This window comes from Eptatretus burgeri, chromosome 16 (genome assembly GCF_056783735.1).
Source record: "Eptatretus burgeri isolate ZD-2024b chromosome 16, Ebu_testis_v1, whole genome shotgun sequence".
NCBI classification, from domain to species: Eukaryota; Metazoa; Chordata; class Myxini; order Myxiniformes; family Myxinidae; genus Eptatretus; species Eptatretus burgeri.
The window spans coordinates 55,540,147-55,612,235 of NC_140976.1; the positions used below are offsets into that span (position 1 = coordinate 55,540,147).

General features: G+C 43.5%; 2 protein-coding genes and 1 pseudogene across 2 annotated transcripts in view; all 3 read right to left on the reverse strand.

Annotated features, from left to right (window-relative positions):
- Positions 1-13,898: 13,898 nt before the first annotated feature.
- Positions 13,899-47,126, reverse strand: LOC147011105 (uncharacterized). Its single transcript, XM_085859024.1, has 5 exons — positions 46,968-47,126; positions 46,668-46,744; positions 33,550-33,588; positions 31,267-31,415; positions 13,899-14,039 (listed from the first exon to the last, which is right to left on the reverse strand). Exons 2-5 carry the CDS (start codon positions 46,732-46,734, stop codon positions 13,899-13,901), a joined length of 396 nt encoding a protein of 131 aa, XP_085715150.1. The 5' UTR covers positions 46,735-46,744; positions 46,968-47,126.
- Positions 47,127-54,569: 7,443 nt separating this feature from the next.
- On the reverse strand, positions 54,570-56,945 carry LOC147011106 (uncharacterized; annotated as a pseudogene).
- Positions 56,946-65,139: 8,194 nt separating this feature from the next.
- The window catches only part of LOC147011107 (toll-like receptor 7), a 29,433-nt gene continuing 22,483 nt past the window's right edge, over positions 65,140-72,089 (reverse strand). Inside the window, exon 3 of the mRNA XM_085858964.1 lies at positions 65,140-69,194. Coding sequence (XP_085715090.1) covers positions 67,936-69,194 — 1,259 coding nt within the window. The 3' untranslated portion in view covers positions 65,140-67,935. The remainder of the gene's footprint in view (positions 69,195-72,089) is intronic.

Sequence of the window (72,089 nt, forward strand, 5' to 3'; positions counted from 1 at the left end):
AAGGTCAACATAAGCCCAAGGTCACAACTAAAGAGGTCTACATATGCCAAAGGTCGAGAACCCTAAATTTTCATCCGATTGACGTGAAATTTGAATTGGATTTATATTTCAGGTCAATGAATTAAATGAGCCAATTTTTTTTGAGGACGACATGGACCAAAAGGTCAGCATAGGCCCAAAGTCAATAAATAATGTGCTATTTCCAAAATCCTCAATTTCCCCTTGACTTAAAATTTGAAGAGGATATGCATTTCAGGTCACCACCAATTATTATTGAGGTCAACATAGGCCGAATTTATATAATTGTCAATTTTCATCCGATTAACTTTGAATTTGAACAGAATTTGCATATTTGATCATTGAAATCAACGACCAATTATTTTTGTGATCAAATTTGTTTTATGGATTTTGCAAGTATCGTGCTCTGCATGACATGGCATGGGTCTGTTCGTTGGTTTGTTTTTCACCTTCAGATCACAATTTTAAACAGATCTTCACAAAACTTCACTACGTCGTAAAATTCATCATAAGCATGAAGCCTATTGTTTTTGAGGTCAAAATGTCAGCAGGTCAACATAGGCCAAAGGTCAACGGATTTGCCGAATTTCTAAAATCCTCAATTTTCATCCGATTGACTAGAAATTTGAACAGGGTTTTAATATTTAGTTATTGAATTCAACCACCTATTATTTTTAAGGTCAATATAGACCAAAAGGTCAACAACTTCGGTGAGATTCCTAAAATCCTCAATTTTCATCCATTTGACTTTGGATTTGAAGAGGATTTATATTTCAGGTCACTGAATTCAACCAGCCAATTATTTTTGAGGTCAACATGGACCAAAAGGTCAACATAGGCCCAAGGTCAACAACTATGGTGGTATTCCTAAAATTCTCAATTTTCATATGATTGACTTGAAATGTGAAGAGAGTTTATACTTCAGGTCACTGAATTCAACCAGCCAATTATTTTTGAGGTCAACATGGACCAAAAGTTCAATATAGGCCAAAGATCAACAACTCAGGTGGTATTTCTAAAATCTTCAGTTTTCTTCCGATTGACTCGAAATTTGAAGAGCATATATGTTTCAGGTCACCGAATTCAACCACCAATTATTTTGGAGGTCCACATCGGCCAAAAGGTCAACATAGGCCAGATTCCTAAAATTGACAATTTTCATCTGATTCACTTGAAATTTGAAGAGTAGTTGTATATTTGGTCACTGAATTCAACCAGTAATTATTTTTGAGGTCAACATAGGCCAAAGGTCAAAAACTTAGGTTAGATTTCAAGAATCCTCAATTTTATTCTGATTGACTTGTAATTTGAAGATGATTTATATTTCAAGTCCCTGAATTCAATGAACAAGTATTTTTGAGGTCAACTTAGGCCAAAAGGTCAGCAATAGGCCAAAAACTCAACAGTCATTTCAAAACTTATCAATTTTCATCCATTTGACTTGAAATTTGAAGGGGATTTGTGTCATTGTGTCATTGATTTCAACCACAAATTATTTTTAAGGTCAAATTTATTTAATTGATTTTACAAGTATCATTTTCTGCATGACATCTTTCTTGTTTGTTTGTTTGTTTGTGAACAAAATATCTCAAAAAGCTGGGAACAGATTTGGACAAATGTGGAAGAGCTTGCGTATGTAACAAGGACAAAATGGTTAGATTTTGGTGAAGATCGAAATCGGGATCTGGATCCGAGAATTTTTGAAGTGATTTTTCAACATTGAGAGATAGGGCCAAAAATGGCATGCAGCAGGATATCTCAAGGAGTTGGGGACACATTCGGGTGAAACTTGGTGGGCAGGATGAGTGTGGTGACAAGGAAGAATTTATTCGATTTTGGTGAAGATCTGAATCCGGATCCAAGATTTTTTATGTGTGTCTTCACCATTGAGAGATAGAGCCAAAAACGAGATATATCACAATGTCTCAAAAAGTTGCGTCGGGATTGGGACGAAACTTGGTGGACAGATTGGGTATGTAACAAGGAAGAATTGGTTCGATTTTTGGTGAATATCTCTATCCCGATCCGGATCTGAGAATTTTTTAAGTGATCACTATTGAGTGATGGGGCTAAAACGACATGTAGCATGATATCTCAAAAAGTTGTGGACGGATTCGGACGAAACTTGGTGGATGAGTTGGTGAAGTGAGAAGAACAAGACGATGAAATTTAATTCAGGTCTGGGATACAAAACGTAAACCAATCAACCTGGTGGAGGTATGCGCTCTACCTTATCGTTTATTATTATTTCGGAAGCAAACGAGGCTGTGTTTATCCACCTTATGTTTGTGCATTTCACATTAACGCCTGAAGCACATCAAAGAAATCCTGCCTAACATTTTGACCTTTTCATGTTCCCATTCCCTTATTGAAAACATTTTTTATCGTACGTAATCCATAACTTTGTGCGTATTGTAATCTTCGTGTGTTGTTTTGTGCACCCGTCATTTTCACGGTCTTTTCCCCCGAGTAATAATAATAAATAGAACATTTTGTTCTGTCATTTTGCAGTACACGAAAGGTTATAAATCAAATGTATCGATTTCTTTCGAAACACACATATATATATATATATATATATATATATATATATATATATATATATATATATATATATATATATATATATATATATATATATATACCACCATATTGGAGCAAATATTTTGAGAAAAAAAACCAGAAATGGTGAACCAAAAAACATTTAATAGTACAGTACATGTCGTTCTGATCAAAATGGGCAACGTCAATAATTTTCTGACATCTTAAAATAAAACTTAAAAAAAAAATTCTCAAAGCAATATTTTATAAATATGCAAAGCTGCAAAGGTTTCATGCGAACACTGCACGTGCAAGTTGCACTAAGTTTGTTGTTATTAAAGGACAAGGCTCAATGTTATGGAGAGATTAAACAAATGCAATTCGTGGAGTAAACAATTTTAGAATGATTCTTAGCAGGAGGGGAAATCGCTTGCTCGGTAAGTGCTGATTCTGGTCTTTCAGATGGTGTAATTACATTCTCTTTTCTGCTCTTCATTTCTCTAGTTCATAGCTCTGCAAGTAGGGGGGTGATTAAGAGAAAAGCTATTCATTACACCAGTACATGGTCAGATATAAAGCAGTGTGTTGTGTGTGTGTGTGTGTGTGTGTGTGTGTGTGTGTGTGTGTGTGTGTGTGTGTGTGTGTGTGTATGTGTGTGTGTGTGTGTGTGTGTATATAGAGCAGGTATATATATATGTAAATATGTATATATATATATATATATATATATATGTAAATATGTATATATATATATTTTTTTGATAGAGCAGGCAAGAAATATGTGAACATTGTGTAGATGAAATCCACCAGGCATATTTTAATACATTCAGCCAAATGGGATTGATGGTTAAACAAAGTGTTGCGAAAAGCTTTTACAATTACGAGTGACAATTGCCAATGGTCCTTCTGATGGGTAAATATATTGTGATTTTTAAAACTGTAGGGCTCAGCCTGGCTACAAACTGGCACCTTGGTGTTTCACAGGCAGGGTGATTCATCAGAGTGTGCGTTTGGGTGTGTGTGTGTGTGTGTGTGCTGTCCCTTGGAAGGAAGTTAAACTCTGTGTCTCCAGCTCTACTAACATTAGTTTGTGGACGTTAAAGATTCCACAGTACCCTTCACGAAGAGTGTATCATCGGCATCCTGGACGAGTTCCAAATTCCTGCATCATCGGTCGTGTATCCTGCATCGGAGTGATGACCCCATCCGGAATTGGAACCCTTGTTAAAGAAACTGCTTCTTTTTTGTATACCTTGTCGAGGCTCGTATAAGAGCTAACACAACGCACAGCAAGGGGGGCATGAGACAAGGGGGGCGTGGGAAGGACAAAACAGTGGGACTTTGGTATAACTTACTTTCTCGTCAATGAATGACATCTGCAAAGGGCATTATTAACTTTGAGCTTTAGAGAGGGTGTTTATCTTCAGAATATGAGAACATTAATTTTACAAGATGACAGTGTATGTTTAATAGTATGACAAATGCATAAATGATTCTGTTGCATTTTGGTCAAAGTGTCCGCTCTGAGTCTAGGTCAGCAGGTCAATTCCGACCATGTCCGATTCATACTAAAGACATTTGAAATGGTATGTGTTGCTTCTTTGCTTGACACTCAGCAATTAGAGGATAGAACATGGATAAACCATGTGAGTTGAAATATCATGGGTGGGTCGGGAGGGGAAGGAAGATTTCTCCTTAAAAAAATACTGTCTGCTGGCTTTGGAAAGGAAAAGGGCCAGCACCCAGAGTGTTCCATGAAGCGAGGTCACGTGTGTACGCACGCATGTATGTTCTTCCATGACCTTTAGAAACTGTAGAATTATATTTTTTAGCAATTCTTGGATTTGATGTGACCTCACTTCAGCCAGTCCCAAGCATTTGTGATGTTTTACACTCTCACTTAACTTGTCTCAATCCAAATGTCCATTTCTTTTCTGTCATTACTTCTCTGCCAGTATATACAAGAACTCATAAATAAGTTAGTGTTCTGGCATGGAACCTCACTGACTGATAATAATCATACAGGTTCCCTTACAAGGCACTTCGCCACAGGAGGAGGCCATGAGGCCCATCAAAGTCTGTGCTATGATTGCCAACCTATGGTCGTTTGTCTATGGTCTATCCTTTTAAATGCTGAGCATCAAACAAGGAATCAGCACGTACCATTTTAAAATTCTTTGGTATGACTCGGGTTCAAACCACCGATATCCCAGACTCAGAGCATACACTACAACCATTAAGTCACCAAGTTTCAATGAAACTGTAATTTTTATTTTTTTTATTTAGTTTTAAGAAAAAAAAGAAGTTAAACTTCACAATCACAAGTAATATTTTTCTGAAGGCTTTGTCAGGATGGTTTTTTGACATTTTTTTTGAAACGTCGACGTTTTGTACAGAAAAATATTTTAAGATAATTTAAACAGATGACCAGCTTCTTCCGCTTTTTTTTAATTTTATTTTTTTTTAGCTCCACCACTGAAGGTGAAGGAGGTTGTTTTCACCCCTTTCTGTCTCTTTGTCTGTTTGTTTGTGCACAGGATATCTCAAAAGATTGTGGACGGATCCGAATGAAACTTGGTGGACAGGTTCGGTGTGTGACAAGGACGAAATGATTAGATTTTGTTGAAAATCCGGATCCGGATCCGAATACTCCAATTTTTTTAAAGTGATTCTTCACCATTGATAGATAGGGCGAAACCGATATATAGCACGATATCTCAAAAAGTGTACATGGATGTTGGTGCAGTGGTTAGGGCAGCGGCTTGGGATCCAAAAGGTCCTGAGTTCAAGCCCCATTGGGCCACTGAATTAATACACCAGGGGGTTGACTCAGCCTGTCATCCTTCCGAGGTCAGCGAAATGAGTACCAGTATACTGGGCCGGTGTATATCCCGGTTAAAATAGATGTACCATATCCCTGTGTCGTAAGAGGCGACCAGGGTTGCCTCAGGAAGGGCATCCGGCGTAAAACATGTGCCAAATCACTATGCGGATCATACGGATGATCCGCTGTGGCGACCCCAAACGGGAGCAGCCGAAAGAAGAAGAAGAAGAAGAAGAAGAAGAAGAAGAAGGAGGATTCGGACGAAACTTGTTGGGCAGGTCGGGTATGTCACAACGACGAATTCCTTCGATTTCGGTGAAGATTCGAATCCGGATCTGGATACAAGAATTATTTCATTTTTAAAGTGATTCTTCAGCATTGAGAAGTGTGGCCAAAAACGATATCGTACTGTATAGCATGATATTTCAAAAATGTATTGGGCCTGATATGTTCTCGTGGATCAGGCATTATATGGCAGAGATATGCGCTCTACAGAGTGCCCTTCTAGTTTTGTTTTGTTTTTAAATACATGATCAAGGCTCAGGGAAGACCGATGACACAGAAGAGACCAGGACACAACCTAAAGGGAACAGCAGGCGAAAGGGGAAACACCAACAGCAGTACAGAGGGAGAAAGTAGACGGAGACGGACAAACATGGGATGCAGGCAACGATGAGGGGTAGGGGAGAATGCAAAAGGTGGACAATATGGATCCATAAGCAAACTCTCAAAAAGGAAAACTGGAGATTTGGAAAGATTTGGGCTTGGCATACGTTATGGGAGGGCAAAAAAGATCATGGTTTTGGATGGGGGATGACTTGAGATGGTGGTGAACAGCTGTTTCAAGACCCAGAGAGAAGACTAAGATTGTAGGGAGCACAGAAGGTGGTTCCACCAGTGTGAAAAAAGAAAAATAAATGAGCAGAGGTGAGCAGTGGTTCTCGATTTAGGCACTTTCACTAGGAGGAGTTGCTGGTGAATTGTGTGCTGTCTGCGGATACTTGAGGGGGGGGGGAATAGCACGGAGAGGGCAAACGGTGCAAGACCAGAAAGGAGGCGGTAGAAGACAGAGAGACCACTGACCTGTCTGTGATGATGAAGTAATAAATCTATAGACTCAGCTTCATCATGGGAGATTCCAATGATATTGAAGGCCTTGGTTTCCACAGCATCCAGCTGGGCAAGATGTGAGGCAGGGGAGCCAGCTCATAGGAAAAAGCAGTACTCCATCAAGCTGCGGATGAAGGCCTTGGAGGTAGATAGTAGCTCAGGTGTGCCAAGGAAGGACTTTGTACGATGGAGGATGCCCAGCTGGTGTCTCGCTTCGGAGGCCACCTCTGAGATGTTTGCCCAAAAGAGATCATGGCTGAGAGTGAGACCCAAGAGTCGTCATACTCTGTTTACATTACATAATGACGTTTCATGCGTTGATTTTTCCCAATCGTTAATATTCTGTATTCATATATTTTTTTCACCAGTAGTGGATTTTTATTGTCTTGGAAGCCAAAGAAGACCGTTTTAAACTCCTCTGTTCAACAATACATATATATATATATATATATATATATATATATATATATATATATATATATATATATATATATATATATATATATATATATATATATATATGGATGGAATCGATGTGTCCAACAGATGGCCAGAAATCATTTGTTTGATTATGAAGTTTTGCTTTGTCGTCAAAAGTTGACAATTATGGCTCTTAGAGGATTGACTCAGGTATGGATGCTAGAAAATTATTTAATTTCATTAAATTTAAATAAACCCTCACCTGTTTATCCTCTCAAAGTCCAAGCTGGAATTGCGCCCACCGGCATTCATTCGTCCTCTTCTTCTCCCGAATGGAGATGTTGTTCTTCTTCTTTTTCTGAGTGGAAATCTTCTTCTTCTTCTTCTTCTTCTTCTTCTTCTTCTTCTTCTTCTTCTTCTTCGTCTTCTTTCAGTTGCAGCATAAATCTGTGAGTACCGTCATTGGCTGAGGGTGCACCTGTACCGCTGGGCACTGATGCAGTGGCCTCTGCTGGTTAGGCCAGTAATTTGTTCAGGCTGTCGGTGACAGCTCGCCTGCTCTTCGCAAAGGACACCGTGGGATCTTTGACGTCCATCTGAGGGACGGCACACGCATTGATAAATCACTGTGCCTGTGAAACACCCAGGATGTCAGTTCATAGCTGGGTCGGGATTCAAACCCAGGCTGGACAGCTTCGAGGCGAGTGTGCATACATGTGGGCCATGTCGTCAGCTGCAGATTCTGGAGATTCTTCTGATTCTCCAGATTCTCCAGATTCCACGAACCACTTGCTCCAGATTTTGGAGATTCTTCTGATTCTCCAGATTCTCCAGATTCTCCAGATTCCACGAACCACTTGCTCCAGATTCTGGAGATTCTTATGATTCTCCAGATTCTCCAGATTCTCCAGATTCCACGAACCACTTTCTCCAGATTCTTCTGGAGTCCAGAAGAATCAATAATGTATAGTATTATGGATGCAAATATGGTGGACTTTTTGCCCTCGATTCCCCTTCTAGACACGAGGTAAGCCAAGGTCGAAGCCCCCTTATCACGCCTCTCCTCTTCCGTCCATATTAAGTATCCGTTGGAAGTTTGTTTGTAAAATTGAACTCCGCATTGCATGAGCATCCTCCTCCATTATTCAATCATCTAAATAAGGCAAACCCCCTCCCTGAAGGCAATGTGTGTCTGCTGCTCCATGGTTAACATAGATCTTATAAAATATGTTTGTTGTCTTTTGTCAACAAGACTAGCGACTATTAAATCGAGTGGAGTAGGAAAAGAAATGTATGAAACGTTATTTATCTAATTGCTATTATTAAATAAGATGAACTTGTCATCATTTCAGACAGATGGCCTGGACCGTCACTGCAATTGAAGAACAAATGGAGCAAAGTTTATTTATTCCTCAAGGTTTGGGAAAAGCCCACAAAACAATCAAATTGTGGAGTCTCTCATTTCAAATCAACCTCGACCACGTGGTCTATCTATTTAACCCCCTCTCCTCCCTCCCCCCCAGCATTGTGGTTTGCTTTCTTCATTCTTTTTTGTGGGGTGGGGAGGGAGGGAGGACTGAGGAGGATGTGAGGGGCAATTCAACTCAAGTTTGGACTCAAACTTCAAAACAATTTATACAAGAGTCTCGGCTCAACTGCAGGAGCTGAAAAACAAAGGGGAGCAGGATAAACATCTACCAAAGGGTATGAGGGGAGTGAGGAAGTGGAGGTAAGGAGGTGGGAGGAATGAGGGAGTGGGGGAGGGAGGGGGGTCATGGACATCCACAAGGAGAAATTATGAAAACAAGGTACAATGGCCCAGAGATGAACTGAACGGGGAATAAGGAGTGTGTAGAGGAGAGCATGGATTTGCTTTGGTGGGTGTCACATGAGGTAGTGATGGACAGAGCATTTGAGAGACTGAAGTGAGGAGGACGAGATAATGGAGTGAATGAAGGAGGGTGATTCTCGAGGTAATATAAGAAGACAAACATCTGCACTCTGGAGGAGAAAAATAACAACATCTCCACTCAGGAGAATAAGAGGACGAACGAATGCCGGTGTGTGCAATTCCAGCCTTGATGTAGGGAGGATAAACTGGTGAGGGTTTATTTAATTTTACGGAAATAAAATAATTTTCCGGCATACAAACCAGGCTCAAAGCTCGGAGAGCCATAATTGCCAACTTTTGACAACAAAGCCAAACCACATAATCAGACAAACAATCCTTGCTCATCTGTTGGTCACAATGATTCAATCCATATTCATGAACTAGCAAACACAACTGGTCGCTTCACTGATGGAAATACTAAAGGGGGGGGAGAAAAAGAGGGGGAGAGGAAGAGAGGGGTGGGGGAAAGAGAGTGGGAAGAGTGAAGAGTAGGAGGAGAAATGAGAGAGGAGAGAGGGGGAATGAGGAAGGGTGGGGGAAGGGTAGACAGCATGAGGTGAGAGAAAAGGAAGACAGACGTGTGGTGGAGCGTTAATTGAGATTCACACCGTTTCATCAAAATGATGCTGCATTGAATAACAGTGAAGATGGAAACAAAATGATGTCTGAAATACATTTTCAACCAGTCATACCATAAACATGGTCCAGGGACTAACTCCCATCCAGAGACAAATTCCTGTCTGGACAACTCCAGAGACAAACTCCCGCCCAGACATAAAAACCGCCGAGATGCATATGGAGCCAAGCTGGTCAGAGACAAACACCACCCACACACATCCAGAGACAGACAATGCCTGAACACATCCGGAGACAAACACCATCCAGACATAACCACCGTCCAGATATGTCCAGAGAGAGAGAGAGAGAGAGAGAGAGAGAGAGAGAGAGAGAGAGAGAGAGAGAGAGAGAGAGAGAGAGAGAGAGAGAGAGAGAGAGAGAGAGAGAGAGAGAGAGAGAGAGAGAGAGAGAGAGAGAGAGAGAGAGAGAGAGAGAGAGAGAGAGAGAGACAGAGAAAAAGGGAGAAAGGCAGAAAGGGAGAAAGGGAGAAAGGGAGAAAGGGAGAAAGGGAGAAAGGGAGAAAGAGAGAAAGGGAGAAAGGGAGAAAGGGAGAAAGTGAGAAAGGGAGAAAGTGAGAACGAGAGAAAGAGAGAAAGAGAGAAAGAGAGAAAGTGAGAAAGTGAGAAAGAGAGAAAGGGAGAAAGGGAGAAAGGGAGAAAGGGAGAAAGGGAGAAAGGGAGAAAAGGAGAAAGGGAGAAAGTGAGAAAGAGAGAAAGAGAGAAAAAGAGAAAGGGAGAAAGAGAGAAAGAGAAAAAGAAAGAGAGAAAGGGAGAAAGCGAGAAAGAGAGAAAGCGAGAAAGAGAGAAAGAGAGAAAAAGAGAAAGCGAGAAAGCGAGAAAGCGAGAAAGCGAGAAAGCGAGAAAGAGAGAAAGAGAGAAAGAGAGAAAGAGAAAAAGAGAGAGAAAGAGAGAAAGAGAGAAAGAGAAAAAGAGAGGAAGAGAGGAAGAGATAAAGAGAGAGAAGTTGGCAGGATGGAAGTTGAAGAATGGAATGAATGTAATGGAGTGAAGAATGGATGGAAGAGAAAAGGAATTGGCAGGATGGAGTCAGTGTGATTATCAACTGCATTACTTAGTGTATACAACCCAGAAACCTTGAGTGGCTTTCACCGAAAAACAATGATACATTTATGCAGATGTTTCAGGGATATGTTCACAAACATTATACTTTATAAGTAGCTGCATGTGACGGGTGCAAAAAAAAATCCGCTCGGAAATTTAGAAAATACGTTAATACGTCAAACGGCTTGGAAATCGGGTGTTATTTCACAACTCGCTCAGAATGACGGAGCATGAACCACTCACTCAGGGTGACGGAGAACGATACACTCCCTCCTGGCCACGGAGCATGAACCACTCACTCAGGGTGATGGAGCACGAACCACTTGCTCAGGGTGACGGAGCATGAACCACTCACTCAGGGTGACGGAGAACGATACACTCCCTCTGGGTCAGGGAGCACTAACCACTCGCTCAGGGTGATGGAGCACGAACCACTCGCTCAGAATGACAGAGCATGAACCACTCTCTCAGGGTGACGGAGAACGATACACTCCCTCCGGGTCACGGAGCACGAACCACTCAGAGTGATGGAGCACAAACCACTCCCTACGGGTCATGGAGCATGAACCACTCACTCAGGGTGATGGAGCATGAACCACTCACTCAGGGTGACGGAGCACGAACCACTCGCTCAGGGTGACGGAGCACGAACTACTTGCTCAGGGTGACAGATCACGAACCACTCGCTCAGGGTGACAGAGCATGAACCACTCGCTCAGGGTGACAGCTCGAACCACTCGCTCAGGGTGAAGGAGCACGGACCACTCACTCAGGGTGACAGAGCATGAACCACTCGCTCAGGGTGACAGCACGAACCACTCACTCAGGGTGACGGAGCACGAACCACTCGCTCCTGGTGAAGGAGCACGGACCACTCGCTCAGGGTGATGGAGCACGAACCACTTGCTCTGAATGATGTGGCAGGCAAAAGCGTCCACAGCGAGTGAACGATTCACTCAGAAGTATGTAGCATGGTCCCGCGATCAACTGTAAAGCGTTCGGCAAGTGGCTTAAGCACTCTTGCAAGCACTCCAATCAAATGGTTGATAAAGAATGGTTGGCCAGGCTGTCAGTGCATATCATATAGGATCCCTTTAACTTTAAAGCCCTTCACCGTGCATGCAGCAGTTAATGAAATATAATGAAATCGTTCAAATAATGACTTTATCCACAAAAGAGTTCCAGCTAAATGCAGAACAACCCTGGAGACATCACAAAGTTCAATCGCCCATGATATGAACATTGCAGATAATCCGCCATCTTGCCTGCTCGTCTGTGCATGCAAAACGCGGTACATCGTTTTGGGGTCCGCACAAACGTTATAACTTTTTTTTTTAAACGTCCGTTTTTTTAAACCAGATTTGCTTCGATTCCCTGTAGAGCACCTTGAGAAACCTCCGAAAATATAGACACATATCTGGCAGACGTCATGGATAGGCAGTCCTCTGGGGGACAAGGCACGAGGTCCAGCAGTGAATACATGAAATCATGCAGCTCAATGAAGCTGCTTAATTTTGACACGTTCCAAAATTTTTTGTTCACTCAATATAATTCTCTAAACAGTCGAAAAAGATAAGTTTAATGCTTTGGAGAATTTAATATTTGCTTGTGTGTCTATGGAGAATTAAGGAGCATAGCCTTGCTTGCTTACAATAAATAGGTATAATGGCGTCGTTATTTCTTTAAATTATGAGATTCCACAACAGATTTCGACATTTATTTAGTCCGGATGAAATCCAGTCCTCAAAACCGAAATAATATTTCGATGATATTCTTTAATTCGTCCGTGAGAGTACATTGTGAAAATCGTATCATATAATGCAAGAAATTGCTCCAAGTTCCAAATTTTAAAACTATAGCACTTACAAAAGTGATGTATACAGTGATTTGTAGCTGTGACGAACAGGCATTCGATATAATATGAGTGAGGAAAGTGAAAAAAAAAACTTTATCATGAAGAAATTGTTGTGGCTTGTTCCAAGTCAATGCACGGTTAAGCAGGCAATAAAACATGGCGGCTTCAGACCCCAGCGAGGTTACCCAAGAAACGCCAAAAGACCCCAGAGAGCGAGGTGGCTGAGGATCTCCGGATGAAGGATATAATTAAATAAAGCCATTAATTATCTTCAAAAGGGGGGGGGGTTGGAATTAACCCAAACACCCAATTATATTAGTCATGCATGTTCTTGGAGTTTTCTTAGTATGCTTGCAAAGTTTTAGGCTGATAGGTTTCATGGTTTTGGTGTAATGGAGGAGAAACAATGACACACACACACACACACACACACACACACACACACACACACACACACACACACACACACACACACCACACACACACACACACACACACACACACACACACACACACACACACACACGATAAGATTGTTGAACAAAGGAGTTTATAAAGGTGTTCTTTCGCTTCCTAAACAATGAAAATCAATTACTTTTATATACTTATCCAAACACCTCCTCCCCTCCACACCACAAGGTATTCAATGGGGAATCCCTAATATCATAATATGTGACTGTTCATATAACCAGGAGTCATGAAAATAACCAGATATTTATCTGACAATTGCGATTCTTGAGTAAAATCTGTGATGGCATGATAGTGTTCCTGCTTGAACCCCATGCCGATGATGAAGGGAACTGGGGTTCAAGCCTTGAAACATACATCATCTACTCACGTCTACTAATTCGTACAAAAGTACACTAAAATAAAAAATGACCGTTTTTACAGCCATTTTTCCCTGCTGTGCAGGGGTTAGGCTTTTTCTTGAGGCAATGTTTTTTATGGCCGGATGCCCTTCCTGACGCCAACCCTGGTCGCCTCTTACGACACACAGGGATATGGTATATCTATTCTAACCGGGGCATACACCGGGACCAGTACACTGGTACTCACTTCGCCGACCTCAGATGGATGACAGGCTGAGTCAACCCCCTGGTGTTAATTCAGCAGCCAACGGGGCTTGAACTCAGGATCCTGGGATCCCAAGCCGCCACCCTAACCACTAAGCCAACACCAGGCTTGTACAAAAGTACACTGATGTCTAGTAATTCGTATGAAAGTACACTGTTCGTGTCGAGACGTGTCTATCGGCATCTCTATGAGATGGGGATTGGCCAGGTATGTGCTGAGTAGATGGTCATATGGAGGCCCCTGGAGTTCTGGCAGCAGAAAGTGGATGCAGTAACGCGATGCTCCGACGCATGCTCCCATACCTGAGCTGAACTGATGTCTACTAACGTCTTCGTCATGCATGTGATGTTATGTACAAGCTCCACCATGAGCCTCAGATCACTGTAAAGAAAAACCAATAACAGATCTGGAAATGCATAATTATGTGATTGTTCAGTTTGGCATACCTTGACGAGTGTCATCTTCATTGTACCACCAAAAGGAATGTTAGTGGAAGAGTAGCCATGATAAAGGCCGCATGCCCAATGTCGGGCAAGGTGGCAGAAGACTTGGCTTGGAGTTTTCGAGGTTGAGGAATGTGCGGAATCTCTTCGCCAGATCCAAATCCAGATCCAGATCCATCATGATCTGAAAAGAGAAGACAGAACAGATTTAGGGTCATTACCCTCGCCAGAGGGCGTTTGTTAGTTTGTCTCTCTGCAGATAATGTGCTAACTTCGGCCACAAGCACCACCTTCTGGTAGCCAGTATTACACGTTATCTTATTTCCAACCAGTACATCGATAAATTATACACAATTATAACAGGAGCAATTATAAAAGATGGATATGTACGAGTACACGAAAATAAAGCTATTCTAACTCGTATTTATTCCTTCCTATTACGTATGCTTCTAGTTTCACAGACAAAGGTGCCATGTCCATCCATATGAGGGTCTAATTAAAGCATTCTGAAGGTGGCATAACCGTGTTTGCAAACAACTGATTCAGAACTTTATATAGGGCATAGATACAAAAGAATGGATATATATATATATATATATATATATATATATATATATATATATATATATATATATATATATATATATACATATTTCAATATAATAAACTGAGTATGTGTCAAAGAATCCTTCATGCACTTTATCAAACATCATGTATAGTAATAGAACTGTAAATCTACTATTACTCTAACATGACATAACGGGTTGTACGCAGTATAACTATAATCTGTTTACATTGTGCATTTATGGAATCAGTGTAACATGACTGAAGTTGTGCCGTACTGCCATAAGGATTGAAAAGGTTAGTTAAATTTTAGTATTCTATTTTATTTATGATTATATGGGCCACTTTTAATTTATTTAATGTAACAAAACACACCATTAAGCCATTGTCTTTATAAAAGTATGTTTTGCTTTGTCATGATACTGTACACAGTGATGGATCGGTTTCGTTGAAAATGTGTTCTGTATATGAACTCTTTAAATTTAAGATGCTGATGATTTGTTGTTTTTGTTCAGATCGAGAATTGAGGCGCCATGATGAATGAAGAAGTCACTGATCTGGTGCCTGACGCTCTTTGTGAGGGAAGTTGTGTGATTTGCCGTGAAGCTTTGGGGGATGACAGAAAAAAGGTTCACAAGAAAGGACTTGACACTCTTATTCGAGTTAGTAGTCTGTGCGGGGACAATGAATTGCATCACCAATTCAAGAGAGGGAACTGTGTATGTCCATAGCCTCAGGCGATGTAGGACAGATTATACCAGGGACCCGGAGGGTGACATGAGAAGGGCCAGCAGCGCAGTGACTGAAAATGCCAGCTCAACAGCCAAACATCTACGATCTAGTCTTGGACCATTCAATTGGATGGGTGATTGTTTTCTGTGTGGAAAACCTGCAGTTATCGACCCCAGACATCCACGCAGAGAATCAGTGTCGGAAGTGACATTAATTGCATTCAGAACAGCTATTTTGTTACAATGTAGCAAACGTGATGACTATTGGGCACATGGTGTTATGACAAGGCTGAACGATTGTATAGACCTGGTGGCAGCAGAGGCACGATATCATGGTAAATGCTATACTGACTTTTATTTTACTGCTAAAAGTGTGAGCATCGGTCGTCCAGCTGATGACGGAAAGCGAACCTGGTTTGATGCGTTATGTGATTGGCTTGACGAGGCGGGCGAAACAGAAAAATGACTGTCTGAACTCCATGACAAAAATGAGAGAATTAGCCGATGGCAAATAAGTTTATGGGATTAAGTGGCTCAGAGATAAACTAGTAGAACATTATGGTGACCACATCTTCTGGTCAAAAGTGAAAGGAGGTCGTGATAATGTGCTATGTTTTCAGAATATGGCAAGTTATATTGTGCACAAGCAATGGCGCTCTGAAAAAAGAGAAAATGCACAACTCGAGGCAGAGAGAATAGTTCTTACGTGTGCAAAACTTTTGAAAGAAGAGATACGCGAGTTATCATGTTCTAAACAGTATTACCCAAGTACTTGTGACATCAGAGATATCAACAAAGGAAGGGACTTTCTTTCTCCAAATTTATTTGTTGTAAATGTAAAGTCAGCACCAAAAGACAGTGTGCTACAAACCAGTGTTCCTGCCACAATAATGGCTTAAAGTGTGTGGTTGCATGTGGTGGTTGTCGTGGGGAGAGCTGCCACAACAAGTCAGTTGATGTTGTAATTGACGAAGATGAAGATGATGCATATGAACCTTGAACCAAGCCCATGTATAATGTATGTGTGCGCAACATTTTGTGTTGATTTTGATATATAATTATAATATAATGTATTGAAGTATCACAGTAAGGCAACTGCATCCAGGCTGTTGTGTTTTCTGTACGTTTTTGGTAGTCAAGGTGTTTTGAAAACAACCTGTAAATGCCTAATGTTCGGGCATTATCTATACCAGTGGGTGGCCGTCTTGGATTTGTTTTATTATTATAATGTCTTTCTAAAGCAGAGTCCATTTATTTTTCTTGGTTTATCATTCCAACTATGATGCATAGGGTATTAGGAATAAAAACCAGTTCGAACAAGTTACTTTATTGTACTCATGTATATCCATCTTTACCAGGGCGGTCTGGACTCGTGACCGTGCGGCCGCGGAGCTTCGGTTTAACCCGTATATTGGCGGCCATCTTGGTTTTTAATATGACGTCTCTGTCAGAACTAAATTATTTTGTCATAGTAGGATAAAACATGTTATGTTTAATATATAAGCCAATTTGCAGTACTCTAGTATCCCAGAAAAAAAATAGAAATCGGTATTTTCCTTTTTCTAACCCTTATTCTCGTTGTGCAAAAAAAGCCGAAATATCGACAAAAATTCAAAATGCCGTCAAAAATTTTCCCCAAAGTGAATCGCTCAGGACTTCTTTCCGGTGGTATTGGAGACATTGGTGAGTAAAAATCAGAAGAGTTTGATAACATATTAATTTCTTCCCCAGCTTCGACCTATTCCACCGGTCTAAAAGGCAAACAGGCATTTCCACATCGAAACAGCGGAATATTTAACTGTTTCCACTCCACTGTCAAGCTGTCACTAAATTCAACAGGAAACCGTCATGGTTGCCTGTCCAACTCACAATTTTCACAGAAAACAGTCAGAAATAAAGCAAGGACCTATCCTCCACAGTAAAAGAGCTGCTTTAGAGAATGCCACAGTTATTTTGGGCAGTGTATAAACGACAGAATGCTGCCTCAACAACACTGAGGGCTATTGTTATTGTTCTGAAAAGCCCATGTCCCCCACCCCACACAATGACACACAACATTTCGCAGTCTTGAGACAGTTATCTCATTGGTATTCGTTTTAGATAGCCCTTCCCTTATGTCTAGTGGGTTTATGGGACAGAATGCATTGTGTGGGCTTTTAGGCAGGTCTATATTCCCATTCTTTATCCTTTACTTATTTTACTTCAAACATGATCCCTCCATATCAAGCAAGCAAGAACGCATAGCAACAAGCAGTTCATGAGCATATGCGTGCCATTTCCTGTTAAAACCTTGCACCATTACCCAATTGATGCTCATCTCAAACCTTCACCAGACTCAGACCACAACGCAACAGCATTTCAACCAACCATCACAACGCTTTCCTAAAAATCCCCATATCATCGGACGACAACCTAAGCTAGCTTACCATCGCCATTAACCTCCACAACCATGACGCCTCATGCAACCACCCCGAATCACCACGCGAAAAGCTCAACACTACACTCACCGCTGTGCTGAAATAACTCACCGCCACTACACTCACCACAACACCACACTCACTTGTCTCGTTAGTGTAAGACAAGAGTGTACAAGATTAGGATCAGGGTAGCTCTGCACTGTGTCTTCTTGTGTATATACGTGTATTTCCTTTTGCCACACCTCATCAATCCTTGTTTTCCCCTGCTGTACACATTGTGTGTATTACAACCTTTGATTATTGGGCCACATGCTTTTCCTCACCCTCGCTTGTAATAAATTTCTTCTTACCTCCTCCACCAAAGGTGAAGGAGGTTATGTTTTCACCCTTTTTGGATTCGCTATATATGAGCTACCCCTTATTGTCGGGTTTTCCGGCTGTCTGTCTGTCTGTCTGTCTGTGTGTGTGTATGTGTGTCTGCAATGCGAGACTCCACAGCACGAACCAGCGAACCGATTTCGATGAAACTTTGCCAACAGTTGCCATATGGTCTGGGAATGTGCGCGTTTGGATTTCGTTGCCTAGCAACCACCTTTTGCTGTACAGCGGCCGAAAAACCGCGTACAGTATTTTCAATACTTGTCCTTCGGTTTTGAATGTAGAGAAACGAGACTTCGGAATTAAACACTTCGAGATATTTAGAAAATTTTACTCGAGCCGATTTTTGATTGAGGTTTTATTTTTTAAATGGTAGTCCTTCAAAAATTGGGTGTCTATTTGCCGTCATTTAAGGTGTGTATACAGTGTTTGTAAGGAACTACACCGTCGTTCCACCTTCGATCTCTCCTCGATCCAAACGTTATTGACCAAACGTTTGGATCCAAAATCCAAACGTTTGGTAATAGTAAAAAGGATCCAAAATAAATGAAATCACCGGCATTTCTGTCTTTGTGGATTTCTAATAATATAATATGTTTATTTATTTACCGAAAACGATTCCACGACCCACACACCACCTCCATTTATTTATTTATTTACCGAAAACGATTCCACGACCCACACACCACCTCCATTTATTTATTTATTTACCGAAAACGATTCCACGACCTACACACCACCTCCATTTATTTATTTATTTACCGAAAACGATTCCACGACCCACACACCACCTTCAATTATTTATTTATTAACCGAAAACAAATCCACGATCCACACACCACCTCCAATTATTTATTTATTTATCGAAAACAAATCCACGATCCACGCACCACGGACTTCTTATAATAACCTGGACCAGCAACAGCCTCTGTCGACTGAAGTCAGAGGTCGATTGAAGTCGCCATGTTGGGTTGCCAATCCGAATTCACAGATTGAATATATCAATTTGTGCCGAATTTCTCGCTGGAAACAACATTTTTGTACAGCTTAATAAGAAGAACAGGATTTTCATTTCACTAACAACAGTGTCCGCTGCCCATTATCACTACCAAGCTAATATAAGCTCTGCAGCACGAATCAATAAGGTGAGTGAGTACGAGGTGTCACAATTCTCATGAATGATTATCATATCATGTCATATGATCTGATGATAATCAGTGTAATGTGGATAGCTCACTCCCTATGGCCTATAATATTTGTATTACTACTGCGGGCGTAGGGGCGGGCCCGTAGGTGCATGCCAGCATGTGCAGCTTCCATTACATTCGCTGCCATTGACCATTGCCACTTCTACGCCACGTTGAGGCGACAGGGTAGGATTTGTAGGAGACCTGAAAGTACAGTGTCATTCGGTATTCCATGTTCGAATTGTTTTAGTTTTAAAATAGTTTAAAAAAATAGTTTGCAACTCTCCTCCCCTCTCTCGCCCCCCTCTCTCGCACCTTCTCTCTCCCCCTCTCTTGAATTGTGATGTCCCCCTTTCTCTCCCCCCTCTCTCTCGCCTATCTATAATTATAGATAGATAATCTATATAACTCTCCTCCCCTCTCGCTCCCTCTCTCGCACCTCCTCTCTCCCCCTCTCTTGAATTGTGATCCCCCCCCCCTCTCTCCCCCCCCTAACAAACACACAGACATTAATATTAAGACACACAGACATTAATATCAAACCTTGAAAAGGCACATCCGCGGGTCCCCGTCAATATTCCTGGCAAGTTTCAATCAGATCGGACCGTCAATCGCGCAAAAAAATAAATAAACATTAATTATGACGTCATAACACCGTGTCTTGTCATTGGTCGACAGATAAATGGCCGTAACTTGGGAACCGCTCGTCCGATTAATATCAAGCCTCGAAAAGGCACATCCGCGGGGCCTCGGCAATATTCCTGACAAGTTTCAATCCGATCGGACCGGCGGTCGTCGAGAAACTGCGGTCACATACAGACATAGAGACACACACACACACACACACACACACACACACACACACACACACACACACACACACACACACACACACACACACACACACACACACACACACACACACACACACACTGCTGGAATTTTAGATAGACAAGCACGTGCCCGTAAAAATAAATAAATAAATAAATAAATATTCAAACCGCGAGCAACAAACAACAACTACCACACAGGTCATTTCTTCGTTCTCGCGTGCCCGTACATGCGTGGCCCGGAGGTTCGCATATTATTCACAGTTACGATTATTCGCAATTTAGTTTTAATACCCAATTATTCAATTAGCGCCAACGTATTTTACCTTTTCGCAATGTCGTGGCAAGGAAAAAAAAGAGAAGAGAAGAGAGAGAAAAAAATTTACTTCCTGGTTCGGAGTATACCAGCACTCTGATGTTACCGAAATTTATGCACCATCTAATATGAAAACGATCATAACTTGGGGCATTGTGTTTATCTCTAAATGCGCATAAGAAAGAGAAATTATTAGAATACACGAAGTCATCATTATCCGGAAGCCCGTACGTTGTAACCCGTCATGGGGAACGCGGCTGAGCTTCCCTTCTCCATCTGCCATGCCCACGCAGCAACGTGTCTTGTCATTGGTTTGGTAAATAAATTGCCATAACTTGGGAAGCACTTGTCCTATTAATATCAAACCTTGAAAAGGCACATCCTCAGGTCCCCAGCAATATACCTGGCAAGTTTCAATTAGATCAGATCAGTGGTTGTCGAGAAACAGCGGTCACAGACACACACACACACACACACACACACACACACACACACACACACACACACACACACACACACACACACACACACACACACACACACACACACACACACACACACACACACACACACACACACACACTGGTCGTTCTGATGGTTTCCATGCCAAAGGAGTTGCTCGAGCTGTGTCCAAGAAGCTGACTCCAATGATAATTAAGGTAACACCAGTTAACGAGCGTATTATGAGATTAAGGATTCGTCACTCCTTCGGTGTCATTTCCCTGGTCTCTGTTTATGTTCCGACTGAGGCGAGTGATCTCACCATGAAGGATGCATTCTACGCCACGCTCGAGTCTGTGATTGATCACTGCCCCAGACGAGACAAACTTCAAGTGTTGGGGATTTCAATGCATCAACTGGAACTGGTACGGATGGTTATGAGACGTGTGCTGGTCCCCATGGGTCCTGAACTATGAACCAGAATAGCACTAAGTTCCTTGAATTTGCAAGAAGTCATGGACTTAAGGTGGTCGGTTCATGGTTTCACTGCCCACAAGCTCATGGCTGGACTTGATAATCCAACGCTGGCGGTGTGGTAAAGGAGATTGACCATGTTCTCGTTGATGGTCGCTGGAGGATGATCCAGAACTGCAGGGTCTACCGGAGTGCTCAGTTCCTCAATATTGACCACTGGCTTGTTGTAGCAACTCTAAAGTTGCACCTTAAATCCAGGAGAATGGTACCATCCGAGCCTAGGCTGGATGTTGGCAACTCAAGGATGAGAGGGTAGCTGAGGAGTTTGCGAACAGGCTGAGTGGACACTTGGGGGGTCTGGGTGCTTTCGGAGATCATGAAGAGTTGTGGAGTGCCTTCAAGACCACTGTCCTTGATGTTGCCGGTGGATGTCTTGGAACTCACCGTCGGGCAAAGAAGAATTTTGTCTCTCAAGCGACACTGGATACCATTAATCATAGTCACAGGGCCAGGCTGAATGGCAAAGCTGAGCTGTTCAGGGAGCTGAGGTGTAAAACAGTACATGCACAAAGGGTGGACAAGGAGGTCGATGTGCAAGGAATCTGTAAGGGGGTAGAGTAGCACCTATGGTCAAGTGATTCTCGTCCTGCTTACAGGGGAATTCACGCATTGCGTTCATCCAAGCCCATCCCTCGGAGCACTGCAGTTAGAGCAGAGGGTGGTGGGCTCTTGATAAAGGAGTCCGAAGTGAAGGCCCAATGGGCCGGTTACTTTGAGCGGTTGTACCAGGATGATCCACCAGCTGTCGAGTTGGACATCAGGGGTGTAACAATCCCTGTTGCTGACCCTCCAATCAACTGTGGTCCACCTTCGTTTGTGGAAACACAGGCTGCGGTGAACCGGTTAAAATGGGGTGAAGCTCCAGGGATTTGTAGCATCCATGCTGAACTTCATAAGGCTGGTAGAAATGCTGCACTCATGACGTTGCATGTAGTTCTGTGCTCTGCCTGGAACACAGGCATCATCCCAACTGACTGGAAGAGGGGCCTTGTTGTCCCTCTCTGGAAAGGGAAGGGTGATGGCCAAGACTGCAACAACTACCGAGGGGTGACGCTGCTCTCAGTGCCGGGCAAGGTCTTTGCTCGGATAATTCTTGATAGGGTTCGCCACCATCTGCTTGAGCACCAGCGTCCAGAGCAGTCAGGCTTTACACCAAAGAGGTCAACGATTGACCGTATCCTTGTTCTTCGGGTTCTCACCGAACACAGACGAGAGTTTCGGCAGGGGCTGCTTGCAGCCTATGTTGATCTCTGAAAAGCGTTTGATTCAGTGAATCGGGATGCCCTCTGGAGGATTCTTGGTCTTTGTGGGGTGCCACTAAAACTGATCGATCTGATGTCTGAACTCTACTCTGGAACTGAGAGTGCTGTGAGATGTGGTGGATTCATCTCTGACTTATTTCCGTTGTTACTGGAGTTCATCAGGGGTGTGTACTTTTCAGCCGCTCAGGTATATGGAGGTTTGAATAGCGACCGGTAAAATGGCCGCAGGGGTTCAAAGGTAAGGTCAGATCAGGTCAGGTATGGGAGCATCCGCCAGAGCTCCCATACCTGCCAACTCGATGTCCAACTCGACAGCTTGTACCCCCACACTTTTCAGCACTTGTTGGACCCTGGATTCTATGGAGGATGTTGGAGAGATGAAGCTGCGGTGCATCATTTGGGATTGTCAAGATCTCTGACCTTGATTTTGCAGATGATGCAGTCATCTTTGTGGAGACTCTAGATATCCTTTTGGGGGCCCTCGAGGTGCTGAATGAGGAGTCGGAGCCACTGGGATTACGTGTTTCCTGGGTCAAAACTAAGATCCAGGCTTTGAATGACATCTTGGATGCTGCTGCCCATCTGTGCCTGTTTGTGGTGAGGATGTTGAGGTTGTGGAGAGACTCACTTACCTTGTCAGTGATATTCATGTCTCTGCTGACTGTGAGGCAGAGGTCAACGGACGTCTGGGTCGGGCCTGGGGAATCATGGATTCACTGGATCATGGGGTGTGATGCTGCCGATACCTGTGCGGCAGGAAGAAAGTCCGAGTCGTCAGGTCCTTGTTGCTTCCAGTCTTGTTCTACGGATGTGAGACTTGGACTCTGACCAGGGATCTGAGATGGAGACAATTCCTTTGGTGTCAGGTCTCTTTGGAGAATCCTTGGCTGTTGCTGGTTAGACTTTGTGTCCAACGAGCAGTTGCTGAGAGAGACTCAATTGACATTTGTTATCTACATCGTCTGTGAGTGTCAGCTCTGGCTCTGTGGACATGTGGCTCATTTTCCTGACCCTGATCCTGCTCAACAGATTCTCTCAGCGAGGGACTCTCGTTGGTGGAGGAGGCCAATGGGCCGACCATGTGCCCCGTGGTTGCAGCAGGTTGATCAGCATCTCAAGGAGATGGGGATGGGCCAGGCATCTGCCTGGGTGGGGGGGGGGGGTGGCCAGACAGAGACCTCTGGAGTACTGGCGGTAAGTGGATGCAGCGACGCGCTGCTCTGGCGGATGCTCCCATACCTGACCTGACCTTACAAGGGGGTTTAACCCTTTGAACCCCTGCGGCCATTTTACCGGTCGCTATTCAAACCTCCATATACCTGAGCGGCCAGATTTTTCTCCAGGGAGTCCAGGATAGGGGAGAAGAAAGTCCAAGGATCTCAGGTTGAAAGGGTTATAATCATTTTCTCATAATTAATAATTGAGAAACACACGAGCCATCACCTGTTGCGGGGAAGGAGTGTGAGTCCGGAGGGGAGTGGGGTGGGAGGAGGGAGGATGTGTCGGATGGGAGGGGAAGGGGTTGGAGATTGGAGGGTGGGGTGGGGTGGGAGGAGGCCGGGGTTGGTGTGGGACGAGGTTGGGAAGGGGTGGAGTGGGAGTAGGTGGAAGTCGGGAGGGGAATGAGTGGGGTCTGGAGGGAGGGGTGGGATGAGGGAGGGGAATGCTAGGTACCTTTGCTTTCACTCTCTCTCCCCCCCCCATACCCTCCTCCTCCTCTCTTCCTCACTTCCCCCACCCCTCCTTGCTCCCCCTCCTCACTCTCCGTTCCCTTCTCTTGCTCCCCAGTCTCTCTCTCTCCCACTCCTCTTTCTCTCCTCCCCTCCTCTCTTAGTATCCCCGTCAGGGAAGTGACGGCTGGTATTTGCGAGTATTAAATATAACATGTTCTGCACCTTCAACGGAACACGCTGCTCGCCCTTATGAAAAAAATGTCTCATGCATATCTTATGCCTATTCATCAGGAGTGTATACATTATGCATTTTGGTGCTGAATGGAGAGATTTTTAAAATGCAAAAAGCCAATGATACAGATTTTATAATCTACTGATAGGATATGAGTCGACAGTTTTTTTTTTACATTTTAAACCTTTATTTCTTCTTTCTTCGATTATCCGAATAATTATCTAATTGCGAGGAGGGCCTGGCTGTAAGAATTGACAAGAAGGAGGAGGACACGAGGGGACATCGATGTACCTTTCCACGAATTTCTGGAACACTGGCAAGACAATGGACAACTGAGTATTCAATTGGATTTAAATTTGGGATCCAAGCATTATGGGCCACATGCTCAAACGGGAACGTCCAAGGGAACAAATTCCAAATTCTTACTCTGACCTACATGGGGGGGGGGGGGGGCACTGCACCAGTGGCACAGCCGTGCTCCCAGCAATGATGCAACCAGCAGCCATGGGTTGCTGATTGCATCACATTTATTTTTATGCTCTCTGCCAAGTCACCGCTGCGTACAAACTACCTCAAGTTATTTATTTATTGATGCAGCTTTTAACTGTTCACATTTATTTATTTATGATTTATTTAGTTCGTTATTTTAAGGTAAAATCTGCACCTCCAATTTTTGAAGTCTTGGACACCACAATTTAAAACTGTCAATCTTCTCCCTTTCTTTCTTCTTCTCTGTCCATGACTCACACCCATACATTGCAATGGGAAACATCAGAGCATTCCCAAGCCTCCTCTGGGTTTGTTTTGTCCCATCTTTCCATCCTTATCATTCCAGACCTTTGTCAATCCTGACCTTTTGCTGTTATCCCCAATACTGACCGTCTATTCATTTCTCCTTCACTCACTTCAATCTTAGAACCCAGAAAGAGGAAACTTTCCACGATTTTCACCTCGTAGTCTCCCAATCTGAACACGTCCATCTCTCAGTTGACAAGATTTTATTGTTTATTTTTAAGTTGAAATAATAAGACCAGCCTTTTCACTTTCCTTCTTCACTGTCTGCAGCAGTTTCACTGAGTCCTCTTTACTTTCTGCCAATGGAATAGTATCGTCAGCATACCTTGGATTGTCGCTACGTCTTACTCCAATCCTGACTCCAACCTCTATGTTATCCAAGTTTGATTTACTCATTATGTATGCACGATACAGATTACAGATAGAACAACTAAAGTGAGAGGATACATCACTGTGTGACCCCTTTTCCAATTCCAAACTATTCTATCTCTCCGTACTCTGTTCTTACTGAAGCTTCTTCTTTATGCTTCTTATCAGATATTTCAGGTGCTCCGACATACCTATTTCTCTCAGCATAATCCACATCAATTCATGATCAACACAATCAAAGATATATATATATATATATATATGTATATATATATATATATATATATATATATATATATATATATATATATATATATATATGTTCAGGATGGAGGGAGATCCCAATTCTCTCGATGTAAATGTCTTGTATTGTGCCCACGGTGGTATCCGGTACTACGAATCATTTTCTTATATTAAGAGAGTTTAAACAACTTCATGAAATGCATTACAGTGATGTGGAAATCTGAGTGATAATAATTAAAATTTTTCAATATGTTTCCTTTCATACATTTTAAGCTGCCAATCTTCTCACTTTCTTTCTTCTTCCCTGTCCATGAGATTCAAACCAAAGTAACCAACACTGAGCTTCGCAGCGAAGAGGAAATGATTTCTTTTCTCACGCCATATATAAGCAGCAAGAATGGCTGATGAAGGTGATGTGAGCTGACTTCCAAGCAGATTGAAGATGACCTCGGGCAAATTATTGAGAATAGAGCAGAATGTTTGTGAAGTACAACATGTTGTCTTAATTAAATGCATTAGCGAAGTGACGTGTACTATTGCTAGTTATCTATGATAATAATAATAATAATAATAATGATAATAATAAAAAAGAGATTCACCTTCTTTTGATATTCCCTTGATTCATCCTTGACCCACCTCCAGATTTATAATTTGATCTGTAGTGCCTCTTCCTCTTCTGAAACCCGCTTGTTCAATAGGCATTTCTCAATTAATGAAGTCTTTTCTTCTGTGTTGAATGATCTTACGTAATATCTTGCGAGTACGTGAAATCATGGCAATGGTTGGGTTGTTTGAACATTTTCTTGAATCCCCTTTCTTTGGCAATGGAATGTGGACTGACTACTTCCACCTATTGGGCCACACCAGTCCTGCTCCATGTAAATGTTATAAAATTTTGATTGCCTCCTCCCCAACTACTGTAAATAGCTCTGTGTCATCGGCACCCAGTGCTTTTATATTTGCCAGCTCTTTTATCCCTCTGCGTATCTCACATTCCATCACTATTGGTTCTTGCTCATATTCTCTTTCTTTGAAGGTCGTCATCATATTGCTATCTTGTTTGCATAGAGTTTCGGTCTATCTTTCTCTTAAGGACCCCAATTCTTGACCTGAGCTTTCCAGTGACCTCTGATATTTTAAAAGAGATCTCTCTGTCTTTCCTAGCTTGTCAGTGGAAGTCGTCATTAATGTCCTCTCTTGGTACACCTTTGGTTTTCATCTCTCTTCTTCTGTCTGCAATACTTATTGCTTCTTCTGACAGTCAGATAACCTTCTTCTTTCTGCTTGCTTTTGGGATGTTGTTTTTGGCCTCTTCTTTTTACAACGTCTTCAACATCATCTTCTTTTTGAAAACATTAAAGGCTCCAGTGACAGATTGTATCATCGTCATCGAGGCCAAGCCTCAAATTAAACAAAAAAAGAACTGGAGAAATAGAGAGGTGAAGAGAAGCAAAAATAATCTGAAAGTTTTTGAGGAAGTGGAAAACCTGCCTTTCGAAATGGGAAGGTTATAACTGCAAGGAAAGATGTGAGAAGGTGAAGAATTCTAGAGCTTAGTGGTGAAGGGAAAGAAAGAAAGAAACAAACATCATAACGGTCTACCCTTGAGTTTCCTACCAACAGCCACAGAATAATCACGTGATGTCGTGGCTTGCCGAGTGTTTTGTGGTCTAGCTAATGGTGGAGGTAAACAAGCAGCCAGTTCTCGGGAGCAGAAACCGAAGTAATATGGAAAGAGAGCCAACATTGAGACGTAATTCAAGCAAGTTGAGCTTCGATGTCAGATTGGGAGAGTTTATTAGTCGGAATGCTTTAGATTCGACTCTGTGAGTAAATATGTCAATATCGAACCTCCCAGGATGTGAGAGCAATACTCTATACAAGGACAAATCAATCCTTTATTTACTCAGAGCAAATGTTCAGACGAGAAGAATCTTCGACATCTGAACAAGATTCCCACTTTCTTAGAAGCAGACTAAACTCGTTGTTCAATGTGAGGTTTCCGTGATGGATTTGATGTGATGGTAATACCGAGAACATTTACTGTATTGAGTGGTAAAATTGTGGAGCCTTCAAAGGAGATAGGAAAGTTGAGAAGGGTATTAGACAGAGAAATAGTACGAAATTGAGTTTTATAAACATTAAAATTAACTTGATTACACTTGCCCCCCCCCCCTGAAAAATCCTGTCCAAACCCGAATTTATGGAGGTAGTCGTGATAAAATGAGATGTAGATCGAGCAAGAGAAGCTGGAGGAGATGTGAAAAACGTAGAGGGATGTAATGTTGAGTCGTCAGCATACAAATACATTTTGGTTATTTGTGGAACAAATAAGGAGGAGGAGAGGAGATTGAGACCATACTCTGTGCAGAGCATTGGTGCTGTTTAAGCAGTCTCCTTGGCTATTGGGCACAATCCTGGACGGGTCGCCACTCCGACACAGGATACCAGCATGCTGGCACTCATTTTGCCGACCTCGGAAGAATGACAGGCTGAGTTAACCCCACCTGGTAATTCAACAGCTGAGCGGGATTTGAACTCAGGACCCAAGGATCCAAAGCCCGCCACCCTAACCATTAAGCCAACATCAGGCATGAACAAAGAAGATCATTGATAAAAAAGAGGAAGAGTGTTGAAGACAGGACAGAACCCTGAGGGACACCACTGTTGGTAGGGATGGAAATAGAGGTTGAACCACAAACCATTACAGAGATAGAATGGCTAGACAGAAAGCTAGATATGAGAGAGCAAAGTGAAGGAGGAGAGCCAAAGACGGGGAGTTTGGTGATCACACCCCAGTGTCACTCTCTGTCAAAAGCTTTCGAGATATCAAGGGATACAACAAATGATTCCTCAAAAGCCTCTCAGAGAAGAAGACCAGACATTCATAATGTTGGAAAGGATATCACCCGATGTATCGCCTTGCGAAAGCCAGACTGATGGGCAGAGAGAAGACTGTGATATTCAAGATGCTTCAAGACATGAGAATTGAGAAGACATTCAAAGACCTTGGAAATAGTAGAAGTCAGAGCAACAGGGCAGTGGATGGGAAAGTTTGAACGATCACCCTTCTTTGGAATAGGCTGTACTAAGGCATGTTTCCAGGAAAGAGGAAAAGTTTTGATTTTTAAACAGAAGGGAAGTAAACGAGCAAGCACTGGTGGAAATTCTGAAGCACATTCCTTCAAGATACGAGGCAGAATGCCATCTTGTCCATATGCCTTGCTTGTGTCCAGAAAGAGAAATATTTTTTGACAATGAAATGAGATTATATGGAGAGACAGGTCAGGTATGGGAGCATGTGCCAGAACAGCGCGTCGCTGCGTCCACTTTCCGCCGGTACTCCAGTGGCCTCCATCTGGCCATCCCCCAGGCAGATGCCAGGCCCATCCCCATCTCCTTGAGATGATGGTCAACCTGCTGCAACCCAACTGGAGAGACAAAAGATTGGTAAGGGGGTGAATTTGGGGGTGTTGGAATGTTAGAGTCATCCAGTGTGGAAATTGAGGAGAAAAGAAGACCAAAAAGAGTTGATTTGTAAGTCGTTGTGACAGCGATAGTATCATCGGAATGGAAAAGTGAAGGAAAGGTGCAGCGACGGAAGTTGTTGGAGATACTTTTGCTTAAAGACCAGAAAAACCTATTAGTGGAAGTAGAGGAGAAGTTGTCATGCTTCCTTTGGATCAAGGAATGCTTCGCCTCATGAATAACATCCTGGCCATGATTTCAAGTGAAGATGATGAAGGCAGAATGTGAGTCAGGGGAAGAAGACTTTTTCCAGGTCCGATATGCCGCATCCCTTGCACGAATGGCCACAAAGCAAGAATGTTTAAACCAGGAATTAGAAGAAGCGATACTCTTAAAAGAGATGGGGATCTAATCCTCCATTCCTGCAACAATAACCTCAGCTATACGCTCTGCAGAGACAGAGACATCACCCGAGGAGAGGCAGTAATCTTACCAAGGAAAGTCAAAATAGAATTTCCGTAATCCGGTCCAGTCAACACTATTAAAGTGCCAATACATAGGTTTAGAGATAGCAGTCTGAGGAGGAAGGAGGAGGAGGAGGAAAAGGAGGAAGGAGGAAGGAGGAAGGAGGAGGAGGTGTAATTAAAGAGACATTTACAAGAGTGTGGTCAGAGGAACCAATCGGTGATGAAATTGTATAACTATAAATGTAGTGGATTGGAGGTGAAAAACGGGTCCACAGTATTGGTAGAGTGATCGTGATGATCTGGAATAAGAGTCGGGTGGTTGGAGATTCAAGCTACACAAGGTGTATGACTCCTTTGAAGCAGAATTGTGCGTTAAAGTTTTCGTTGGAAATATGAAAAGGACTTCATGAGAACATCATTTAACAGTTGTGTCTCTAAAAGATAGTGAGGTATTAGGAGAGGTACCAACTAAATAGTGTTCAACAGAGGTAAGGTTAGAAGAAAGACCACAGATGTTGGTTAAATGAATAGAAAAAAAAGTCAGATGAGAAAACCATTTTCTCAAAAAATGAGAAAGGCAAGAGCCTTTGGAGGGACCAATACAAAAACAATTATTACTACTACTACTACTACTACTACTACTACTACTACTACTACTACTACTACTACTACTACTACCACTGCTACTACTACTACTACTACTACTTCTTGGTCCCTCCCTCTTGTTGGCAGCAGAGACAGACATAGTGTAGTAGATAGTAGAAAAATCATGCAAATTATGATACAAGCATCAAATTTGGCATTTCTGTTCTGCAGGACTTTCTGATCAAATCTGCCCGATTGGCCATTTGAAAATCCAAATTTTGAAAAATTTGAAAAAAAAAAAATTCAGAAAAATTTCAAGTCACAGCTGGCTGAAATTCTTGAAGTGCAAGTGAACATCCCAGACATAGAACCAAGGGGAGATGTAGTCATCATTGATGGCTCAGCACTTATCAATGCCCTCCCTCCCTCCACGCACTTCAAAAGATAATTGATGACTATGCTAAAGAAGACATCATCCCAAAGGTGGAATCCTATGGTGCCAGGTACGAGAGGGTGGACGTAGTGTTTGATGTGTACAAGAAGTCGAGTCTAAAGTCCGAGGCAAGGTCGAAAAGGGGGTAAGCAATCAGAAGAAGAGTGGCAGGAACCAGTAAGACCCCAAGTAACTGGAGAAGCTTTCTTTGAGATGACAGCAATAAGACTGAGCTGTTTCACTTCCTTGCGGAAAAGATGTGTGAAGCACAGACTACAAGCACAGTCATTGTCACAAAAGGAGAAGATGCCATTAGCAACACAAGGAAGACACTGGATGCTGTGTCTCCATGTTGTCATGAAGAAGCTGACACTCAAATATTTGCACACGCCGGGGATGCAACAACGGATGGTAACAAATCCATTATCATTAAGGCTAATGACACAGACGTACTAGTCATAGCAATATCTGTACTGCCATCCTTACAGGAACTCGGTCTTGAGAACATGTGGATTGCCTTTGGCCAAGGCGTGATGGATTCCAGTCCATGAGGTAGTTTCTGCAATAGGGCCTGAGAAAGCTGGAGGGATCCCATACTTCCATGCGTTCACTGGATGTGACGTCGTGTCTGCCTTCTGCGGTAAAGGGAAGAAAACTGCATGGCAGACTTGGAACGTCTTTGATAATGTTTCTGAAACATTCACCAATCTCAGCCAGCATCCAACATTGATTCGTGATCTTGACTTTTTTGAAGTTTTTTTTTTTCAAATTTTTCAAAATTTGGATTTTCAAATGGCCAATCAGGCAGATTTGATTAGAATCCCATGGAGAGCAAATGTGCCAAATTTGATGCTTGTATCATCATTTGCACGATTTCTCTCAAAAATTGCTGTTATCTGCCCCACTAACAGGGCTCGAGATTCTTTGCACCCCATCATGCTGGGAACTCTGGGCCACAATTATTGGACCTATCGGACCTCTGTTGGACCTTTCCATGTTTGTAATTATTGGTCAGAAGAAAATTAAAGGAAAGAGAAAGAATGTAAAGATATTGAATGAAAATGAGTTTGACAGGTGTATGATGCATGTAAGGAGAAATTAAAAGCTAGCACTGTTGCTTCGTGCGCATGAGCCAGAAAGTAAGACCAGCAATCGTGACACTGAGAGTGCAAGATGATGCCGGGCACCACTTTAACACTTCAAAATCAAGACATTATCACCGTCCTTGGTGGTTATTCTCAACAACCGACTACCAAAAACAAACTACATGACTGTTTTCCATTCCAATCCCTGGAGCCACCCATGTGTAGGATGTTTTGTTTTTAGTCCTCCTGGGTGTCGAGGCACCCTCCTCTCCGAGGCAGAGGATGCTGATTCAGGTGGGTTGCCGGTTTATTCGCTGACGACCCGACCATGAACAGGTAGTACTGGACACGTTAATGGTAGCAGGTGGATATTTGCATTTTGTTTTTTTTTATACCTTTATTGCATATTGCTTAGATATGTTTTCAAGGTCACATAGTGAGCTGGAGTTTTGTTTTTTTTCACCTTTCTCAGTTTGACTCATTCGATTAAAAAAAACAAAAACTTTCCCAGTTGATAAAATGGAAATGAGAATCCCAATGCAACATGCCCCCTCAGCCGCCGCAGCCGGATGAGCAAAAGAACAAACTAGAAGGGCACTCGGTAGAGCAAACACCTCCACCATGCAATGCCTGATCCACGAGAACATATCGGGCCCATTACATTTTTGAAATATCATGCTCTACAGTACTTTATCGTTTTTGGCCTAATCTCTCATTGGTGAAGAATCACTTTGAAAAATTCTAGTCGTCAGATCCGGATTCGGATCTTCACCAAAGTCAAATCAATTTTTCCTTGACGCACTGAACCTGTCCACCAAGTTTCATCCGAATCCGTTCACAACTTTTTGAGATATTGTGCTCTATATCATTTTTGGAGCGATCTCACAATGGTGAAGAATCACTTTAAAAATTCTAGTCATCGGATTTGGATCTTCACAAAATCTAATCAGTTCGTCCTTGTTACACACCCAACCTCTCCACAAAATTTCATCCGGATCCATCCACAACGTTTTGAGATATCCTGGACACAAGCCGACAAACAAACATCCATCCATTGGGACCATACTCTGTGCAGAGCGTTGGTGCTGCTTAAGCAGACTCCTTGGCTAGTGGGTACAATCCTGGACGGGTCGCCACTCCGACACAAGATACCAGCATGCTGGCACTCATTTTGCCGACCTCGGAAGGATGACAGGCAGAGTCAACCCCACCTGGTATTAATTCAACAGCTGAGTGGGATTTAGAACTCAGGATCGTAGGATCCCAAGCCCACCACCCAAACCATTCAGCCAACACCAGGCATAACCAGACAGACAAACAAACAGAAAGGGGTGAAAACATAACCTCCTTCACCTTCGGTGGTGGAGGTCACAAACAAAAACATAAATGGTGGTTAAGTAAGTCCTCCAAGGGGTCAAAGAAACTGAGGTATCATTAAAAATTGGGGGCAATAATTGGATAAACAAACCCTACAACAGGTATGAGTGTTCCGCCATGCTATAAGGGAAGTTAAGAATTATGATAAAAATCATGATAAAATTGTTAAGAATTGTTGTTGTTTGGTATCCGAGGCATCAACACAAGAGATGTTCTCTGACATCATGAACTAATTTGATTCTGCAATTGTTGGTTCACAGTTATTTAATCACATGACAAGTCCATTTAAACGTCAGGTAGAACTTACCTTCATCGTCTTCCAGTCCTTCTAGTCTCGCCTTATGACCTGCGGAAGTAAATAAAAGAGGTTAAAATGATTGTTTTCTCCATTGTGGATTTTGAACTTTACAACGAGTTACGATCGTGTTTCACAATCTTTGAATTGTGCTTTTGGCATCCATCACGAGCTTGGAATGTATATATGTATGTATGTATGTATGTTATGTGTGTATGTATGTATGTATGTGTATTATGTATATGTATGTATGTATGTTATATATGTATATATGTTATGTATGACATGTATGTATTATGTATATGTATGTATGTATGTATGTATGTTATGTATATATGTATTGTTATTGGAAATTTGCAATACACCAGAAAGGTCATCAGGTTACATATATCGATAAGTTCATGTGTAGTTAGTCCACACCCGTTGTTTAGCGGGAATATGTGTGATTCATCCGGGCTGCGACGCTTTGAGTTAGCCATTTTTCTTTACCTGTCGTTATTTTGGAACAACCACGCCGTCTCAACAACCACGCCATCTCAACAACCACGCCATCTCAACAACCACACCATCCACACCACAACGCCACGAAAGGAGCAACGAAACCAGCCCCACCCCAATTTCTCCTCCGGTAAACAAGTTTGACGGTTGGAAACCAACTCCCGCCCCAATTTCTCTGGAATGTTCCTCCCCCCACCCACGCGCCGCGAAGGGCGGGGCGGGGGCAGGGGAAATAAAAGGGCAAGAGGAGCGCCTGGAAAAGAGCGTGGATAGCAGAGATTTGGGGCAGTCGTGTGGAAGTCTTGGTCTTGGTCTTGGTCTTGGTCTTGGTCTTGGTCTTGGTCTTGGTCTTGGTCTTGGTCCAAGTCTGTCGTGGTCGAAGTCTTCGTCGTAGACAGATTTGGGGCAGTCGGGTGGAAGTCTTGTCCTAGTGGTCGTGGGGAGAAGGCGTCACGACCTGCCCACCATTGCAAGGCCCGAGATCAGGCGCGGCTGTCCTAGTGGCCGTGGGGAGAAGGCGTCACGACCTGCCCACCGTTGTAAGGCCCGAGATCAGGCGCGGCTACGCTAGTTGCCGTGGGGACGAGACGTCGCGACCTGCCCACCGTCGCACCACGAGGGTGCGGGTAAGACCCTTCGGTCTCGTGGGCCTTTTCGGTCATCCACGGCCCACGACCATAAAGGTCTACGGACCCCGTCTACCCGGACCCTCGCCTGTGAGGGAGGTCTACGGACCCTCGCCTGTGAGGGAGGTCTTTCTTTGGTTTTGTTTGCATGCTGTGGCGCTGTGTCCTGCCAAGTAGAAACTGTGTAAGTGCTTGTAAATAATAATTATAGTCGGTCGTATTGCTTTTGCATTCTATTTGTTGCTTGTATATTGCATGATTCCTTGCTTGTGTTGTGTGTGCAATATGTGCTTTGTAATAAATGTGCTTGTGTGAAATGTATCCCGTTCGTCGTCTCTTTCCCCATTGAAAGTGCCATCTTGCATCACGTGAGGGATTGGTAGTGGGTCTAGACACCCACTAAATCTGAACCGCCGAGGTCGGCCATCACTCCGCTCGGTTATCCCTGCAGCACGGAATGAGCCGCTTAAGCGGTTCGTGTCCGGAGTCGACCTGCGGCATGGTAAAACTCCTCAGTATGCTACCCGCGTGGGTACTTAGGTATATCGACATTCGGCGATTCACCCTATTTCGCGCGGGTAAAATGTGGACTGGGTTGCGGTGAGGTTAAACCCCCACCCGTGGCTAGCTCCTTGGCGGTAGTTCCAAGAGGGTCACGACTGAATTGTCCATTCCGGTGGGCGACGCATCGCGATTTGAGTTACTTGGCCGATTGCACGCCGGGCGGGCGAAATTCGTAACAGTATGGTATGTATGTTATGTATGTATTGTTATGGCTGTGGAAATTCGCAATACACCATAAAGGGTCCTCAAGTGAGATATATCTAGGTTCATGTGTAGTTAGCCCACACCTGTAGTTTAGAGGGAATATGTGTAATTCATCCGGGCTGCGATGCTTTGAGTTGGCCATTTTTATTTCTCTATTGTTATTTTGGACCATTAAGCCGCCAACAACTCAAACACCACCACCTTTGCCTCGTTACCTCCACAACTCCATCCCGCAAACATCGCTTCACAGCCATTCCCAAACGACGCCCGCCAACCACCAAACCACCACAGCAAACCCCCCACAACCTTCGCCTTTCTTCTTCCACCACCAGTCAACACCGAACGTCGTACTGTCCGAAGCCGTTCGGTGATTGCTGCCGAACGCAGCAAGCCGCGAGTGCAATGGATGCCTTTACGGGAGAGAAATTCGGATCAGGAAGGCTTCATGCCCCTTTTCCTCTGTCCAATGGGCGAGCGTCGGGCGGTACGGCCCTGCCTCCAAGCGCGATGAATGTGGATTCTTTACGGGAGAGAAATTCGGATCAAAAGAGGCTCGCGCCCCTTTTTGCCACACCAATGGCTGAACAGAGGGTGGCGTGGCCCCAGCTCCAATTGCGTTTTGATCCTAAAATCTGCATACAGGCTCCTCCCCTGGTCTATAAAGGACACGAGTCTGTGTGGAAATGGTTTTTTCAGTTGTGGTGTGGGTCGCTCATCTCGTCGTTGGAATCGAGCCATCTTCGCTTTCACAAGTGACCAATCCAGCCAGCCATTCCCCTCGCTCGACCCTGAGCATCAACAATACCCCCCATCCGCGCTGAGATCGTGCCGGTGGCCCCATTCATTCCCCACCCTAACCATGGTGCCGGCCCAACCGTGCTGGCGTGGAGCACGCTGGAGAGGGCTCACCGACCACGCCAGGGGCGCGGATATTGCGGCTTGCCCGCCATCGCGTCACGAGGACGCGGGTAAGACCTTTCCGGTCTCATGGACCTGGCCGCTCCTCCAGGTTCCAAGCACATTTGGTCCATGGACCCTGTCTACCTCCCTGCCTATGGGGAGGTCTTTCCTGTTTATTTTGAATGAATGATGTGGCGCCGAGTCCCGCCAAGTATAATTGTTTAAGTGTTGTAAACAATTATAGTTGGTTGTACTGCTTTTGCTTTTGTTGCATTTTGCTTTTGCTGCACATTGCATACTACCTTACGTGCGTGTGTTGTGTGTGTGAAATAAAAGTGCTTGCTTATTGAACTGTTTCCCGTTGCGCTTCGTCCTTTCCTCTGTTTGAGAGTTCCATCTTGCATCACGCAAGGGATTGATAGTGGGTTGAAACACCCGATAAGTAATCTGAACCGTCGAGGTCGACAATAACTCCGCTCGGTTATCCCTGCAGCACGGAACGAGCCGCTTAAGCGGTTCATGTCCGAAGTCGACCTGTCGAAGTCGAGGTACGATCGCCCGGTCGACCACTCGCGCAGGTACTTAGGTAGGTCGAATTTGGTGAGCAACAATCCTATCCTGCGCAGGTGGGCAATTGGCACGATCGTGGTGAGGTTAAACCCCAACCAACGACAAGATACGGTGCGATGACGTAAAGATTAATGTTTATTTATTTATTTATTTTTTTTGCACGATTGATGGTCCGATCTGATTGAAACTTGCCAGGAATATTGTCGGGGCCCCGCGGATGTGCCTTTTCAAGGTTTGATATTAATCGGACGAGCGGTTCCCAAGTTATGGCCATTTATCTGTCGACCAATAACAGGACATGGTGCTATGACGTCACAATTAATGTTTATTTATTTCTTTTGCACGATTGAAACTTGCCAGGAATATTGCTGGGGACCCGCGGATGTGCCTTTTCGAGGTGGGGTGTGTGTGTGTGTGTGTGTGTGTGTGTGTGTGTGTGTGTGTGTGTGAGAGAGAGAGAGAGACTGCACATACTGGCACTCACCTACGGGCCCGTACTAGTACAAAGAAAAGCAAGGAAAAACCCCCTCAAAGACAAGGGGGGTAGACTGGACCTTTCGGGGTCTTTATGACATGGAGCTTTGAGGACCGAAGGAGCTCCAAGAGGCCGCGCAGGTTACCTTGTCCTCGCTGGGGCATCCCACGACGTTTCGTCCTCACGGCAGCGAGCGTAACCGCAGCTCGGCCGCGGCCTGGCGATTCAGGCCCCAGCCGGAAACGCATGAGAGGAACGAACCGGTCTTTGCTCTTTCTGAGTTGATGCTCTCTTTAAGAACCCGTCCGTCCCTCAGCGATGCTCGGACTGTTCCGAAGCCCGATCACCTCAGACCGTTCGGTGCTGCTTGGCGAGCTCTCTCCGGCTCTCTCCACGTCCTGCACACGAACACGCAGCTCCGTGCGGCACGCAGGCTTGGTCGTGCTCCTATCTCTCGTCTCCTCCGCTCCTCAGCTTCTCCACCGACTGCAGGCTTCAGGCTCCAGGCACTCCGAACCCCGACAGACACTCCACAGACTGACTGTGCTTGGTGTTCCACTTATATGGGGTCCATGAGGCGAGATCTGATCTCCGCACTCTCACCTCTGATCTCTGACCCCCCCCCCGCTGGCTCCGCCCCTCACGCTCTCTTGATCCGAATTCCGAGGAGAAGCTTGCACAGAGAGGACGTGCATGAAATCACCGACTTGCTAGGCGAGGAAACCCCCGCGTCTGCCTGCAGCGCCGCCGTTCAATGCGGACTCGCCGTGGCTGGCGCAAAGATGGCGTCGCTTCGGAAATGAAGGTGAAGCGACGTTGTTCGTGTTGATTTATCGGGGGAGATTGTGGATTAGGATTGGTGAGGAGATGTCGTTGTGGTGGAGAAGGTGGTTGGTGGTTGGCGTTGTGGTTGGTCCAAAATAACGATCGTAAAAGAAAAACGGCTACCTCAAAGATCACAGCCCGGGTGACATGAATAACCTCCTTTAGACAACGGTGGGGAAATCTATCTGAACACAGACTTGTCGGCATAACTGATCTAAGGACCTATATGGTGCTCTGCGAATTTCCACAGCCATAACAGTATGTATGTATGTGTGTAGAAATATATATATATATATATATATATATATATATATATATATATATATATATATATATATATATATATATATATATATATATATATATATATATATATATATATATATATAAAAAAAGTACACTTCATCAAAATCATTATGTGCTGCACCAACCAGCATGCATTCATATGTGTGTGTATGTATGTATATATGTATGTGTATATATATATATATATATATATATATATATATATATATATATATATATATATATATATATATATATATATATATATATATATATATATCCTCTTCTTTTGGCTGCTCCCGTTAGGGGTCGCCACAGTGGATCATCCGTATGATCCGCATAGTGATTTGGCTTAGTTTTTACACCGGATGCCCTTCCTGACGCAACCCTGGTCGCCTCTTACGACACAGGGATATGGTACACCTATTTTTAACCGGGGTATACACCGGGCCCAGTACACTGGTACTCACTTCGCCGACCTCGTAAGGATGACAGGCTGAGTCAACCTCCTGGTGTGTATTAATTCAAGTGGTCAACGAGGCTTGAACTCAGGATCTTTTGGATCCCAAGCCGCTACCCTAACCACAACGCCAACATGAGGCTAAATTTATATATCTAAATGTAATTTGAAATTTTTGTTTGTTTGTCTGCACGCGCTAATCTCCTGATCGGTGAAAGATAGGAGGAAACCTCAAACAAAATGTCAGGACGGGCCCCGGGAAGGTTATAGGCGAGGTAGCGAGGCCCCTCGGCCTGGGGGGGGGGGATGTTTCCCCCTCACCAATCCCCTCAGGCTATGCCATGGCCCAATAGAGAACTGATACTGGGCTCGCGTCAGACCTATGTACAGAAGATTAAAGTCATTCAAAAATAATCTGGGCAACGCTGGGTGCATTCACCTATTATTTTTATATATTTTTATATATATATATATATATATATATATATATATATATATATATATATATATATATATATATATATATATATATATATATCAAAGTGCAGTTCATTGGCAGCATTGAAGATTGTTATACAATTGTATTATCGTTGAGAAATGTACAAGATGATGGCGATAACATTGAATCTGCTGCATCTTGCTCTTAGGATATGTTATCCTTGACATGGAATGAACAATCAGTTTTGCCCATGTCAAACGGTGTCAGTGAACAGGAAGAATGATGGATGAAATCAAGGGATGTTGATCAGTGTACGCTAACCGCCGTGGGAAGCAAGCAGAAGCTGACGTTTCAGGTGTCACCCCTTCAGGTGAAGGTTGACCCAGTGATAATGGAGCGGTACACAACAGGTAGAAAAAGATAAACAAGGTTAATTCCTAGTTGGAGTAGTTTAACATTATGTGTAGACTGAACTCAAGAGAGCATAATATTATGAGATGGCAGTGACTTTGAAAGAAAGTGTTGAAGACCAGGTTTGGATGAATCATGAAATGCCAATTTCATAATTTAAAAGAGAGTGGAGGTGAGCATAAAGCTTGGAATTGGGGACACTTCTTCATCTTCTTCTACTTTGATATTCAGCAAAAGGCTGTGGGATGGCATCAGTGACTGAAGGTGTGGTTGTGCCACTGAAGAAATGTGCCCTGTAGGTCCACATACTAATGCCGGCAAGCGGGACTCCCATTTAACGTTCATCCGAGGGACACATTGGTGTAAGACCAGTGGAAGGGCGCTAGGTTAATATCAATTGTCCCAGCCCAACTGGAAAAGTATCTTCCATTACTCAAAGTGGTCAGTCCAAGACAATTTTAGACTGACCACTTTGGGTAATGGAATATGCTTTTCATGTGTAATGGAAAATATCATTGAACAGATGTGGCCAGCAACTGTACCTTATTATGTACAAGAGGCATTCAAAAAATTATCAGAACATTTTTCTCACAATAGTCCAAGAAATGCCAACATTTTATTTCCAATATATATATATATATATATATATATATATATATATATATATATATATATATATATATATATATATATATATATATATTCGCTAAGAAATACGAGAGTGGCACTCGGTAGGGTACATACCTCCACCAGGTTGAACAGTTTATGTTTTGTATCCCAATGAAAGGCCGGATCTGGATCCTGACCTGAACCAAAATCTCATCGCCTTGTTCGTGTCACCTACCAACCTGTCCGCCAATTTTTATCATAATCCATCCATAACGTTTTGGGATATAATTCCATATATCATTTTTGGCTCCATCTCTCAATGATGAAGAATCACTTAATAAAATTAAGAAAGTATCTTTTCCGGATGTGAGTCTTCAACAAAATCCAAACAATCCATCCTTGTCACACACGTAACCTATTCACCAAGTTTCATCCAAATCCATCCACAACCTTTTTAGATATCCTGCTCAAAGACAGACAGGGGTAAAAAACATAACCTCCGTCCACCTTCGCCGGCGGTGGTAATAATATAAAATTTCCCCACTAATCACAACCATATTAATACGTTGAAAAAGAGAAAAACAACCATCGCCATTTCTTGGTAATTACTGCATCTGGTTCCAAGAGCTCTCTGAACATCTTGCATAACTGATTTGAGAAACGTATAACGTAGTTTTCGTAAGAAAAAGCTTAGATGAGGAATAGGGAAATGGAGATATCATGGCCACAACAAAATGGCCACTTTCCCTAATGGTGCGAAAGAGAACACCTGTTCTGTAATTTGGCACAGCAGGCCTGGGACCTTTTTTGTGGGTTCATTAGACATTGACGAAATGCCATGTGTATGGAAGTAAGCCCTGGAGAACGATAGACAGAGGAGACGCCAGTTTCCTTTGTGACATAATTTGCCGAACTCGTGCATCTCTGGATTGTGTTGCTCAACTTGGAGGAAATGCATGAGGAACAGGAGCACTAAAACTTTCTTAGTCAAATTAATACGGTCAAAAATTTAAGAGGTAATTATAGAAATCCCTATCCTGGCTGGAGCAAGGCACAATCAACTATAATTGCTTACGAAGCAATGTCAAATACACCCGAGCATGCAACGGGTAGCGTTTTTCAACACGACCGGTGTCTGTTCAGCGTGCCCACACCATAACGCCTCTTCGGAATACTTTTTGCATTTTTGCTTTCGGTAGGCAGTTGTGCAGCTCCAACGACTTCATGTTGCCGGGGAGATCACATGGTCCACCTGATTTGCATGTCGACTTCAGAAAGTGATTTCAAATTGCAAGGGGGGTGGACTTGTTCTAAGTAAAGCGTGGTCGAGATTTTCCACAAGCCGTAATCGTTTTCACACACTGTGGGATTCGCACTTACTGCAGAACTTTTCCTTTATTAAGACCACAAACGGGAAGTTGTGTCATAGTGGACATTTTTGGCATCACTTGTTCCATAATGCACTGCACAAAACGATGGCCATTGTTCAACTGAAGTGCTGTATTTCTCAGTTCTTGGTTTATTATCTCTTTCTTTCACTGGGTTCCAGGCTAAGAGGATGGCCTGTAGGTGCGTATATTCTCCTTCAAGCTATCTAAACTGGGTTTGAATACTGACCAGGCTATAAACTGTCATCCAGGTGTTTCACAGGTAAAGTGTTTCATCAATGCGTGTGCCGCCCCTTGGATGGACGTTAACCCGGGCGTCTCATCTGCCAGCATTTGTTGGTGGACGTTAAAGATCCTACAGTGACCTTCATGAAAATTAGGTGAGCTATCGCTGGCAACATGGACAAATTCCAAATTCCTGCCCTAACCTACAGAGGGGGGCATTGCCTTCACGGCTCAGCCATGCCCCCCAGCCAACGATGCTACCCCACAGCCTCATGCTACATAGGAACAAGAGACGCAGTTCCAAGAACACCCTTACAAAATAAAAATCTTTGATATCTCAAAAGACGATATAAATCTGTTGATATTTTCATAAGAAACTTCGTTTTTTTCGATGGCAAGAAATTGAGTTCACACCTCATCAAGGTATTTATGGAACCGATTCCATGAGTCATGGCCATGGACCATGACACATGCAGCAGCGTCATCAAGGCTTGTGGTTGAAGGGTGTGGATTCTTCAAACAAGCGAAGCTTTGCCCACTATCTACTCCAAATGCATTTCACATTTTCCTATTAAACACATCATCTCAGCTTCACATAATCAAACACGGTTTCCACTTGTCGATTGTCACCGAAGGTCACCTGCAGATATATTATCTCGGAAATTCTCGAAAACACATCGTTGGTGTACAGATGGCCATTTTTATCCTGCAAAAAGTCCAGTGTTTGCGGTGAAATATGAAGGTTTTTTTTTTTTCTTTTTCCAGTAAAACGCAACATCATTACAATTTATTTGATATCGAAGTTATCGCCTTGAACACGTGTCATCGCTTATTTATTTATTTATTTATTTATTTTTCAAAGGGATTTAAACATGTCAATAATGAGGCTCAATGGATGATATTGTAAGTTTTTTTCACTGTACGTCATTCAGTCATGACTGTCATCTAGAATTTTCAGTTTTGTCATTTTGAGTTCAACTGTCATTTGTCTCATAGAACGTCAAAGTTATTGAATTATTTCATGACTCATTGACCCTTTGAACCCTCGTGGCAGTTTTACCAGGCGCCATTCAAAAGTATAACCTGGGAGCACAGGGTGCGGGAGCCAAAAGTCCAAGCAGTTCAGGATTCAAAGGGTTAAAGACAAAAAAACAGGAATTCTATGCAATGTCCAACTTTTTTAGAGGCCATGAAGAATCAAACAGATGGAGACGTCTTCTTCTTCTTCTTGGGTATGGCAGCTTGGTTGCTGGGTAGTTATCATTTGTTGGGGCACAGCTGTGCTGCTGATGCTGTTCCCCTCTTGCCAGTTCACTGGTACTCATTTCACCAACCTCAGAAGGATGACAGGCTGAGTCAACCCCACATGGTGTTAATGCAGCAACAAACGGGGCTCTAACTCAGGACCCTAAGATCCCAAGCCAGCCACCCTAACCACTAAGCCAACACCAGGTTCACAAGTATAGACTGGCACCACGTGTACAACAGACCAAGCAAAACAGGCAAATCACAGTTACCCTGAAATTAATTCGTGAGCCACTTGGATTTTGAAATAACAATGAGATAACGACCCAGCATTTCTCCTGCAATAACCTCCATAACCTTATAATCTCCCTGTAGATTGCTGGTGAAGGCTACTGTATTTCTGCGTCGGCGGACAGGTACGAGTAGAACAGTGGATGGAATCGATAGGACGTTGAATCGAGGTATGCCTTTCTGGAAGCAAGGTATGCCTTATCGAGGACTGCCATTGGAAGCAAGGAGAAGCTGACGCTTCGAGTATTAACCTTTCATCTGAGCAAAACCTTTTTGGTTAGTTCATAACTCCGTGTCATGATGGTTGGAGCGTCCACTATGTCTGGTTGGAGTGTCTGCAGTTCAATTCCAACCCTGACCAAGTTAAACCAAAGACTTAAAAAATGGCACATGTTGCTTCCTTGCTTGACGCTCGGTATTTAGAGGATAGACACAAACCCCATTGGTTGGCAACCACATGAGGAGGAGGAAATTTCTTCTAAATTCCACACTTGGTGCAAAGAGAAAAGCGACGTCAAAAAGATGGCGTCACCAGTTTCCAGTGTTCTCTGGGAAATGATGTCATTTCCCCTCCCGATTAGCTTATGGATATGTTTGTCTGAAAGCAAGTCCTGCTTTATCTCATGTCTTTCTCCTACATCTGTGTGCATGATTTGTGTTGTGTTACAACTACCCCATGATCCTTGGATCCTGTAGGAAAAGTAATACTGTTGCCTTCAGCTGTGTATGATCCCACAAACTGTAGGACGCTATTCCAGTGTCTTTTCTCTTCAGCTTCCACCATACCCAATTTATTGTTTATTTCGAAATTGAACAATGCCATATACATCTGATAAAAACTTTATTTATATTGTACACCTTACATCCAAGGTTATTAATCTCTTCCATCTCTGTACAAGAAAAAAACAAGAGTGAAGTCGATGGTGCACCATTGCAAATCCTCACACTTCTCACCTGAAGCAAATTTGAAAGATGGTTCCAGCAGGAATGACCCAATATCAAATTTTGGGTTTAAATTTTTTTCCCCCCATTTTGACCCCTGCGACAATTAGTCTCCACCCACTGGGGGAATGAACCGGAAGTCAAATCAAAAAAATCTTCACCTATTTCATGCGTCCCCCAGTGTTGATTGCAGAAACAAAGTTTCATTTCAAAAAATGTTTAAAAATGTGCTCGTAATTGCATTTTTCGGTATTTGACCTTTTGACCGCACCCAAGGGGCAGGGCCAAAATCGCACTGCTCTTGCACCTTCATGCCATGTGATGATCATAACTACCAAATTTGGGGAATTTCTGCGCAACCGTTTAGGATGAGATAGCATGACAGACAGATGGACGGAGCGAATTACAATATCCCCCCCTTTTTTTTTTTCCAAAAACTGGGGGATAATAAACAGCACCTGCTGAGAAGCTGAACTTAAAAATTCACATTCACACATATAAATTGATGATGTCGTATTAGTCATTTGCAACTCCATTTATTTAGTGCACAATAATGTTTCATATTTAACAATGGGCAAAGCCTGTGTGTTGGCGCAGTGGTTCGGGCAGCGGCTTGGGATCCAAAAGGTCCTGAGTTCAAGCCCCGTTGGGCCACTGAATTAATACACCAGGGGGTTGACTCAGCCTGTCATCCTTCCGAGGTCGGCGAAATGAGTACCAGTTTACTGGGCCGGTGTATACCCCGGTTAAAATAGGTGTACCATATCCCCGTGTCGTAAGAGGCGACCAGGGTTGCGTCAGGAAGGGCATCCGGCGTAAAACATGTGCCAAATCACTATGCGGATCATACGGATGATCCGCTGTGGCGACCCCTAACGGGAGCAGCCGAAAGAAGAAGAAGAAGATTTAACAATGGGCAAGCTGCATCTGTTACTGTTCCTGATAATGCACCTGATTGTACAATTGTGTGTTTTAAAAAAAACAATCCAACAGGTCTTCAATGTCGGAGAGATTCACCTTTTCAGTTAAAGAATACCATGATCGTAATTCCATGACTTTGTGCAAGTCTATCGCCCATAGTCAGTGGCAGTTTGTTATAAATTATTTGTTGATCTTATCAATGAGAAATATCTCTCGTCATGACATTCCCTTTCATATCAAACCTTTCAGAGCTCAAACCAAGAACAATATATCATACAATATACCAATACATTGCACAATTATTTTTCAGTATGATAGATAAGGTATTAAAATGAAGCAAACAGTAATCATCTGAGTTATTTAAGCATGTCCGGTACAGACTTTTTTTGGTTAAAAAAAAAAAAAATCAAAAATACAGTTTATAAAAGAAAATGTGACTGTTTGGGAACACAGTGACTCAATACCCTAAATGATACAATCTATATCAAGGAAACTATGTATCAGCAGCTTTTGTGAGTTCTCCAACTGATTATGAAGTTATTTTATCGATTAATTCTGCTGCGTGTTATATAATGGAGAAGCAAAAATGCTATTATGAAACCAGGTGCACGTCTGCTGATACTGCCTCTTTATTTAGCCGAGCGAAGCGAGGTCGAGATCGTTTATTCCTGATACGTGAAACACCCTGCAACCCATGCCTACAGAAAACAGACTTTTTGGAACGGCGGCCACATTTTCCATCCAACCATCATGTAACATTGTTAAAAACTTATCCACTGTTGAAAGTTTTGTGTCAATCGTTCAAGCGGTTGTGGGGAAAACGAATTCAAAAGCGAATAAAGGTGAAAATGTGAGGACCTCAGCTAACGTTCCACAGCATGGTCAAGCATGGTTGTGAACGCCTATTACTATTTTACAGTTATACTCTTTACGATAGTGTTGATGAACTTTCAGGGAGGGGAAAATACTTTACAATGTGCTGAATACTTCAAGCAAAGTCAAAGGTATACAACCCTCACCCTAACCCCCTTCAAAAAAAAAGAAAAGAAAATGTGTGCAACTCCAAAAGGTCCAAAATAAATTCTACATTTTATAAAGCTTATGGATCAGCTTGTGGTTTTAATTAAGACATCTAGGGAAACAACATTGGGCTCTACCAATGTACATTCTTATTGTTGAGTATAATCTATTAAAGATTAAATTATGATGAACAATAAATTATGATGTCGTAGCACGGTCATGGTAAACTCACCTCGGCTTTCCAGAGAGTAAGGTGACACGATGAGAATAACAAGAACTTGGTAAAACATCAACCTCATCTTGCGCTCGCTAAATGGCACAATGATAGGATAGGAGTTAAAATCAACAACTTTCTTGAATTGTCTCTATGTAATATTAATTAATGGCCAAACGTAACTGTTTATAAAAAATACCAGAATTTCATAATTTGTATATTATAATTCAGCAGTTTTACTGACAAAACAGTTTATATTATGTAACTTACCCACAAAATCCAATGCTATAAAAGTACTGAGCCTTTCAAAGTACTCACCGACCTTCCCTTTTCCCCCCTCTGTTCCACAGTTTTGTTCTTTGCTTGGGAGCAACACAGTATGTGCAGTCACGTAAAACTGTCTCACGCTTTGGAAACAAATTTCCTGAACGCAGCTTACTTACACCGTTCACTCAGGCTCGTTTGTAAACCGCATTGGAAATCTGGAAATCACAGATTATAAATAAGCTTTGTGGAACTTCGTGCTCTTTCCAATTATTCACACAGATTCACACGTATAAGTTGATAAATTAACAGAATTTTAGTTGTTACTATATTTGTAGAAGGATAAATGTGTGTTGCCCTCCAATTTTGATTGGTGTTTATGGTACGTGATAATGAAAGAAGAGTATCATCTCTTCTTTTGTTAAGGCAATAAATGTAGTCGAAGCTGTTGTATCTCGAGTTACCTGTATGACGGCACAATTAGTTTTAATTTTGGATGCATAATTATCAAGGCTTGTGGAAGAGCTAGTCAGAGTACACTGAACAGATCAGGATTCAACAGAACAAAAAGAACAGCAGATAGAGGGGGGGATAACAACAGCAGAGTTGAAGGTAGAGATAGAGGGAGACTTTGGCAAACAATGGGTGTGGGGAGGAATGGGGTCAGGGGAGGATGCGTTGGTTGGACAAGATGATGCATGTGGTGGACAAGATAGATACAGAAGGAAACTCGAAGGAGGGAAAACTGCAGATTTGGAAGGAGAAAGGATTGGGGGGGTGAACAAGGGTAAAAAAAAAGATAATGGTTTTCGACTGGGGACGATTTTTGATGGTGGTGAGCAGCTAATTAATGAGATATCTGTGATCATAAATGGTAAGTGTCTCATACCTGGGTAGGCGAGGGAGGTTACCCTTGGTGAGAGATCCAATGATGGCCATTTTTTTTCAGACCACCATATGACCTTGACTTTCATCATTTTTGGATGGAATGTAAAAGAAGAAAATGTGTCTCCATTTACAACCGATTGATAAAACTCAACGTCATGAAAATTGGAGAAAAAATATTCAAGTTATGATGAAAAAGGTTTTTTTTGTTAATTAGGTCACAAACAGAAAAAAGTAGGTCAAGGACATTAATCAGACATCAGATGTACAACTTCAGTGCAGGTCCACGATTATAATACAAGAATATCTTGGAAGTCCAAGTGGTCTTTGTGATTCTGCATTGGCAAGATTGAGTGATGACAAAAATGTATTTTCTTTTTCAGACCGCCATTTTTACCTTGACCTTTGATGAGGGGTATGATGTAAATTAAGCATTAATATGATTTGCTCTAATCGATCTGGAGAGGCCAATTTCTTTATGATTGGACAAGCTTGTCGAGTTTTGGTGAAAAATGTTAAAATGTCTATAATTCGTTCATGACCTTAAAAACTAAGTCAAGGGGGAAAAAACATTGCGTCAACTCTGCATATATTATATTCTCATTATTGATGCAAAATTAAATTCTGAATGCCCCAGCCCCTCTCTTCTCCCCCTGATTCCCAGCCTCTCATCTCCCCTTCTGTCCCTGCTCCTCTATTCTTCCCCTGCATCCCAAGCCTCTCTCCTTACCCTGTGTCTGACCACTTTTCTGCTTTCCCAACATCCCACCTGCTTTCTGCTTCCCAATCACCCTACCTACTTCCTGATTCCCCAGTGTCTTGCCCCCTTATTACTTCCCTCGCGTCTCATACCACATCCTCTCACCTTGTCCCTCTCCATGCACTCACACCCAATGCCCCCCTTTCCCCCTCCCTGCCAACAACTCCTCTTCCCCCATCCCAAATTCTATGGACCTCTGACATCCAATATCTTCACTCCAATTTAACAAATCTCTCAATGCAAGCTGCTAACAGTAAACCTGACATCATCTGCCTTGCATATTCTTTCCTCCTCCAGGATGTTCTCGATTTCTCGGTGTCTCTCCCTGGGTATTGTATTTTCTTTGTCCACAGGCCTGAACCCCATTCTGGCTGTGAAGTTGTAGTTTATGTCAAGAACTCCATTTCCCACTGTCCGAAAACTACCCGTCCCCCTCCTAACCCCCAGGAATACCTTTGGCTGCAATTTCCCCTTCGCAACCACCTCCTGATGGGAGGAATACTGGTGGTGTCTAAAGTGCAGGAGTGTTCCATGCCTGTGTATTGATGCCTGTGTTCCAGGCAGAGCACAAAACTGCATGCAACGAAACGAGTGCAGCATTTCCACCAGCCTTGAGAAGTTCGGCATGGATGCCACAGATCCCTGGAGCTTTGCCCCGTTTCAACTGGTTCACCGCAACCCGTGTTTCCACAAGCGAAGGTGGACCACAGTTGATTCGTGGGTCAGCAACAGGGATTGTAACACCCTTGACGTCCAACTCGACAGCTGGGGGATCAGCCTGGTACAACCGCTCAAAATAACCGGCCCAGCGGGCCTTCACTTCAGACACCTCTGTCAAGAGCCTACCACTCTCTGCTCTAACTGCAGTGCTCCAAGGGATGGGCTTGGATGAACGTAATGCGCGAATTCCCCTGTAAGCGGGACGAGAATCACCTGTCCACAGGTGATGCTCTACCCCCTCACAGATTCCTCGCACATAGGCCTCCTTGTCCACCCTCAGTGCACGTACAGTTTTACGCCTCAGCTCTCTGAACAGCTCAGCTCTGCCATTCAGCCTGGCCCTGTGACTCTGGTCAATGGTATCCAGTGTCCCTTGAGAGACAAAATTCTTCTTTGCCCTGCGGTGAGTTCCAAGACATCCACCGGCAACATTGAGGACGGTGGTCTTGAAGGTGCTCCACAACTCTTCAGGACCCCCCAAAGCACCCAGACCCCCCAAGTGTCCACTCAGCCTGTTCGCAAACTCCTCAGCTACTCTCTCATCCCTGAGCTTGGCAACATCCAGCCTCGGCTGGGATGGTACCATTCTCCAGGATTTAAGGTGCAGCTTTAGAGTTGCTACAACAAGCCTGTGGTCACTATTGAGGAACTGAGCACTCCGGTAGACCCTGCAGTTCTGGATCATCCTCCAACAACCGTCAATGAGGACATGGTCAATCTCCTTTGCCACACCGCCAGCGTTGGAATACCAAGTCCAGCGATGAGCTTGTGGGCGCTGAAACCATGAACCAGCCACCCTAAGTCCATGACTTCTTGCAAAGTCAAGGAACTTAGTGCTATTCTGGTTCATAGTTCCTGACCCATGGGGACCAACACACACCTCATAACCATCCCTATCAGTTCCAGTCGATGCATTGAAATCCCCCAAGACTAGAAGTGTATCTCGTCTGGGGCACTGATCAACCACAGACTCGAGTGTAGCGTAGAATGCATCCTTCACGGTGAGATCACTCGCCTCAGTCGGAGCATAAACAGAGACCAGGGAAATGACACCTAAGGAGTGACGAATCCTTAATCTCATAATACGCTCGTTGACCGGTGTTACCTCAATTATCATTGGGGTCAGCTTATTGGACACAGCTGCAGCAACTCCTTGGGTATGGTAACCATCAAAGCGACCAGACCAATAGTAGGTGTAACCACCCACCATTATCTCGCCGCAATCCGGTCTCCGAACCTCAGAGAGAGCAGCAATCCCGATGTCCAAACGCTTGAGCTCAGATGATAACAGAGACAGGTGATCATCCTCTCTTAGGGATAGGACATTCCAGGCACCCACCCGAAGCGACCGCCTCAGGTTAACCCAAGGAGACCGCCGTCTGGTGGACGACACCTCAGCACCACTCCGACACACTCTCCCACAATCTGACCCAGGGATGTTACCCCGTGGTTTCCCTCCTATCAAAGATTGGGGGTCCCGAAGGCTTTGCCCCAATCCCGTCATCCGGTGAGCTGCCCTGCGAAGGGAAGCTGCACAGGAGGTACTCCCACGGAGTGGGTTTTCAGATTTTTTTGCGTTTTTGCGTTTTGCGGAATGAAGGGTTTTACGGTGGCCGGAGTGCAAATCCTGCCACCAACCTCCTAATAAGAAGTAACCCAACTGCAGGAGGACGTCTGCAGACACAGTTGGGCACTAGATATGGATGGCCGTTGGCTCACAAGGAGCTCTTCCGCCCTTTGACAGGTTTTGTTTTTAATCCTGCTGGGTGTCCATATCCAAACACCCCCCTCACCAGAAAACCTGGTGGGGGAGACGGTTTAGTCGCCGACAACCCGACCATGGAACAGGTTAGTACAGGTTTACATGGTACCTGTAGCAGGTTACAGATCGAACCTGACCTGACAAAAAGGGTGACTGGATGAGGGTTGTATCAATTCCGCGTGCTCACCTGAGGTGTCCCCAGTGAGAAGCGGTCGAGTTATTGACGTTTGTTGCTTGGCCAAGCATCGAACGGTCCCGAAGACAGCCAGTCATGCAGTACTCCTCTATATAGAGTGGCGAATTGTAGCGATGGAGTGGTACGAGGGAGTGCGGGAATATTTTTTCCATGTATGGGAGACGTTTGTGGTCGAAGTGGTGATAGTGGCGCCGCACAGCTCAAATATTCAAAATAATTGTGCACTAAGTGATAAAAGCACCAAATTTGGCACACTTGTAGAAAGACATATTATGAAGCGATTTGGATATTTGGCCACCACAGATTTGGCCTCTGAGGGCCATGGCAGCCATTTTACAAAATGGCGGCCAGGTGAAATCAAAATGGCTACCAGAGGAATTAAAATGGCCTGGGCTTCTACATTTGTGGAACGATTTCATCGTATGGGGTCTATGGATGCGCCTCACCGAGTACTACAAATGTATGGGAGCAGATTTTCAAAATTCGAAATTTTGAAGGGGGGAAAACCCTTTTTTGGGGAAAATTTTCAAATCACTGTGGCCTCTACGTTTATATTTCGGTGACAACTATCACTGTGCCTATATATGCGACTAATGAGGCTCTACAAAATAGCAGTTAACGATATTCTTGTTTATTTAAGGGGGTGAGGGGGGGGGAAGAAAAATCGCTCTGGGCCCTACTACATTTACGTTTTTTTAAAGAAAGTCCACACCACCACGTAAAGGGTCACCCAACTGGTTGCCCCCCCCACATGGCAGCAGGAAGGCCTAACTATAGCTAAGCTGCCCGGGGGGGGGGGGGGCGCTACTCCCCCAACTATCGGTTGGACTAAACTAGCTAACCTAATCTAACCCTAACCTACAGTCCAACCTATAGCCCTGCGAGTGACATAATTGCATAACAAGCGTAAAATAAATGACAATGAAAAAGCGTGTAAGAATAAACATTCCTGGAAATATATCATCAACAACAACTGACTAAAATATGATCTAAAAATGACCAAACATCCACCCACCCCGAAGCTTCTGTTAAATTATTAAAAGTTAAATGCATGGTGTATTTACAAAATAATTTACTCAAGAAATACAAAATTACACATAATGCATTTCAATGACACATGATGTTACAGTGATGTGATGAAAAACTCAAAATTAAAAGTAGAAATGTCTAGTTCTGGGTGCACTCCCCCTCACACTGGCACAGAGCAGTACATTCAAGTGCAGCCTTTTTGCACTTGCAACGATTCACACAACCCTTCTTACATTTACATGGCAGCAGTTCACGGCAAGTTTGGGCTGCTTGTGGTAATCCTTTCCAGTGAGGCTCATGCAGCCCCTCCTCACTTTTGGTCCACCCCCAGCTGGTTGCCGGCAGCAGCTCTGGTGCAGGGAGCACCACCTGGCCCCATCTTAACGTGCTCTTCCAGAGCTGCCTTGGTTGGAGGAATCAACTCCACATTGTTCTTCCTTGCGAAAAGTTTCTTGCGTGCCTTGTCAATGTCTGTGCATGGACTTGTTCTGTCATACAGGAGGATGACAAATCTCTCAATGGTGTGCATGACCTCTTCTGGTATGTCACTTGGTGCAGATGACAACTTCAACAGTGCTTCGGTCAACTCCGGCAACACATTCCAGACTGCCCACGCAGTCTTCTTCCCATGACTTGCAAAACTTGACACAGTGTCACACCCTGTCAGAGAATGTAACATCGTAAGTGATTGTGCTTTATCTGGCCCCAGTCCAGCTGCTATTTCATGGGCTGCCAGGTATCGGAACCCTTTTCCAGTTCCGAATGCAATCCACAGTTCATTTTCTGGCTGCAGATTCTGGACAACCGAGACAGCCAACACCACAACATCTGTGTCAACCGTTCTGATCATGATTTTGTTGTGGCCATGGCGGGCTGCACGAGTTACATGAAGCAGCATTCGACTGTCGGCTTCCTCGTGGGTATATGGGGCCAGCGAAGAGAGCTCAGACAGTGGAGGCTTGCTGCAGACTTCTTCTCCATCAGTGACGACGAGTTGCTTGTCTTTCAGGTTAAACCACAGGAGGAGAGCTTCTGACAGGAACTTGAACAACTGTGTCTTGTTGGTGTCTACTAGAAGAAAGTTCTGCCAGTTTCTGGGTATGGCTCCTTGTGCTACCACACATCTGCACACTCCTTTATCACGCTTTGCCCTTGCACTACCTTTGAGTGAGTCAGCTATGTAGGTGTCCCATGCCAGGTCCAGGCGTGATGAAGATTGAAGCCTTGTAGACATTTAAGGGATAAAGATCTCTTGTGCATACTCTCTGAAGTTCTTGCATGCAGCAGGCTTTAGCATCTGCACAATGGCTGCTCCATCACTGACTATACTGGTGGTGGTAGGAGCCTCTGACCTTGCATCTGAGAACTCTTCAAAGCATGTGAGTAGGTCGCTTTTTGTACCTAAGCGGAGACTCCATCCATCAGACAGTGCTGGAGGGCATGCCTGATTTTCATGGTGAAAGAACTCGTCCAGGTTTCCATCCCTCGTCTGACAGCTGATGTCAAGCCGTGAGAAAAGTTGAGCATTGTTGTTGAGGAAAGTGAGCTTATGCTTCTCCTTGCTCACATTCCTTCTTGGTTGAGCCTTGAACACTTTGAGCTTATTTCGGTGAATTGTGTCAGCAACTGGCTTGGTTCTTTCAAGAAGGCAATCCCTGGAGAAAGCCTGGAACTGCTTTAGGCCAATCTCCCTTACCTTTCTGACCACCTCAATTGCAGGAGAACCAACAATTTATTTGGTATCAAGAGCAACGAGATCTTGGCTGTCTTCCTCAAAGGGGTTTCCGAGGTCTTCCATGACTTTGACTAGTGACCGGACATCTTCAGTGAATGAGGCTTGGACATTGGTCGTCTGGTCATGGCGGCGTATGTTGTCTTCTCTTCCAGAGTGCTGGTTTCCATGTTGAAACTCCTCTATGACCCTCGCCACTTCCGACCCAGCGATCATCCAACGCCTTAAAGCAGCTGGGTTATCAGTGAGGCCAACTGCCCCACCATCTCCTTTGATGCAGGCATTGTTTTGCTCGTGTGCCTGGTCTATTGGGATTGATGAGATCTTCTTTGTCTTTTGTACCGTGAAGCTACCTTCTCGAAACTTTCTGGCGACTTCTGGGTGCCTTTCAGGAAGTTCAGTCACATCCTTCAAGTGAACTGGAATCCACCTGGCATAGTTCATGTGGTACATGGCATGGAACCAACAGGCCAATTCTGTCAAGCATCAAGGTACAGAGTGAATGATGTTTGTCGCAGAGAACGTACATGCACATTCAACAACAACTCCAATTGCAACACAATTGACCAGTACTAGAACTGGGGGAATTTCCTCTCCTCTCTGATAGCACCAATCTTCAAAAGAAAGCTGATGTTCTCCGTCATTATCTTCTCTCTTGCATTAATGGTCATAGGCTCGATGTTGCAGGATATGCAGTGCAGCAGCAGTAACCTGATGGGCTCTCCTTGTAAAGTGACATGAGATTCCCGCAGGAAAGACTCGGCTGTTCCAGGTGTGGTAATCTCGGCTTGCACCAGTGTCTGCACCCACCCACTACCATCCAGCCAGTCTCCCAGTGTTTTGAGGGCAGCCATCTCGATATGGAGACCACCAAACAGCACGACAACCTTATCTTCACCATATTTCTCTGGCCACTTCCACTGAATTTGCTTTGCCAAGGCAAATAGTGGCTGATCGAACGTGACCACTGGTGTTTGTCTTGGATTCAGATGTTCAACAGCAGTCTTCACGACATCTATGGAGTGGCGGATCATGGCCACTGTGTGGGCACTGTCCTGGAACATGGGATGCAGGGCGGTGGGGCAGATTGGTCTAACTTCTGGTGGCTGGCGGCTGGCATGGAAAGCGGCCCAAGATATGTTCTCGCCTCCCTCATCATTTCCGTCTACGACCTGCCTTGCATTGTGTAGCCAGAGATATTCTTCCTCAGTATGCTTTTTAGCCTCTCTGTCAAGTGACGTCACCCGAGCAGCAGGGACAGGCACATTCTTGACACTGCTGGTTACAGGAGGCACGTCAGTGTAGCACTGTAGCAGCTGGTGGATGAACGTGCTTGCATCCACAGATCCTCCAGTTATGACTTTGGTTCAATCCACACCTTCTCCCATGAAACTGGGATGTTGGATCAGTGAGATAGCTGTGCCATGGAAGGAGGACTTCGCTGTTGTTGAACTCGGATTGTGATCTATATTGTCTACTGCAGCAGTAGTAAAAACTTTTCCATGCATATTGGGCGGGCAGACAACTTGCTCCAAGTGAAACTGCTCACAGACACAGTGCCCCATCTGCGCTGTGAGGTGGAGGACACGATCATACGAGATACTCATGCCAACGTGTGCCAGCCTATCCACCAGTTCCTTCTTGCGCGTGTGGGCGTGTAACATCATCCCCACATATATTGGAAGAGGCGTTTCTTGCGCAGGACTGTGCCGTACAGTGGAGGATGGTGAGGTGCTTTGCATACGCTTGTGTTTTACGCTGTTGAAGTTCACAATTTGAACAATGGTAACTGCTGCATTGCTTGTGTCTGTCATCTGGTCCTTGATGCTGGGTCGCTCTAAGACCATGCTGACCAGGCCAAGCAGCATTTGTGGCACAGACTCTTTCTGGCATCCTTCAGGGAACCCAATGAAAGGCTTGGCTTCTCCAAACATGTGGCGGCGCACGACTTTTGCAGCACGTGCAAGATGGATAGCATCATTGTCGCTGTCCATTTCACAAGCTTTCGCAATAGCATCGCCAACATCTTCTCGAAATGCCAACAGGATGTCTCTTCCCTTGCTATGTGATTGCATGTCAGGGAACTGGGCAAGGAGTCTCTGCTTGAGACGTGTGGAATGTACCCTTGTGTTGCTCCTGATGCCTAGCTGTTCAATTCTTGACTGGTATAGTTGAGCCAGTTCTGCTAACACTGGTGCCATCTCCTCATCCTGTCTGGTCTCTTCAATAAAGAGCAGAAGTTCAGCAAAAGCTACTCTTGACAGCTCTTTTTCTGGTTCAGTTTCTCCTGGCGCTTCAGAAGATCGGGCCGCTCTGGCACAATTATATAACCCTGACAAGCATTTGGCATGGTACTTAGCTTCCAGGGCCACCACGTCCCCAGCGCTGAGTTTGCCAAGTAGGGCACTGTCTTCAAGGAGGGTTGCACAGTCCCTCACGTGCCAGTCAATTGTGAAGGTCGCTGCCTCATGAAGCCGTTCTGAGTCTGCAGGTTGTTCACAAAAGAAACAGGAGGGGGGCCTTGACATATCTGTGCTCGATGAGAGGGACCTGGTGCGCTTGCATGCATCAGTATTATGGCTGTCATCAGCAGTTACACGCATTCGCTTTTCGGCTCTCTGTACTTTTGTCCTGTTATATTTCAGTCGACAGGTTTCGTGATAACCAGCACTGTTCGCAACCATAACTGCTTCAATTCCGTGACCTTCGTAAAGCCGGCGTAACTGAAGCGTACGTGGAAGCTCCTTTAGTTCATTGAATCTGATCAGATTTTCGGCCAGGGAACTGTAGCCGCTCCCGACATCTGTTCGCTTGGACTGTGAGGGACGAGTCAGTGTCTCTTTCGTGTCATCTTGACAGATGATACACAGGTTCCAGTTCGTTGTTGGTGGGTGTGACGACGTTGAGACAGGTCGCTCTGGGTCGACCAACTTGAAGCTCTTAGACATAGCTGCTATTAAGCGACGACCACCATTACCAACCTGCAATGACAAACAAACAAATATATTAGAGTCCATGTTACGACTATACGAGCATATTATACAAAATTTTTATTATTTCCCCAAAAAGAGTTCCCCCCCCTTCACAATTTCGAATTTCGAAAATCTGCTCCCATACGTTTGTAGTACTCAGTGAGGCGCATCCATAGACCCCACAAACGATGAAATTGTTTCACAAATGTAGAAGCCTGAGCCCTTTTAATACCTCTGGTAGCCATTTTAATGTCACCTTGCCACCATTTTGTAAAATGGCTGCCACTCCCTCAGAGGCTAAATCTGTGGTGGCCAAATATCCAAATCGCTTCATAATATGTCTTTCTACAAGTGTGCCAAATTTGGTGCTTTTATCACTAAATGCACATTAGGTTAGCTATGCTGCCCCACTATGAGGTTTAGTGAGTGAGGTGCGAAGTAAGGCAAGGTACTAGATGGGAATTGGCGCGCAGATTTGAACGAAATAATGGCACGCGATGCCAGTGTGTGAGTTGTGTAGTGTGTAGTGGAGGGAGTGTGGTGGTTCCAAGCCATGGGAGACATCGCTGTGTGCTTATTATCAATTGCCTATTGAATGGCATGTCTGCTTGCTTGCTTGTTTTGCACCATGGCTAAAAGGAAAGGGTTGCAATAGAAATCAGAACATGAGATGGAGATAGTTAATCGTCCTAACTACGAGATCCACGCAATGCACTTCATCCCGTTAACCCACTAGACACGAGGGGAGGTCTAACTGCATGAAGACTAATGAAATAACTGCCTGGGGATCACTGTATGTTGGGTGCCATTGCCTTAGAGGCATGCGGTTTTGTAGAAGTGCAACAATATATTAATGGTCTCCTGCCTCAGGCTTTGTTTATCCATTTTGGGCTTCTCATAGACTACAGGCAGGTAATCAATTCTATAGAAGGGAATCCATTTCTTGCTTCATCGAGGGAATCAATTCTCACCAGGTAATCAATTGACACGAAAGCCTATTTCAGATTCAGTCATTCTACCTTTGGCATGCTCCTTCTCTCCTTCCACTTTTTCAACAATGGATGGAAGCCATCACTCTCAGACATGAGATCAGTGCCATCTCTCTGGACATATGTTGAGCATTTGATACAGTCAGACAACCCTTCTTAATCTGCAAACTCTGTGCTTATGGCATCCAGAGCCACCTCCTCCCATGGATCACTGACTTCCTTCACTTCAGTTTTCAGCATGTAGCTCTCAACGGGATATTCTCGTCTCCTTCCCTGTAAAGGCTGGAGTTTCCCAAGGCTGTGACTTTGGCTCAGTCTTGTTCCTCATCTTCATCAATGATCTTTCTGATTCCCTGAAAAATCCTGCCTATATCTTTGCTGATGATTCCACCCTCTGCCTTATCATTTGTCATCCTTCATACAGGCAAACAGCAGCCTCTTCCCTCTTTGCACACCTTGATGGAATCAAGAGTTGGTCCAACACTTGTAATACGTCTTTCAACACCAAACAAATCTCACACACTCACCGTGTCTCTCTGAAAGGACCATCTGGCAAACCCTCTCATCTACATCCTTAACAAACCACTTGACAATGCTAAGTCACTCAAACTTTTGGGCCTCACCATTAGCCACGATCTTTTTTACGAAGACCATCTTTCCAAGATGGCCTGCAAAACCAGCCACCGACTGGACATCCTTCGTCGTGCAAGGACTTTCCTTTGCCAATTGGAACTTTTGTCAACCTGCAAGGCCTTCAGTCGCAGCTTAATGGTGGAGTGCCCTACCCTTTGGGTTTGTGCCATTGCCTCACACATTGCCCTTCTTGATGCCATGGAACTTAAACTCTCAAAATCATTGGGATCTCCCGTGACGAAGTTGAGTGTCTTGACCTGTTACTTTCACACCGCAGACAGTTTGGTGGAGTCTCTGTATTCTGCTGCTTCCTTTTTGGTCTTGCACCCTGTGCCATATTTTGGCTCTGTCCCCACCAGGTTTCTGTAGGTGCACGCAGTGCACCAGTAACTCTCTACTCTCAAAATCAAGGCTCACTGTTTACTTCCACTCATTGTTCCTTTGTCCTCTCACCTGTGGAACCAACCTCTTCAGTCGGTTCAGTCCCCATTCTTCACACCATGGCTTCAAGTCAGATGCTCATCACTACCTTAAGTGGCACGTCGCTAACCCTAACCCCCATCCATACTCATGTTCTCTTCTACCTCAAATAAACCCATTTCAAAGCACTCCTTTTTTTTCCAGGTTATTGTGATTTTCCCCCATCCCCCTCACCACTTTTCGTTTGTAAGTTGTCGTTTGATTTGTTCCTTTTATTTTTCATCCCCATCTTCCCCCTTCCTCTTGTTGCCGTGTTTCATTCAACTTCTTCACCCCATGTGTCTTTCCTTCCCTCCCCATTGATCTTGCTCTCGTTCTCCCTTCTACTCTGCCATTGGTGTTCCCTCCTTTCCATTTTGTTTCCTTCCATTTTGCGTTAGATCTTCCACGAGCCTCGATCATGTATGCAAAACGATCAAATAAATAATACCAAAATATTTTGGAATTAAGTGATCCAGAAATATGGAGGAAAAATTCTAGATTATTCTGTTGAACCAATTACTGTTTAACCAAATTAACAAACATTGACGTGGGTGTAGTGGATGTCTGCAAGAGAGGATGTGAACAAGGACAGCTCGCATGAGTTAGGGTAGTAACACCTGACCACAGCTTCCTCATCTCTAAGCAATAGTTATCGAAACATCTGTGGTTGGCAGGGCAAGCTGCATGTAGTATGCAGTATCTGTACGTTGTCAGCATACACTAATCCGAATCGAAATCTTTATAAAGTTGTCCATTACTGAGTAGCACTTGTTATATTAGTAATTGTAATGATAGTGGTGAAAACCTTGTGTGTTACGTGTCGAATTGAAATTGTATTGTAACTTCGAAATGTAAGTTTTCCCCAACTTTTATATCAATAAATAAAAACATTCTGCACCTTTTAATTTGCAGTGAATTCTGTTTTCTCAGAATTTGTATTTCCTCCTAGCCCTTGTCTGTTATCCTCCTAGATCGTTCCCACATTTAAAACGCATTTGCAAAGTCGATGTCGGCCAGCTCAGGTCTTGCTGATTGTGAACTGCCCAATTTCATACACTGATGGGTTTGGTTAGCATGGTGATGGCTAAACGGTTAATGTGGCTGGCTTAAGGTCTTGTTGAGGTTGAACCAGTGTTGTTTCGTTGAAATAACACCAGGTGGGTTCACTCAACCTGTCATTCTTCCGAAGTTGGCAAATTAAGTCTGTACCAGCTTACTGGTAACAGGGGCACTGCATCAGCAGCACAACCGTGCTTCCAGAAAATGATGCAACCAGCAGCCCCAGGTTGTATACGAAACATAGGTTTGGTAAGCAATACTTTTCAATTGTGTATCTTGTAGATGGGTGAGGGGTAGTAGGGGTGGGGGTGTGCATGGAAGGGGTGGGGGTGTGCGTGGGAGGAGTGGGGGTGTGGGTTGGAGGTAGTGAATGAAGGTAGTGGTGGGTGGGGTTTGCATTAATAAAGGAAAATTGGTGATGAGAGTTAGGAGGGAGGGGGGTTATTTACATTGATGTAAAGCTTATTGTACATAGAGTAAATCACAAGATAGTGGTGTACTTTTACATTAATTGCAGGGACATTAGTAGACGATGTACATTATGGTATATGGTATTTGAACCTGTTTGAGATGGTAACACGAACAGGCCAACCCTTTATTACCTCTGTCACCAAAGGTGGAAGGAGGTTGTTTTCACCCCTGTTTGTGAGCAGGATATCTCCAAAATTTATGAACGTAATCAGCCGAAATTAGGTGGATAGGTTGGGTGTGTGATGAAGATAAATTGTTTCGATTTTGGTGAAGATCCAGATCCGAGAATTATTATTTTTTTTTTTTAAACTGATTCTTCACCATTGAGAGATCAGGCCAAAAACAATATATAGCACAATATTTCAAAAATTGTGGACAGATTATGACAAAACTTGGTAGATGAGTTAGGTGACAATAACAAGCCGATTTGATTGAGGTTAAGGTCCAGATTCAGATCCGGCCTATCAATGGGATACAAAACGTAAACTTCAGCTGGGCAGAGGTACGTGCTCTACCGAGTGCCATTGTAGTTCATACTACATTTTCCTCCTGTGATGATGTACTTTAATGTTACAGAGGCAGATCAAGGAAAAAGGTTCAATGGATCTGCAAAAGTTGACCTCATGTCATGACTGCTCATGATGGCGTCATTATTTGCCACGTTCAAAAAGTTATCGGAATGCCGTACAGGTACTTGCAATAGTCCAACAAAATTTGGATACAAAAAAATAACGAAATATGTTGTCGTGTCTTGGATTATTGTGAATATCTTGTTCCGAGAACTTTGTGAACACCCCTGGCAATTTTTCGCCTCTTTAAAATCGACTGTGCAGCCGGATGTATATATCACTATCAAAATTATTTTCTTCAAAATTATTTTCTTTAAGCAAGTTTTCTTGAAACAAGAAAACCATTAGAATTTTTCAAGCCACAAGAAACAGTTTCTCTTGGTTTTGTTGTTGAGCAGTATTTTTATATCAAAAAATATATAAATGAAAAAAAAAGTTTTCCTTTTATAAATGAAGATTTTCTATTTTTTTGCGTGTATGTGATAGTGGGGCAACTTAGCATAACAATTGTGCATTTTGGAAGGAAAGCACCAAATTGGGCACACTAGTAGCCTATCATATTATGAACAGATTTGGATATTGGGCCATCTCAAAATTTTTGATGGCAGTGGAAATTGGCTGCCACAGCCATAAGCGGCTGAATTTGAGATGGCCAAATATCCAAATCTGTTCATAATATGATAGGCTACTAGTGTGCCCAATTTGGTGCTTTCCTCACAAATTGCACAATTGTTGTGCTATATTTAGCTAAGTTGCTATGAGGACAAACGCACAAGGGTAATGATAAATAATTATTAAAAGTTGCTTTTGTAACCTTCAACCTTCTTGTAGCTTGTTATTTAAATCCTGTTCATGTCTTTTGACCTGTCAGGCTGCAACCTTGTTTTACTGTACCATACACTTGTACAACTGTTTATGATATCTGCAGTACAGCATGTAAAGTATCTGTTTAGTTATTATGCCATTATGGTAAAACATGGGGTCCAGCATGACACTCCTAATCGTTTTCTGTGTAAACATGTTAAAAAAATATCTTTGGTCATAAAGGCTACTTGTGTATTACATTGCAATTTTATATTCTTTTTAATCGTGTGTAAAATTTAGTCTTTGTTTGCTTGGATAATCTTGAGCGCTTATCAGCGAAATGGGCAACATACACCCTTGAGGAAATGAAACCACATGTTCAAACAGATTTCAGAGTAGATCTTTGGGCCTTTCATGTTTCAATTTTGGTTTGTTTTTACCCAATGATTCGACAAACATGTTGGTTCATAAGGCATTAGTCGAGGGTCCGTTTCGCCAAGCGCCTGTTGGAATGAGGGGAGTTTTGATAAGAGGTCCATATCCCCCACTTTGCCAATACAAACTCTACTGTACTTTGCATGCATATATATATATATATATATATATATATATATATATATATATATATATATATATATATATATATATATTCTTCAACTTCGTGGTTTTCCACCAAATAAAAGATGACCAAACCAAAGGAATAAATAAAAAAAAAAAAGAATAAATAAATAAATAAAATTCAGGCTACAAAGAAAATCCATCTTTGTTTTTTGTTTTTTTTCCTATATCTTTCAAGACAAAAAGAAACATCAACATTCCTTGAAATGGACGACTTACTTTATGTCTGTGAAACTGGAAACAAAAAGCTTTGCAGTTGGTTACGACAACGGCACTCGATAGAGCGCATACCTCTGCCAGACTGAACAGTATATGTTTTGTGTCCCACTGATAGATAAGCTGTATTTGAAACCAGACCTGAACCAAAATCGAATTGGCTTTTCATCATCTACCAAATTTCATCCAAATCCGTCCACAACTGTTTGAGATATCGTGTTCACAGACAGACAGACATGGCTGTAAAACATAAGCTCTGCCACCTTCGGTGATGGCGGTAATTATATGTACCTCCTGAACTTGGGGGTCAGTGCCAGTAAACAATATAATGTAACCAATAGATTTTAAAAATAATATCCGGCCTGTTCTCTATTGTTGCCGAATTATTTTTTTCCCCTTCATCAGACATAGTTATTCTGTCCCTTTCTACTTTGTCTACAATTGTTGTTCATCTGTTTTATTCTGATTTCAGCTGATCGGTATCTCAAATTCACAATCTATGTTTTTTCCCCACATTTCCTAGGTTTGCTTTGGCCAGCACATTATGTATTTGCTTGATCACATGTTGATGTCTGAGATATTGATGGAACATTTCCTGTTCTTTGAAAGAGAAACAGGTGGTACAGAGGCCTACAGCAGGTTCGTTTATGCATCACACATAGTTTTGTACATCTGTAATGCCCAACAAGTTGTGTGGAAGTCTTTGAGGGAGCAAGGAGGGTTATGGGGATTGTGTGTAGGATTGTATAAAGTCGATTAGTTATTTTTCAGTTCACATAGTGAATACTGATAGTTCTACACTTTCTATAAACTGCATAAAACAAGACAACCACTCTCAAATATATATCGCAAGCTCTAAACATGTGTCACGTTATGTAGTTATCTTTATATCTCTCTGTCGTACTGTTATGGAGCAATAGTGCCGGCAAAGCAGCTTCCTGAGCAAAGCTTATGCTGGGCGGTTTGCTATTTCCTTGCCAACAGTAGTTATGGCAGGAATTTGGAATTTGTTCATGGTGCCAGTGATAGCTTGTCCACTTTTTGCCAAGGACACCGTGAGATATTGAATGCTTGACAACGCAGACAGGATGCCCTGTCCAACGTCCATCGGAGGGATAGCATGCACAATGATGAATCGCCCTACCCGTGAAACACCAGAATGACAGTTTATAGCTAGGTTGGGATGCTAACCTTGGCTAGACAAGTTAGAGGCGAGTGGTGAAATTACTTTTCGAGTCCAGCAGGCCATCCCACCAGCTCGTGTTACAACTGCTGTGCAGTACATTAAGTACGAGAAACAGAGAGAGACAGACCGACACACAGAGGGAGAGGGAGAGAGAGAGACCAGAGGGGAGAAAGAGAGAAAGAGAAAACAAGAGAGAGAGGGGTGGAGGTGGTGTTTGCAAAGAGAGTGCTATGTTTTGCTGAATGACCAAACAAATAAAAAAACACTCATGTCAGAACAGCTGCACACACGACACAACAGAGTTTTTAAAGTTAACCACTGGCACATCTGCAAAAACTTCTGAAATTCCAGTTCCAGAAAATGTATGGGAACATGAACCAAAAATAAACACTGAAAACATGGAAGTACCTCCCGCTCATGCACGAACTCGTGATCTCATCGAGCGTGAACATCGAAAAGAAACCATTGCAACCAGATTTTATACTTATGTACAAAAAAGAGAGAAAACATTGCTAACTGAGGTGTTAATACCAGTGATTTTGGACTAAACAATGCAGAAATCAAGAAAATGGCCAAATACCAAGACCTCAAGAATGAAGAGAAAAGATCCTGGAAGTTGAAGAATGCCAGAATTGTACCAGTGATTGTTGGAGCAACGGGAATGATGACAAAGAACCTCACAGAGATATTGAAAACCATCTCTGGGAACAATATTACAAATGAGTGAGAGTTGGAAGCTGTTCTGGGCTCAGTGATGATCCTGAAGAGAGCCTTCAGGACAGGACAAAACTTTGAGAACAGAAAACTTCACAGCTTGGTCCATAAATAGTGACCCCTTACTGAAATGAAGGTCGACACTTTGACACCACCCTGGGACGACTCCATTCCAGATTCTGAAACTCGCATATGAAGATATCAATCAAGGCCTGGGAGGGCTCCATTATACTTTCTGAAACCCCTATATGGAGATAAACAAACAACGACCAATAACACACACACACACACACACACACACACACACACACACACACACACACACACACACACACACACACACACACACACACACACACACACACCGGTTCCAAATGCCATTGTGGTAATACAGTTTATGTATACACACACATGTGCAAATGTACATTCGCATCAAGTAAATAAAAATGACAAACACAAAGATTTACCTTGAAACATAGTTCTTTGAAAGAGGATTTAAAGTGGGTAATTCGCGAAATTCAATTGAAAAATGGATCGTCCCACAAAATACAAAATGTCACTCTGTACTCTACACCTTCACAACTAGAACACATATGACAAACACCTGGTCAGATGGACCTCATTGTTTTTTTGATATGTATCAATGTCGAAGTGAGAGGTGGATAACAATAGGAGATCACACAAAAAAGGTTAAACAAAGCAATGTCCTGTAGAACTAAAATTGCACTTTTTCAGTGGATGAGACACCTCACGAGGCACCGCGGGACCCAACAAAGCCAGAAACGTACGATGTGAGATTGAAAGCACGGTGACTTTAGTTGTCGAACTTTATCATTGCCCCACTCCCTCGTCCAACAATAAGTTAACACCAATTTATTTATTCATACGCAGCTTGTGGACTGCTGGTTGCATCATTTTCTGGGGGGCCCAGCTGTGCTGCTGATGCAACGTCCTATTACGAGCATGCTGGTACTCATTTTCCAGACCTCGGAAAGATGACAGGCTGAGTAAACTCACCTGGTGTTAATTCAACGTGTTGCAGGGGTTTTAACTCAAGACCCTAAGATCTTACGCCAGCCTCCTTAACTGTTAAGCCAACAACCCAGGCTTCTTAACACTGATGTGGCATCGTCTTCCAAATCAATAATCCCAAATCACGTTTGGCTTTTTCCACAAAATCAACTCGATATCACGATCCAGATGAATTGAAGGAGCTAAAAGGCACAAGTACTATTAGAAACATAAAGACCATGAAATACACAAGGTTTTATTTTCATGCAAAGCAAACATCACGTGACTTGATGTGCAAATTATGGGAGTTATTATATGTATATCTTACACCATGCTGTATACCATCAATCGAAGTTGAGGGCAGGCAAATGCTGCCAGAGGTCTTGGCAATGATTGCGCAAAGGTTTTCCGTCTCCTTCCAGAAGATGATTGAAATGCAGGAATTCAACCAGGGTGCCAGTTGACAATTTCCTACTCTTTTCTAAAAGGTGTCGTGGGATCTCGATAGGGGAAAAAAATCCACCTCGATAGGGAAAGGGCTGACAGGAAGGCCGAGGTCTCAGAGATACGCACAGTCACCTCTCAGCCGTCTAGCCTGGGTTAGAATCCCAACCCAGCTCTAAACTGTCGTCCTGGTGTTTCACAGACAGGGTGATTCATCAATGTGTGTGCCTTCCCCAGGATGGACGTCACAGTGAGCGCCCCATCTGCCAGCATCAGTTGGTGGACGTTAAAGACCCCACGGCGTCCTTCGTGAATGGTAGGTGAGCCATCGCCGGCACCCTGAACAAATGACAGATTCCTGCCCTCTCACAAACATATTCAACCATTTACATTGTGAGTGCATTAGGCGAGTGAATCAGAACTGTCTGTGTTTATAATGTATAAAATAAACAATATATCATTCTTGATTCATTCTGCAGAGCGAGAGGGGAGGGGTGGGCATGTAGTATGAATGAACATCACTAACATGCACAGTTTGAAAGGTATGGAGGACAAGCCTGACGGAAAGCTTCAACCCACGTGATCTCTGAACTTGGCGTCCTGAGCGGCGGGCACAGTTTGGTGATGCCAGATCAAAGTGGCGTCTCGGACAATACCATGAAAGCAATGGCTTGTTAGCTCACCGCCCGCAGAACACTAACATCAGTCAAACAGTGCTGTCGGCCCAGGCAGGCCTGTTGCGGCTGAGATAAAGCAAGGAGCTTGCGATTATTCCAACTGAGTCACAGAGAAGGCCTCACAGATGATCACGCCTGGAGCTGATTGAAATGTCACCACTGTGCTATTTACAACTGTGGTGCTGCGTAGTTTGGCTTTTGGCTCCACAATGTGAAGAGATGCCACTTTCTCATCATTTCCACCCTCCTCTCCCACTCTCTCCCCCTTCCTTCCTGTCTACATCCTATTATGGAACAAGTGGCAACACTTCCAACAGGTCATAGTAGGAGTAGGGCCAGGCAAGCAGTTTAAATTTCCTTCTCCAAAATGAAGTAATAAAAATGAGCAGCAAGACAGCCATTAGGACAGATATGGCAAGCAAGAATAAATATTTCATCCTTCTGTACATTCAGTGTGAAGATTCTGACAAAGATTATGTCAGAGAAAGCTTTCGATATTCCTTCACGAAGCAAATGTTTTTTCTTTGATTTGCTGTTTTGTGTCATTCCGCAAATGCGATAGAAGCGTTTGTGGTTCCGATAAGATGCTAGCGATCTAACAAGCAGTGTCATAGCAAACACAGCCTTGGTGGCATTGAAGAAGGTGGAGTGCTCCTTCAGAGGAAGGTGGAATGGAATGGAGGTATATTCAGTGTGGAATGGAGGGATATTTTTCATGGAATTTAGAGTTGCAGCCACAGAAAAGTATCCTGAGTCAATATCTACAAAACACGAATGAAACAGAAGTCTATAATTTGTTCAAGATTAAAAGTTCATCAATTTATTTTGCCTGGTGTTGGCTTTACAGTTAAGGTGGGTCATGATGTAAGGGTCATGATTTTGAGCCCCTGTCAACCCGTTTAAATACCACCAGGTGGGTTGACTCAGCCTGTCATTCTTCCGAAGTTGGCAAAATGAGTTCCAGCTTACTGGTAACAGGGGCACTGCACCAGCCACACAGCTGCATTTCCAGAAAAAATATGATGCAATTGGCAGCATACGAGACAACAATTGTTTAAGGCTTTATCAAATTGCCTCCTGTCCTCTCAGCAAAGTTTGATCCCCTTCACAACGCTAAAGCAATCCATCTAGTGGCTGGCGTGAAGTTACTACATCGTTGCGGCAGCGTTGAGGAAGAGGTGGTGCCAGGGCTTTGTGAAGATCATGCCAGAATAGGCCTTGGGCCTGTGGATTGTGTGGCCAATGAAGTACTGAACCAGGCACAACACGCTGACGCAGCTGAAGATAGCGAGATGGTCTACGAGGTTCTTCGAGCAAGACAAATAATATGACATCGGTGCCTTCATCCAGTAACCTCTGCTGAGCCATGCCCAGGGCCTGCTGAAAACGGCCAGAGGCAGCAAAGTCTCGAGTGAGCACGAAGATAGTTTTGCGGCTTTGTAGGATGCTCTCAGACAGGTTATCCACAACTGAAATGCCAGGTACCCAATCTCTCTCCTCAAGACAAAGATGAAGTGGGCGTCCTGTGCCTTCCTCTAGTTGTACACGAAGTTCATGGAGAACCCACTCGGAGACCTCTACACTGTTCACATCATAATCCACAAAGGCATCGTAGTCATCAGCCATCGCCTTAGCGTCCCAGTAACCACCACGCCAGCGTGCCCTCAAAACCTCAAGACCATAGGCAAGTTCCCAGTGCCATCGGTTTCCTGCCAACACACCAAAAATCATGATAATAATGGTGGTGGCAAAGAAGAGAGAAAGGCCTCGGCCGAGCGTGACCAAGCTGCAGGCCTTCGCATCCAGAGCCTTGACAACGGGACATCCGCGATGTGAGTCGGGTGTGTCGCAAAGTACATCCACTGCAAGTAATGGAATGATTACACTTGAGTGGTTGAGCCAAGTGCTAAACCAGCCGTTGTCACATGTACAGACAAAGCGGTTTCCCCTAAGACCCAGCTTATCCAGGCGTTCTAGCTCAGATGTCGGAAAACCGGTGGTATTCGAGGCCGTAAGCTTGTTGAAGGAAACGTCGAGCACTTTGAGGTTTGGCACATTTTGCAAAAACCAGTCGGGGAGCGAAGTGATATCATTGTGGCTGAGGTCGAGGTGTTGGATGGCTATATTTTTCACATTGGGTGAAAGGGTCACGAGGTTGTTGTCGCTGAGGTCGAGGATTTGTAGATGTGGTAGCTTCAGTGCTTTTGACCAAGGGAAAGAGGAGAGGGAGTTTGAGGCAATCAAAAGAGTTTTGATATTATATAGTTTAAACAGCACGAGGTCGAGTTTCACAGACTTCAGGCTGTTGCTCGACAGGTCCAGGTACTCAAGTTTTGTGAAGTTTTCAAACATGGTGAAAAACCTTTCATTGCCTGCAATGCAACACAGAGAGAACCATCATTAAAAAGGCAAATGAACAATTATTAGAGGACATATTAGATATGTAAAAAATGTACAACTTTTGACATCCTTTCCTGTGCTGTATATTCTTTTTCTCTCCTCTCCCTTTAATCACCCTTTTTTCTTTTCCTTTTTTAATTTTTTTTTATATACATTGTCGAGGCTCGTATGAGAGCTAAAAAGGCAAATAAACTCTTTAACCTCCGATCTCGTTTGTCCCAAAAATTCCCTGCCCTATCCCCATTGACAGACTCTCTCTTGTCTCTAAAAATATTTCTTCGTCCCTTCCTTTTCTCAATTTACTCTCCCTCACTATTGTCCATGTGTAAGCCTGATGCAATTTTAATATTCAGTGATTTGATTGGCCTCGGCCCGACGGACACGACTTATTATCACAATTGGCGATTTTATTCGGGAGGTTGGTTCTATTTATTCATCATCATAAAGATCATTATGATTATTCAAATTAACATAATGACTGGCAGTATAATTTTTTATAATTGTGAGTATTATCTCATCAGTGAGTGCCGAGAAATGCCTTCGAATAGAACAGCTTGATCAGATTATGGAATTGTTTCCAAATTTATTTTATTTTTTTTAAGCTTCTTATTACCAGTACATTCGATGACGGATCACCAGTCGAAGAGGAAAAGTGAGTTCAAAATGTTAGTTCAAAAGAAAAAGTTCAAAACTTTGCACTCAACATAGTTTTTAAATGCTTCTTCAAAGCTCAAAATTCTGTGTTTTTAAAAATAATTTACTACAAGGCTATTAAAAACACAAAATTCAGGGTTTCAAATTGTTTTGTGAAAGTTACCCCCAGCTCCACCTCTCCTTCTCACTTCTCCTCCCTCAACCCTGCTGCCCTGGCCCCAGGTCTATCATAATCGTCTATCCAAGGCCAACCCTACCCATATTTACTGTAAATTAGTAAATGCTAATGGACTGCCCTCAAAGTGCTACTGACATTAATGAGCTCATAATTAATGAATGTTTAAATTTATTATGCAATTCTCTTATCAAAATTAATCTTTTCTTTTGCTGTTCCACATAGGAGACCTTTTGGGTTTTTTGTGACCCGAACCCCCCTATTCCCTGTTCACCAATCCTGTTTTAATTGTATGCACAGAAATACCTACCTAATGATGTAATTGAGTGACTCAGCCGACCTCAACACTCATTGATATTTGTGATGAATGCTGTATCATCAGGGAATTGTAGCCATTCATCTCATCAAGAGCTCTTCCTTTCTCACAATGTGTATTGTGTGTGTGCCACAAAGAACACCCAATGCAAGCAAGAGAATGAATAGAACTTGTGTGGTTGAGTCAGTGCGAAACCAGCCATTGTCACATGGACAGACAAAGTGGTTTCCCCTAAGATCCAGCCTGTCCAGGTGTTCTCGCTCAGATGTCGGAAAATTGGTCATATTTGAGGTGTTGAAGGAAACGTCAAGCACTCTGAGGCTTGGCACATTTTGCAAAAATGCACAGCACTGATAAGCACGTCTCCCGACTGGCTCTGGTACTCCTAGTAGAGTCACGGGCCTATTTGCCATGATATCTTGCTCCAGCAGAACTCCCAAACCAGTCGGAAGACATTCCTAATGGTGCTGATCACCCAATGTCACAACCCTAGCAGTGGTTGCTCAGATGCAAGTATGTATCGTACTGGGTGCTAATCGCTGAAGCCAATTTGTCCTTTAACGGATGTTTATAACTCGTATATCGAGCAATCAGGGCAAATTGAATACTCAGAGATCAAGTAGATTTGTGATGCGCAGTAAAACAAGCAAAGGACGGGAATACAAAGAGAAGCAACACAATTATTTGTACACGAATAAACCACGTACGTGATCCCGAGTAAACAAATGATTGGCAAGTCCTTATCTAATTAATCATTAAGGACTCAAGAACACCACAATAGAAAAAACCAGAATAAATTGACAAGACTGAAAATACCACAGGCTGCACCCGATGGGGTGTAGCTTAGTCCCAAGTGGAAGACAATTCATGCGGTCGGCATGGGCCGGCATGAGGCGGAAGTGTGTATGGCTTGCGGTGGGGGCATGTCGGAAGGCTGCAGGCCAATGCGTGCCATGCCTTGAAGAAAATCCCAAGAGTCTGAGAGCAGGTTGTCTGGCAAAGCTCCCGCGCATCTCTTTTCACGCCGTGTATTTATCTGTTCTGCCTCTACCCTTGTCCATGACGCCACTGGCGTACGTACCTCGCTTCACTGTCATTGCCTGGTGTCCGAGCCCATGGGCGGGGCAACCTTCTCCGACCTTTCACCCACTTTGTATGGTGCGCTGTGTCATGGCAGCATATTTCCACCTTTGCTCATCTCGTCGGACCACTTTAAGGTAGACAAAAGACAGAATAAAAAACGGATAAAACAACTAAAGGGTGTGAAGGGATAGCAATTTTAGAGATGCATGTGTGGGAGGGAAGACGACAGCTTTCTACACATATAACGACACATCCCTACATCATAAAATGTAGAGTTGTACCCCCTAAACCTGATGCAATGGCTCTGGGGATACAGTATATCCATCTGGGTGGTTGCATGAGCGAGTGCATGCAGCTCCTGAAGGACACGCGGTGACTGGTGCCCTTGCACTCTGTGCTTTATCTGTCGATGCTCTTGGGTGGCTCCAGACACCAGGGGCAGTGAGGTCTTCACCGACAACCCCCCAGGACATTGAGATATATGGCTGCTTTCTGCTTGCATCCCTCATTCACACCGGCACACCACACATCAGCAGGATATCCTTGTCTCAGGAGTGCACCACCATCAAAAGTGCCGCAAAATCCTGATCAAGCACCACTACAGGGAGATCAAATGAAGGTTCATGCAGAGCCTAAGCT

Coding starts and splice junctions, on each gene's coding strand:
- LOC147011105 (XM_085859024.1), bottom strand. CDS start 46,734: ATGAGGTTGATGTTTTACCAAGTTCTTGTTATTCTCATCGTGTCACCT. Junction 33,589..46,667: donor TTACTCTCTGGAAAGCCGAG/GTGAGTTTACCA, acceptor TTACTTCCGCAG/GTCATAAGGCGAGACTAGAA. Junction 14,040..31,266: donor GTTCTCAAGACCGAGTTCCT/GTAAGGATGGCA, acceptor TTCTCTTTTCAG/ATCATGATGGATCTGGATCT.